Here is a 60,948-nt window from a genome sequence, read left to right on the forward strand (position 1 = left end):
CCGCCGCCACAGCTCTGGGGCCGAGCCGGGTCTCAGTTGCCGCTGCTGCCGTCGCCACAGCTCCTGGGCCGAGTCGGGTCTCCGCTGCCGCTGCCGCCGCCTCCACCACAGCTTTGGGGCCGAGTCGGGTCTCCGCTGCCTCCGCCACAGCTTCGGGTCTGGGTCGGGTCTCCGCTGCCTCCGCCACAGCTTTGGGGCCGAGTCGGGTCTCCGCTGCCGCTGCCGCCGCCACAGCACCGGGGCCGAGTCGGGTCTCCTCTGCCTCTGCCGCCGCCACAGCACCGGGGCCGCCAGCTCCGCCATTAGGCCTCGGCGCAGGCGGAGACGGGGACGATGAATACGACAGAAAAAAAAGTCGCGTCCCCCGAAGGAAGAGACCAAAACATTTTTCTCTCACCAAACCCACACACATACACAACTTAATAAAACAAAATTAACTAAAACATGAAAAGGAACAAAAAGAAAGAAAAAAACAGATGGACTGCAGGTGGGCTGCAGCTGTTAAGCCAGCGCGACAGGAGATATGATCCGGAAAACAATTGCATCTCCGGCAAGGTAGGAGATTGACAAAATGTCCCCCCCCCCCCCCCCCCCCACCCCACCCCCCCCTCCCCCCTCCCATTACAGTAAATAATTGAGATGAGATAATGACCTGACTGCCACCATGTCAATTAAATTCAGTTCATAGAATATGTTGCATATTATGTAACTAACTTCCATATTTTACAGTTTAACCACCTATCTGACGAAACATGGAATTAGGTTATTTTCGGCATGGTGCATTGGTAGCCAAGGCAATGGTGGAACATTCCAATTCAAGAGCACTGAATTGTGTTCGATCATGAACTAATTTTTCTTTTAACATTAATCAATAACGCCAAAACCCTGATTTGTTCTTATTTTATATATTCCGTTTTAGTTGGCGAAGCCTTCGAGACATTTTTAATTGAAGAATGTATTTATTTATTTTTATTTAGTTCTTTATTTCGAACAGAATAAAAGAATAAAAAGCAAGTGTGAAACAGCATACAAAAAAACAAAACAAGAATATTTATAAAGTGTCATAAACAATATTTATAAATAAATGAAATCGTATGTGTCCGAAAAGGAGCAGGAAGAAGCCAAAGCTTATTAATTCCCACCCCTTATTCAACTGCTTATAATTATCTTATACACATTTAGCAGCTATAAACACCTATTTGCATATGTACACCAAATTATTTACATTTATACACTAATCAAATATTTACAAAGCCATACAAAAAAAGAGTGAAAAAAAGAAAAAAGAAAAAACCCTCATATACTATACAGTATCTCTTAGTCATATATACAACCTATCACCCTATAATCACCCTTCCCAATACAATCAGTATAACAAATATCCCACTCAAAATCACCTATCCTCATCCCAATATCCTTTAAAAAAGTGTTTTTGTACATCTTTTTAAACTGAATTATGTTTGTGCTAAGTTTTATCTCCTGTTCCAAACCATTCCACAAATTCACCCTACAGATTGCTATGCACATACTTTAAAGAGTTGTTCTGACATTGAGTTTTTTTAAATTAATTTCCCCTCTCAAATTATACCCACCCTGACTTTCCATAAACAGTTTTTGTACATTTCCTGGAAGTAAATGATTTCTTGCTTTGTACATGATTTGTGCAGTCCTAAATTTAACCAGATCGGTGAACTTCAGTGTATGTGACTTCAAGAATAATAAATTTGTTTGTTCAAGATATCCAATGTTATTGATAATTCTTATCACTCTTTTTTGTAATGTGCATAACGGCTGTAGGTTGGTTTTGTAGGTGTTACCCCATATCTCCACACAGTAACTCAGATATGGCAATATGAGTGTATTATACAGAGTATGTAATGATTTGTGGTCCAGAATGTGTCTTGATTTTCCCAATATTGCTATAGACTTTGCTAGTATGGGGTGCAATAAAAACGAACCTGCCTCCACCACCTTCACTGGAAGCTCATTCCACACAGCTACCACTCTCTGAATAAAGAAGTTCCCCCTCATGTTACCCCTAAACTTCAGTCCCTTAATTCTCAAGTCATGTCCCCTTGTTTGAATCTTCCCTACTCTCAGTGGGAAAAGCTTTTCCACGTCAACTCTGTCTATCCCTCTCATCATTTTAAAAACCTCTATCAAGTCCCCCCTTAACCTTCTGCGCTCCAAAGAATAAAGCCCTAACTTGTTCAACCTTTCTCTGTAACTTAGTTGCTGAAACCCAGGCAACATTCTAGTAAATCTCCTCTGTACTCTCTCTATTTTGTTGACATCCTTCCTATAATTAGGCGACCAAAATTGTACACCATACTCCAGAATTGGCCTCACCAATGCCTTGTACAGTTTTAACATTACATCCCAACTTCTATACTCAATGCTCTGATTTATAAAGGCCAGCACACCAAAAGCTTTCTTTACCACCCTATCTACATGAGATTCCACTTTCAGGGAACTGTGCACAGTTATTCCCAGATCCCTCTGTTCACCTACATTCTTCAATTCCCTACCATTTACCATGTACGTCCTATTTTGATTTGTCCTGCCAAGATGTAGCACCTCACACTTATCAACATTAAACTCCATCTGCCATCTTTCAGCCCACTCTTCCAACTGGCATAAATCTCTCTGTAGACTTTGAAACTCTACTTCATTACCCGCAACCCCACCTATCTTAGTATCATCTGCATACTTACTAATCCAATTTACCACACCATCGTCCAGATCATTGATGTACATGACAAACAACAGTGGACCCAACACAGATCCCTGTGGCACCCCACTCGTCACTGGCCTCCAACCTGACAAACAACCATCCACCATTACTCTCTGGCATCTCCCATTCAGCCACTGTTGAATCCATCTTGCTACTCCACCATTAATACCCAACCATTGAACCTTCTTAACCAACCTTCCACGAGGAACCTTGTCAAAGGCCTTACTGAAGTCCATATACACAACATCCACTGCTTTACCCTCATCAATTTCCCGAGTAACATCTTCAAAAAATTCAAGAAGATTAGTTAAACATGACCATCCAGGCACAAATCCATGTTGACTGTTCCTAATCAGACCCTGTTTATCCAGATGCTTATATATATTATCTCTAAGTATTCTTTCCATTAATTTGCCCACCACTGACGTCAAACTAACAGGTTTATAATTGCTAGGTTTACTCTTAGACCCCTTTTTAAACTCTTCTTCCTGAGGAGACTAAAGAAGGTCCATCTGTCTCCTCAGATTCTGGTGAACCTCTACCGCTGCACCATCGAAGGCATCCTTACCAACTGCATCACAGTATGGTATGGCAACTGCTCTGTCTCCGACCGGAAAGCACTGCAGAGGGTGGTGAAAATTGCCCAACGCATCACCGGTTCCTCACTCCCCTCAATTCAGTGTCCAAAGCAAGAGTTGTCTGCGAAGGGTGCTCAGCATCACCAAGGACTGCTCTCACCCCAACCACAGACCGTTTACCCTCCTACCACCCGGGAGGTGCTACAGGTCTCTCCGTTGCCAGACCAGCAGGTCCAGGAACAGCTTCTTCCCTGCGGCTGTTACACTACTCAACACTGTACCTCGGTGATCGTCAATCACCCCCACCACCCCACTACCCCCCCCCCCCCCGGGCACTCCTCCCACCAGGAAAAAAAATAAAATACTATGAGAGTATGTACGTAAATAGTTTTATTTATTGCTCATATTTATGTCGCTCTTCTAGGGAGATGCAAACTGCATTTCGTTGTCTCTGTACTGTACACTGCGCAATGACAATAAAGTTGAATCTGAATGTGAATCTGAATCTGAATTTGCTAGCTACCAAACTTTCCAGTATAGAGCTATCTAGCTAGCTACCTAGTTATCCAATATGAAGTTATCTCGCTAGCTACCTAGCTGTCCAATATGTAGCTATCTCGCTAGCTACCTAGCTATCCAATATGTCGCTCAGTCTCGCTTGCTCCCTAGTTACCCAGTATCTAGCCCCGTCTAGCTAACAGCTAAATAAGCATAAAACTAAAACATCCAATGTATAGTAAGAAGATACAGCTCTTTATAAATCGCGACTGAACCGTGAAGGAGATAAATAAGGAGGAATACAATGTGGCCTAGGTAATGGAAACCTCTAATCAGTATTTAATACAGACTTTGTACTTGGGGTTAGGCCGACAAACCCATCCCACACGCATACGGTACAGGCCCACTGCTGGAGAGGCGGGTGACATCATATCATGCGGTGGTTCAACAGTCTTTGTGGGAGACCTCACAGGTGACATCACCGGCCGTCTAATAGGTGATTTCACCAATAATGATGGTGGCAGTTGGGGGAGGCCCGTCACCCGCGTCCCCTCCTCCCCTCCCCTGTTCTCCTCTCATCCCCTCTTCCCTCCTATCATCCGCATCTCTCCTCTCCTCTCCCTTCCCTCTCCTCCCATCATATTCCCACATCTCCTCTCCTCTCTTCTCACCTCCCCTTAAATCCAGCACAAAAGATAATTATAATGTGGAGGTGAAAGATTGTCTCCTCTCCTCCCATCTCCCCCCCCCCCCCCCCCCTCTCCTTCCCTCTCCTCCCCTTTCCTCCCATCTCCTTACCTCTCCTCCCCTCTCCTACCCTTTCCTCCCCTCTCCTTCCCTCTCCTCCCCTCTTCTCCTCTCCCCTCCACACCCCTCCCCTCCACCCCTCCCCTCCTCTACCCTCCCCTCCCTTACGCCGCACTCCCCTCCCCTCCCCTACGCCCACTCCCCTCTCCCCCTCCCCTCCCTTCCCCTCCCCTCCCCTCCCCTCCCCTCCTCTCCCCTCTTCTCCCCTCTCCTCACCTCTCCCCTCCACTCCTAGAAACATAGAAACATAGAAAATAGGTGCAGGAGTAAGCCATTCGGCGCTTCGAGCCTACACCGCCATTCAATATGATCATGGCTGATCATCCAACTCAGTATCCTGTAGCTGCCTTCACTCCTTACCTCCTGATCCCTTTAGCCACAAGGGCCACATCTTGCCCTCTTAAATAAAGCCAATGAACTGGCCTCAACTACCTTCTGTGGCAGAGAATTCCACAGATTCACCACTCTCTGTGTGTGAAAAAAAATGTTTTTCTCATCTCCGTCCTAAAAGACTTCCCCTCTTATCATTAAACTGTGATCCCTTGTTCTGGACTTACCCAACATCGGGAACAATCTTCCTGCATCTAGCCTGTCCAACCCCTTAAGAATGTCAAGAAGGAACTGCAGATGCTGGAAAATCGAAGGTACACAAAAAAGCTGGAGAAACTCAGCGGGTGCAGCAGCATCTATGGAGCGAAGGAAATAGGCAACGTTTCCAGGAGGCGTGACAGAGGGAGGAGCGACCTTCGTGTGGTGAGTTAAAAACCCATCGCGGGGCTTGTCTCAACAGAGGCCCGGGAGCCGTGACAGAGGGAGGAGCGACCTTCGTGTGGTGAGTTAAAAACCCATCGCCGGGCTTGTCTCAACAGAGGCCCAGGAGCCGTGACAGAGGGAGGAGCGATCTTCGTGTGGTGAGATAAAACCCCATCGCGGGGCTTGTCTCAACAGAGGCCCGGGAGCCGTGACAGAGGGAGGAGCGACCTTCGTGTGGTGAGATAAAAACCCATCGCGGGGCTTGGCTCAACAGAGGGCCGGGAGCCGTGACAGAGGGAGTAGGGACCTTCGTGTGGCGAGATAAAAACCCATCAGAGGAGCGACCAAAATCTGCAACGTTCCATTCGCAGATCTCACTTCCAGAGAAGGAGTCTTGTGGAAGCCTCTGATTGGTCAAACGGACTAGAGGATGCAGCTGATTGGCTTGTATCCCGGGTAAGGCTTTATTGTATTGGGATAAGGGGGAGAATGAGGGCCAGGGCAGTTTACTGTTCTGGATGTCAGATGTGGGAGGTCATGGAGTCTGAGTGCCCTCCAGACGTCCGCATCTGCGCCAGGTGCGTCGAGATGGGGATCCTAAGGGACCGTGTTAGGAACCTGGAACAGCAACATGATGACCTATGTCTGCTCAGGGAGAGCGAGGAGGTCATAGATAGGAGTTACAGGGGGATGGTCACTCCAAGACCACGGGAGACAGAAAACTGGGTCACAGTTAGGAAGGGCAACGGGCAGAGGCAGGGACTGGTGAGTACCCCGGTGGCTGTACACCTTGAAAATAAGTACTCATGTTTGAGTAAAGGTGGGGGAGACAGCCTACCTGGGGGCAGCGACAGCGGCCGGGCCTCTGGCATAAAGACCGGTCTTGTTGCTCAGAAGGGTAAGGAAAAGAAGAGGAGGGCAATTGTAATAGGGGACTCTATAGTCAGGGGGTCGGATAGGCGATTCGGTGGACGCAGACAGGAGACCCGGATGGTAGTTTGCCTCCCTGGTGCCAGGGTCAGGGATGTGTCTGAACGTGTCCAAGAAATCCTGAAATGGGAGGGAGAGGAGACTGAGGTTGTGGTACATATAGGTACCAACGACATAGGTAAAAAAAGAGAAGAGGTCCTGAAAGAAGAATTTAGGGAGTTAGGTAGAGAGTTAAGGAGAAGGACTGCAAAGGTAACAATCTCAGGATTACTGCCTGTGCCACGCGACAGTGAGAGTAGGAATGGAGCGAGGTGGAGCATAATGAGTGGACGAGGGACTGGTGCAGTGGGTATGGATTCAAGTTTCTGGATCATTGGGACCTCTTTTGGGGAAGTTGCGACCTGTACAGAAAGGACGGGTTGCACTTGAACTCGAGGGGGACCAATATCCTGGCGGGGAGATTTGCAAAGGCTACTGGGGAGTTTAAACTAGTATGGTTGGGGGGAGGGACTCAAATTGGGAAAGCTAGCAGTCAGTGTGTGAGGCAGGAGGCAGAGAATGGTAGCACTCTGACCCAAAATGTAGGGGAGAGAGAAGAAAAAGACAATACACAGAGAATAAGAGAGGGTGGGTTTCTTAAATGTGTATGTTTTAATGCTAGAAGCATTGTAAGAAAGGTGGATGAACTCAGAGCCTGGATTGGCACCTGGAAGTATGATGTTGTGGCGATCAGTGAAACATGGTTGCAGGAGGGCTGTGATTGGGAACTAAATATTCCAGGATTTCGTTGCTTCAGGTGTGATAGAATTGGAGGGGCAAGAGGTGGAAGTGTTGCATTGCTTATCAGGGAAGATATCACAACAGTGCTTTGGCAGGATAGATTAGAGGGCTCGTCTAGGGAGGCTATTTGGGTGGAACTGAGAAATGGGAAAGGGGTAGCAACACTTATAGGGGTGTATTATAGACCGCCAAATGGGGAGCGAGAATTGGAAGAGCAAATATGTAAGGAGATTGCAGATATTAGCAGTAAGCACAAGGTAGTGATTGTGGGAGATTTCAATTGTCTACACATAGACTGGGAAACACATTCTGTAAATGGGCTGGATGGGTTGGAGTTTGTAAAATGTGTGCAGGATAGTTTTTTGCAGCAATACATAGAAGTGCCTACTAGAGAAGGGGCGGTGCTGGACCTCCTGTTAGGAAATGAGACGGGTCAGGTGGCAGAGGTATGCGTTGGGGAACAGTTCGGGACCAGTGATCACAATACCATTAGTTTCAATATAATTATGGAGAGGGTCAGAACCGGACCTAGGGTTGTGATTTTTGATTGGAGAAAGGCTAACTTTGAGGAGATGCGAAAGGATTTAAAAGGAGTAAATTGGGACATTTTGTTTTATGGGAAAGATGTGGAAGAGAAATGGAGTACATTTAAAGGGGACATTTTAAGAGTACATAATCTTTATGTCCCTGTTCGGTTGAAAGGAAATAGTAAAAATTGGAAAGAGCCATTGTTTTCAAGGGAAATTGGACACTTGGTTCGGAAAAAGAGGGAGATCTACAATAATTATAGGCAGCATGGAGTAAATGAAGTGCTTGAGGAGTATAAAGAATGTAAAAAGAATCTTAAGAAAGAAATTAGAAAAGCTAAAAGAAGATATGAGGTTGCTTTGGCAAGTAAGGTGAAAGTAAATCCAACGGTTTCTACAGCTATATTAATAGCAAAAGGATAACGAGGATAAAATTGGTCCATTAGATAGTCAAAGTGGACAGCTATCTGCAGAGCCAAAAGAGATGGGGGAGATATTGAACAATTTATTTTCTTCGGTATTCACCAAGGAGAAGGATATTGAATTATGTGAGGTAAGGGAAACAAATAGAGTAGCTATGGAAACTATGAGATTCAAAGAAGAGGAAGTACTGACACTTTTGAGAAATATAAAAGTGGATAAGTCTCCAGGTCCGGACAGGATATTCCCTAGGACATTGAGGGAAGTTAGTGTAGAAATAGCAGGGGCTATGACAGAAATATTTCAAATGTAATTAGAAACGGGAAAAGTACCGGAGGATTGGCGTACTGCGCATGTTGTTCCATTGTTTAAAAAGGGGTCTAAGAGTAAACCTAGCAATTATAGACCTGTTAGTTTGACGTCAGTGGTGGTAAAATTAATGGAAAGGATACTTAGAGATAATATATATAAACATCTGGATAAACAGGGTCTGATTAGGAACAGTCAACATGGATATGTGCCTGGAAGGTCATGTTTGACTAATCTTCTTGAATTTTTTGAAGAGGTTACTCGGGAAATTGATGAGGGTAAAGCAGTGGATGTTGTATATATGGACTTCAGTAAGGCCTTTGACAAGGTTCCTCATGGAAGGTTGGTTAAGAAGCTTCAATGGTTGGGTATTAATGGTGGAGACGCAAGATGGATTCAACAGTGGGTGAATGGGAGATGCCAGAGAGTAATGGTGGATGGTTGTTTGTCAGGTTGGACGCCAGTGACTAGTGGGGTGCCACAGGGATCTGTGTTGGGTCCACTGTTGTTTGTCATGCACATCAATGATCTGGATGATGGGGTGGTAAATTGGATTAGTAAGTATGCAGATGATACTAAGATAGGTGGGGTTGTGGATAATGAAGTAGATTTTCAAAGTCTACAGAGAGATGTATGCCAGTTGGCAGAGTGGACTGAAAGATGGCAGATGGAGTTTAATGCTGATAAGTGTGAGGTGCTACATCTTGGCAGGACAAATCAAAAGAGGACGTACATGGTAAATGGTAGGGAATTGAAGAATGCAGTGAATTATCTCTTTTGGCTCTGCAGATAGTTGGCCACTCTGACTCTCTAATGGACCAATTTTATCCCTCGTTATCCTTTTGCTATTAATATAGCGGTAGAAACCCTTCGGATTTACTTTTACCTTACTTGCCAAAGCAACCTCATATCTTCTTTTAGCTTTTCTAATTTCTTTCTTAAGATTCTTTTTACATTCTTTATACTCCTCAAGCACCTCATTTACTCCATGCTGCCTATAACTATTGTAGATCTCCCTCTTTTTCCGAACCAAGTGTCCAATGTCCCTTGAAAACCATGGCTCTTTACAATTTTTACGATTTCCTTTCAACCGAACAGGGACATAAAGATTCTGTACTCTTAAAATGTCACCTTTAAATGTACTCCATTTCTCTTCCACATCTTTCCCATAAAACAAACTGTCCCAATTTACTCCTTTTAAATCTTTTCGCATCTCCTCAAAGTTAGCCTTTCTCCAATCAAAAATCTCAACCCTAGGTCCAGTTTTGTCCCTCTCCATAATTATATTGAAACTAATGGTATTGTGATCACTGGACCCGAACTGTTCCCCAACGCATACCTCTGCCACCTGACCCATCTCATTTCCCCTCTCCTCACTTCTCATTTTCTTTCCTTCCCTCCACTCTTCTCCCCTCCTCTCTTCTGTTTACTTATCCTCCCCCTCTCCACTCATCCCCTTCCTTCTCCTCCCCTCTCCTCTCCCTTCTCCACTCCCCTCCTCTACGCTTCCCTCCTCTCCTCTCCGCCCCTCCTCTCTCTTCTCCCCTCCTCTCTTCTCCTCACGCCCCCAGCCCTCCCCTCATCTCCCTCCTCCTCTCATCTCATATCTTATCTTCCCCTCTCCTCTCCTCACCTCCTCTCACACCCCTCTGCTCTTCTCTCTCCTCGTCTTTCCGGGCCTCTCCTTCTCACTTATATCCTCCCATCCCATCCCGTTTCCTACCCTCCTCTCCTCTCCTCTCCACTCTCTGCCCCTCCCCACATTCCCATCGCCCCTCCTCCCTGCTCTCTCCTCTCCTTCCCTCTCCTCTACTCTCACCCCCTCCTCTATCCTCCCCTCTCTCCCTCTCTCCTCCCCCCCTCTCCTGCTGTCCTCTCCTCTCCTCTCCTCTACCTTCCACTCCTCCACTCTCCTCTCCTCTGCTCCACTATCTCCACTCTCCCCTCTCATCTGATCCCATTTCCTCTCATCCCCTCTCCTCTCACCCACTCTCCCCTCCTCTCCTCCCCTCCCCTTTCCTCTCATCACCTCTTCTCTCCTCTCCCCTCCCCTCCTCTCTCCTCCCCTCCATATCCCTCTCGACTCTCTCATCCCCTCCCCTCTCATGCCGTCTCCTCTCATCTACCCACCTCTCCTCCCCTCTGCTTCTCTCCCCTCCCTGCCCTCTTCTCTCCGCCCTCTTTTCTCTTCTCCTCTCCTCTCCCCCTCCTCTCATCTCTTTCCCTCCGCTCTCCTCTCCACCCCGCTCTCTTCTCCACTCCTATGTTCTCCCCTCTTCTCCTATCCTCCTCTCTCCACTCATGTCCTTCCCATCCCTCGCATATACTCCCCTTTTCTCTATTCTCCATCCCCTCAAATACAGCTACAAAGATAACCAATGATGTGGAGGTGAGAGATTGTCACATTTCCTCTTCTCTTCTCTCTTACCCTCTCCACTCCTCACCCTCCTCTCCTCACGCCTCCTCTTCCCTCATATACACCTCTTCTCCCCTCACCTCTCCTATCCTATCCTCCCCTCATCCCCTCTCCTTTCCCTTCCAGTCTCCTCCACTCCCCTCCGCCCAACTTTCCTCCTCTCCTCCCCTCTCCCCTCCTCTCCTCTCTCCTCTCCTCTCTTCTTCTCTCCTCACTTCCACTCTCCTCCCCTACTTTCCGCTCCTCTCCCCTTCCATCTCCCCTCATCTCTTCTTCTCTCTCCACTCCTCTCCTCTCACTCATCTCCTCCCTCCCCTGTATTCTCCTCTTGCTCCTCCCAGCCCATCACTCTCTTCTCCTTTACTTTCCTCTCCTCTCTCCCCTCCGCCCCTCACCTCCCATCATCTTCTGCTCACATTTACGTTCTTCTCCTCTCTCCCCTCCTCTCTTCTCCTCGCCTCCCCTCCCTGCCCCTCTTCCCCTCCTCCCCTATCCTCAACTCTTCTCTCTTCTCCTCCCCTCTCACCCCTCCTCCCCTTCCCACTTCTCCCCTCTACTCTCCTCTCCCTTCTCCCTTCTCCCATCCTCTCATCCCATCGTCCCCTCTTCCTCTTCTCCACAACCCACTCCTCCCCTCCTCCCCTCTCCTACACTTTTCTACCCTCCTCTCTCCTTTCCACCCTCTCCCTCACCTCTCCTCCCCTCCCATATCTTACTCTCCTCTCATCTCCTCTCCAATCCCCTCTCCTTTCCTATTATCCAGTCCCCTCTACTCTCCTTTCCCCTCCTCTCCTCCCTTCACCTGTTCTCTCCCCTCCCTCTCCTCAAGTCAAGCACCAAAGGTAATGTGGTGATAGATTGACTCCTTTCCTCCCCCCCCACTTCCCTCCCCTCTTCTACCCCCTCCCCTCTCCCCTCTTCTACCCCCTCCCCTCTCCCCTCTCCTCCCCTCTCCTCGCCTTCCCTCCCCTCTCCCCTCCTCTCCTCTCTCTTCTCCTATCCTCCCATCACCAGTCCTTCCCATTCCTCTGCTCGTCTCCCCTCCACCTCTCTTACCCTCCCCTCCGCTCTCTTCTCCTGTCCTCTCCACCCCTACCTCTCCGCCCCTCTACCTTCCTAATCCCCTCTCCTCGTTCCGCCCCTTATCTCCTCCCCTCTGCTCTTTCGCACTCTCCTCTCTCCTCATTTCCTCTCCTATCATTTCCTATCCTACCTTCTACTATCCTTCCCTTCCTGCTCTCTCCTATTCTCCCCTCTCCGCTGCTCTTCTCTCTTCTTCTCCCATTCCCCAGCGTCTCCTCTCCTGATCTCCTCCCCTCCCGCTCCCTTCCTCTTCTCTCTCCTCTCCCCCGCGGAGTTTGAACCGTCGCCTCGGCGCAGACGGAGAACAAAGAGGGAAGAGACAGAAACGTTAAGACTTTGCCTTCCACCACAGTAAGGAGGTGTTTGGTGAACTCACTGTGGTGGATGTTAAATTAGTATTGATTGTGTGTTTTTGTCATTTTTAAAATTATATGTAAGACTGCAGGGAAACGAAATTTTGTTCAGACCGAAAGGTCTGAATGACAATAAACGAATCTAATCTAATCGAATCTCTCCTCTGCTATCAACCCCTCTCCTCCACTCCCCCCACAGTTCCTCTCTCTTCTGCTCCCCTTCCCCTCCTCCCCTCCTCCCTCCTCTCTCTTCTCCTCCTCTCTCTTCTCCTCTCCTCTTCCTCCCTCTCCTCCTCCTCTCTACTGCCCTCTCCTCTGCTCCTCCCCTTCTCCCCACACTCCTCCCCTCTCTTCTCATCCTCCCCTATTCTCCTCCTCCTCCCCTCCTCTCGTATCCCCTCCCTCATCAAACCTCCTCCCCTCTCCTGCTCTCCTCTCCGCCCATCCCTCTACTCCCCTCGTCTTCCCACATCTCCCCTCCTCTTCTCTTCTCTCCTCTCCTCTCCATGTCTCCCATCTCTTGTCCCCTCCTCTCTTGTCTTATCCTCCCCTCCCATCTCATCTCCTCGTTCCTCCTCTCCTCTCTCTTACCCTCTCCTCATTCCAATGTTCCTCTCCTCCTCTCTTCTCCCCTCACCTCGACTATCATATCTTCCCCTCCCCTCCCATTCCCCCTCCTCACATTCTCCCCTATCTTCTCCTTCCCTTCCTGCTCTCGTCTGACCTCCTCTCCTATCCCCACCTCCTCTCCTCTCCTCCCCTCCATTCTCCTCTCCTCTACTCCCCTCCCTTCACCTCCCTTCCCCTCCCGTTTTCTCTGTCCCCCCCTCCCCTCCCATCTCCCCTCCTCTATTCTCTCGCCTCTCCTTTCTCCTCTCCTCTCTCCTCCATCTCCTCTCCCATCCTCTGCCTCCCTCTTCTCTCCTCTCCTCTCGCTCCTCTCCCGTTCTTGCTCCTCCTCTTCTTTACTTTACTTTACTTTCCTCTCCTCTCCTCTCCCCTCCCAGCTACTCACCTCCCCTCTCCCCTACCCATCCTTACTTCTCTCCCTTACTTACCTCCTCTTCCCCATCCTCCCTTCTCATCCCCACTGCTGTCCTCCCCTCCCCTCTCTGCTCCCCCTCGACTCCCGTCCCCCCTCCTCTCCCCTTCACTCCTCTCGTTCCCCCCTCTCTTCCCCCTCCCTAACCTTCTGTCCTCCCGCACCTCCGCTCCGTTTTTCTCCCTCCTCCTCTCCTTTACTCTCCTCTCCTCTCCCCTCCCCTCTCCTCTCTCCTCCCCTCTCCTCTCTCCTTCCATCCTCCCATCACCTCTCCTCTCCACACCTCCTCTCTTCTCCCTTCCTCTCCTACCCTCTCCTCTTTCCTCCTCTCTTGTCATATCCTCCCCTCTGGATACACTAATGGTTCACATCTAGAGAGACAGAAGTAAAGAGAGAAATTGATATTTAAATTCTCCTTCTTCTATGGCGTGCACAGCCTAAAGTTGTAGGTCAACTTGTTCTATTTGATTTATTTGTTTGTGCACATCGGGTTGATTGCATTAGTTGAAACAGGGTGGACCATGTGAAGGTTGCAATCTCCCACCCCGATATTAAACTTAAATTAATGGTTCCTTCATAGGATTTTTGTAACTAAAATAACTAAGCTGAACATAATGCCAAGACCAACTCTTATCTGTCTGTACACAATCCATATCCCTCCATTCCCTGTATATTCATTTGCCTATATAAAAATGTATCTTAAAGGCCACTTTTTTTATTGAACTTATTTTTTTGTTTGTTTATCTGACACCCGTACTAATCATATCGTGATAGTCTATCTGATTAATAGTGCAACTCCTCCACCCCTTTTGCCTCCCTCTAACACTCCCTCTCTAAAAGATTTTTCATCAAAAACCCTCTTTCACAATAAGTATATAATGAACCCAAACATATAGAATTACAACAGAAAAAATATTTTGTTTCTTCAAACTAAATCCTCTAGAAAATGTTCTATAGTTATTGAATAATTGACTATTGAACATTTTATTTGATGGTTATTGACTAATTGATTATTGTGATGAAATGTGTTGCTATGCACATGTGGTTACCAAGAGCCAACATGCAACCAGTGATGGATAAAATCTGAACAGTTTCATTGTCCTTATTAATCAATTACTGCACTTGGATAAAAATGGATACACTAAGGTTCACATCTAGAGTGACAGAAGTAAAGAGAGAAATTGATATTATAATTAAATTAACGATTCCTTCATAGGATTTCTGTAAGTAAAATATTCATGCGCCTATCTAAACGCCTCTTAAATGCGACTATTATATTTGCTTCCACCACTAACTCTGGCAGTGTGTTCCAGGTCCTCTCCAATCTCAGGTTTAAAAAACCCGACTGCACATAAACTTTGCCCATCTGACCTAATATCTATGTTCTCTAGAAAATTGATATTTAGGAAAAGGAGGTGTTGACTGTCATCCCAACAACCATGAACACAATGACTTTGCTATTGAGGGAGTGCAGCGTAGGTTCACAAGGTTAATTCCCGGGATGGCGGGACTATCACATGCTGAGAGAATGGAGCGGCTGGGCGTGTTTACTCTGGAATTTAGAAGGATGAGAGGGTTTCTTATTGAAACATATTAGATTATTAAGAGCTTGGACATGCTAGAAGCAGGAAACATGTACCCGATGTTGGGGGAGTCCAGAACCATGACCACAGTTTAAGAATAAAGGGTAAGCCATTTAGAACGGATATGAGGAAGCACTATTTCACACAGATAGTTACGAATCTGTGGAATTCTCTGCCTCAGTGGGTGGTTGAGGCCGATTCCCTAGATACTTTCAAGAGAGAGCTAGATAAGGCTCTTGAAGATAGTGGAATCAAGGGATATATGGTTTATATGGTGATATGGGGAGAAGGCAGGAATGGGGTACTGATTGTGAATGATCAGCCATGATCTCATTGAATGGCAGTGCTGGCTCTAAGGGCCGAATGGTCTACTCCTGCACCTATTGTCTCCATCCTAACTTCTCTTCTCCCCTCCTCTCTTCCTCCTCCCCTCACCTCTCCTACTCCCTCTCCTCACCTCTCCTCTTCTCTCCTCCCTTCTCCTCCCTTCCCTCCTTTCTCCTTTCCTCTCCTTTCCTCTCCTTTCCTCTCAACCCCTCTCCCCCCTCTCCTCTCCTATCCTCTCTCCATTCCTCCCCTCTCCTGTCCCCACCTCTTCCTCCCTCACCTCCACCTCTCTTCTCTCCTCTCGCCCAGCCGCTCGCTTTTCTCGCTCCTGCTATACGTTCCTCTCCGCTCTTCCCCGCCTCATCCCCTCTTCTCGTCTCCCCTCCCTTCTCCTCGCCTCCCTTCTCCTCTCCTCTCCTCTCCCCTTCCCCTCTCCTCTACTCTCCTCTCCTCTGCCCCCCTCCACCTCTCTCCTCTCCTCTCTACCCCTAACCACTTATCTTCTCTTCTCCCCTCTCCTCACCTCCCCACACCTCTACACACCTCCACTCCTCCTCCACCCCCCTCTCCTCCCCTCCCCTCTACTCTCCACACCTCTCCTCTTCCCTCTCCTCTCCTCTCCCCTCCTCTCCCCCTATACTCACCTCTCCTATTCTCTCCTACCCTCTCCTTTCCTCCTTTACTCCAATTCCCCGTCCATCCTCCCACCGCTCTTCTCTGCCCCACATTTCTCCTCTCCACACTTCTCCCCTCCTCTGCTCCCCTTCTCCCCTCCTCTGCTCCCCTCCTCCCCTCATCTGCTCCCCTCATCTCCTCTCCTACACTCTCATCTCCTATCCTCTCTCCTCTCGCCTCTCCCCTCTCCCCTCCACCCTTCATCTCACCACCCCTCCTCTCATCGCCTCTCCTCTCCTCCCCTCTCCACTGCTCTAGTCTCCTGTCCTCCCCGTCCTATCCCCTCCTCTCTCCCCCCTCCCTCTCCCTCTCCCTCCCCACCACTCCAATCTAGAACCAAAGATAACTGAAATATGGTGGAGGTGAGACATTGACTCCACTCCGCCCCCCTTCCCTCTACCATCTCCTATCCTCCATTCCCCTCTCCTCTTTTCACCTCCTCTCTGCTCCCTCTTCTCCCCGTTTCCCCTCTCCTCTCCCCCTCCCTCTCCAACCCCACTCACCTCTACTCTCACCTCTCCTCTCCTCTCTACTCTCCTCCCCACCTCTCTCCTCTCGCCCCTCCCCTCTTCTCTCTCCTCCGCACGTATCTCCGCTCCCCTCTTCTCTCCTCTCCCCTCTTCTCTCCCCTCCTCTCCACTCCTCTCCTCCCCTCTCCACTCTCATCTCCTCGATTCTCCTCTCCACTCCTCCCCTCCTCTCTCCCCTCCCTCTCTTCCCCCACTCCCCTCCTGTTCTCCCCTCCCTTCTCATTCATCCACCCCTCCCATCCCATCTCCTCTCCTTCTGTTACTCTCATCCCCCCCTCCTACCCTCCCTCTACCTCCCCTCCTCTACTCTGCTCTCCCCTCCCCTCAATTCCAGCACCAAATTGGTAGAGGAGAGATTGTATCCTCTCCTCTTCACCTCTCCATTCCTCCCCTCTCCTCTTGCCACTCCACTGCCCTCTTTACCCTCCTCTCCTCTCCTCTCCACTCCTCTCCCATCCCCCCCGGTTCTCTCCTCTCCATCTCACCCCACTCATCTCTACTACCCTCCACTCTCCTCACCACTGCTCTCCTCCTCCCCACATCTACTCCCCACATCTCCCCCCACCTCCCCTCCCTCTCTCCTCTCTCCCCCTCCCTCTCCCTCTCTCTCCCCTCCCCTCAAATACAGCACCAAAGATAATTGTAATATGGTGGATGTGAGACATTGTCTCCTCTCCTCTCCGCTCCCGTACCACCCTCTCCACTCCTGCCCCTACTCCCATCTCCCCACCTCCACTCTCCTATCCCCTCCTCCCTTCTCCTCTGACCTCCACTGCCCTCCTCCCCTCTCCTTTGCTCTCCTCGTTCCTCCTCCCATCTCTCTCGTCTCTTCTCCTCCCCTCCTCTTGGCACCCATCCCCTCTCCAAGGACGGGGGTGAAGAGGGCGGTAGAGGAGAGGAAAGGAGAAAGGAGAGGAGAGGAGAGGAGAGGAGAGGAGAGGAGAGGAGAGGAGAGGAGAGGAGAGGAGAGGAGAGGAGAGGAGAGGAGAGGAGAGGGGAGGAGAGAGGAGAGGAGAGGAGAGGAGAGGAGAGGAGAGGAGAGGAGAGGAGAGGAGGAAAGGGGAGGGGAGGAGAGAGGGGAGGAGATGGGGTAGAGGTGAGGAGAGTGGAGGAGAGGGGATGAGTGGACGGGAGAGGAGAGGGTAGGAGGGAGACAATAGACAATAGGTGCAGGAGTATGCCATCCGACCCTTAGAGCCAGCACCGCCATTCAATGTGATCATGGCTGATCATCCTAAATGAGTACCCCGTTCCTGCCTTTTCCCCATATCTCTTGATTCCACTATCTTTAAGAGCCCTACCTAGCTCTCTCTTGAAAGTATCTAGGGAATCAGCCTCCACCGCCCACTGAGGCAGAGAATTCCTCAGACTCACAACTCTCTGTTTGAAAAAGAGTTTCCTCACCTCCGGTGGGGGTGCTGCAATGGCGGCAGCCCTGTCAGCAGCGCGTTAGTTTTTTTTGTATGTTTTAAAGTATGTTTTTAATGTTTCTTTGTGTGTTTTGTGTGGGGGGTGGTGCGGGTGGGGGGGGTTGAGGGAGAAACCGTTTCGGCCGCCTCCTCCATGGAGAGGCGACAGCCTCCCCGTGGCCTGACAGCAAGGATCGGCGCGGCCTTTCCCGGAGACGCGCCCGGGGCTTCAGCGGCGGGCGCAGCGTGGACTCTCGGCGTGGAGCGGGCGAGCCCTCGCTGGGGCTCGCTGGAGGAGGGCGCTCCGTTTCGCTGGCCCGGGGCAGAGTTTCAGCGCGGCCAACGTCTACCGCGGGCGCGGTGGCGACTTACCATCACCCCTGGAGGGGAGCTTCGACCGCCGGCCCTGCGGTCTGCGGTGCTTCTGGCTGCGGCGCGGCGGGAACTTTAAACTTTAAATCTTCGACCGCCGGCCTGCGGCCTACACCAACTTAAAGCCGCGGTCTCCGGTGGGGAAGAGCCGACTCTGGACTTACCTGGACTTGTACCTTGTCCTTTTACCATCTGGACGCCCGCAGCAACAGCTGCGGAGGGTTGAGGTCCCGACCACGGGGGGAAATGGAGGAGGACTGGCCAAATTGTGTGCCTTCCACTACAGTGATGAATGCTGTGGTGGATAAACATCCACCACAGCATTCATGTTAAATTTTTATTGTGCTTTTGTGTGTGTTCTTTATAATTGTACCGCTGCTGACATATTCATTTCACTTGCACTTATGTGCAATGTGACAAATAAACCGTATTGTATTGTATTGTATTGTAAATAGCTTAACCTTTATTCTTATACTGTGGCTCCTGGTTCTGGACTTCCCCAACATCGGGAAGATGTTTCCTGCCTCTAGCATGTCCATACTCTCAATAATCTTATGTTTCAATAAGATACACTCTCATCCTTCAAAATTCCAGAGTATACAAGCCCAGCCAATCCATTCTCTCAGCAAGTGACAGTCCTGCCATCCCTGGGAATTAACCTCGTGAACCTACGCTGCACTCCCTCAATAGCAAAGTAATTGTGTTCAATAGCCTGATGGTTGTTGGTATGACAGTCAAAATCTTTTTTTCCCAAACATCAATTTTCTAGAGAACTTTTCTGGAGATACAAGGTCAGATGGGCAAAGTTTAAAGAAGATGTGCAGTCGGGTTTTTTAATCCTGAGATTGGAGAGGACCTGGAACACACTGCCAGAGTTAGTGGTGGAAACAAATACAATAGTGGCATTTAAGAGATATTTAGATAGGCGCATGAATATACAGGGAATTGAGGGATATGGATTATGTACACGGAGATAATAGTTGGTCTTGGCATTATGTTCAACTTAGTTATTTTAGTTACAAAAATCCAATGAAGGAATCATAAATGGAATTTTAATGTCAATTTCTCTCTTTACTTCTGTCTCTTCAGATGTGAACCTTAGTGTAACCATTTTCATCCAAGTGCAGTAATTGGTCAATAAGGACAGTGAAACTGTCCACATTTTATCCATCACTGGTTGCATGTTGGCTCTTGGTAACCGCATGTACATAGCAACAAATTTCATCACAATAGTCAATTAGTCAATAACCATCAAATAAATATTTCAATAGTCAATTAGTCAATAACCATAGAAAATCTTCAAGAGGTTTTATTTTGAACAAACAAAATATTTTTTGTGTTGTAAATCTTTACATTTGGGTCATTATTTCAAGAGAGAGCTAGATAGGGCTCTTAAAAATACCGGAGTCAGGGGATCTCGGGGAGAAGGCAGGAACGGGGTACTGATTGGGGGTGATCAGCCATGATCACATTGAATGGTTGGCTCGAAGGAGTGAATGGCCTACTCCTGCATCTATTGTCTATTGTCTATTGTATACTTATTGTGAAAGTGGGGTATCGAAAAATAAAATTTGAATTTGGTGAAACATTTTTTAGAGAGGGAGTGTTAGAGAGGGAGGCAAAGGGGGTGGAGGAGTGGAGAGAGGAGGGGGGGAGACGATGGGAGAGAGGAAGGGGAGGGGAGCAAGGTAGAGGTGAGGAGAAGAGAAGAGATGGTGGAGTAGAGGAGAGGAGGGCAGGAGAGGGGGGAGAGAGGTGAGAGGGAAAGGGAGGGGAGAATAGAGGAGGCAAGGAGAGGGGGAAATAGAGTAGGGATGTGGGAGTAGATGAGGGGAGGAGGGGAGAGGTGAGGGGAGGGCAGTAGAGGAGATGAGAGGGGAGGAGAGAGGACAATCTCTCACCTCCACTATATTACAATTTTACTTCGGAGTCACGTGAGTGACTACGTGAAGAACCCGCTCAGCGCGCAGGCGCGGCCTTACGCCAGCAGTGCAACAGCGGCTGCAGCGGGCTTTAGGCGCTCCCGCTACAGAATGAAACGGACCGTCAGGTGAGTACCCTGAGGTCGGGTTTCTTTTACAGGGGAGCCTTTTTCTGCTTGTGTTTTACAGGCAGAGAAAAAGGCTCTGGAACAAAACTGTCCCCCGTTCGAGGAGGAACGTTTTCCGTCGCGGAGGGGGGCAGCAACAGGCGGTAGGACGACCCGGTGTTCCGCAATTCCCCGACACGGTGCCGAGCCCAGCCCGCTAGTACCTGAGCAGCGGGCTGGATGCATAGCCAACCGAAGAGGCATCCGGCAGGTTTTCCCGATTTCGGACGGGACGTCTCTCCACCCGCACGGGGGGAGAGAGAGCCGCCTGAGCCGCTGGAGCGGCTCTCGGTGCAGGTGCCTGCGAGACGCGCTGCTTGAGGGGCGCTCTCGCTACTACAAGGCACAAAAACTCTAGAAGAAGGCGGTAGGAACAATTACCGGGCGTACCGCTATCCCCATCACCGCGCCGAGCCCAGTCCCGCTAGTGCCTGAGCTGCGGGCTGGATGTTTAGCCATCCGAAGAGGCATCCGACTTGTCGGAGGGGACGTCTCTCCACCCGCAGGGTGAGAGACAGCCGCCTGAGCCGCTGGAGCGGCTCCTGGAGCAGGAGCTCCTGCGAGACACGCTACGTGAGGGGCAGTCTCGCTGGGGGTTCAGGCATAACCTCCACAGTGCCTAGGCACTGCCCATCGCTTCCTCCTTACTGTGGTTAGCTTTGGGGTGACCAGTGGCTGGGCTGGTCATGAAGAGGGGTCGCTGGCTGAACAACATCGGGAGTATGCTAGAGGTACAGGATCAGGAAGAGCTGCTGGGTGTGGCCGCTATGTGGCTCCACCACAAGAGAGATGGCTTTTCAGTCTCAACTGATGGCCAGCTTACTACCTGTTCTTTCAAAAATCTCCAAGACAGGTAGTCATGAGGCGTTGGATTTCATCACGCTTCCCCTAAATTGCATTTACTCAAAGTGGCCACCCCATGAGGGTACATCGAGCATCGCTTTAAAAAAAAGCCAAAAATCAAAAAATGAATTTGATATCCCTGACGTCGGCTATCATTTTCGCATGCTCTTCCAGAGGGTCACGGTAGTATGGCAAAACACCTGACCTACTGTTCGCAGTGCTCTGCAACTTCTCAGGAAGTTATAAAACCTGCCCTCAACTCAAAAAAATTTACAGGACTGTGAGAACGCCGACCTCACAACCACATATCCTGCTGTCTGGCTAAGTTCCCAAACCAAGCCTAAAAAACTGGACGAAGTGTCCAAAATATCGGCGCAAGAGGACAGGGCCTGGAATGAGCACCACACGTAAACCAGTCAGCAGTACCTCTAACGCGTCCACCAGGAGGGTCCACCTCATGGTACTGGTGAAAGCTCGGGGCCTGCATGCCTCCCGTAAGCCGTTCAGGCCTAGGCCCAGAGCAGGCCCCATGGAAAATGCGCCACCCCCCAACACCACCACCACGTCAGACAACGTGCAAGACTCGTTGGACCGGCAGGAAACAGAAGAATACCCATAACCATGGTGGTAGGTGGGTCTGGTTCCTACCAACGTATAGAAAAAAGGGGCTTAATACTAATAGGGGGGAGATTACACCTGTTTTAAGAAGCGAGAGTCTATCACAAGTGATCAGTATATACTCAATGGCTTTAGTGGATACAAAATACATTTCATACTAGAAAAATTGCCACCAGTTCAACATTTACCCCAGAGGGTATTTCCCTCTCCATTAAAGAAACGAGAGGGACAAGCTGTACTGGTGAGACTAATTTGGAATTCGTATCAAATATTCGTCACTAAACCCAAAAAGATGGTGGATGTCGCATCATCATTGACTTAACTTCACTAAATATGTTTGTTAAGTATATACATTTCAAAATGGAAACGGTTGTTACTGCCAAACAACTAATTTCCAAAGGATACTTCATGGCAAGCATTGATCTTAAAGATGTTTACTATTTAGTACCATTCACAAGGATCAGCGCAGATACCTGAAATTTACCTGGATGGGGCAGCTATGGCAATGGGAAATAGGCAAGACCATGGAATTGACTATGTTAGATGTATCAGCTACCAAACAGTTATTCGAAACCCTGGGATTGTCTTACATCCAGATAAATCTAAGTTGAAGCCATCCACAATCATGCACAACTTGGGCTTCACAATTAATTCAGGCTACGTGACTGTAACTTTGCCAAGAGACAAAACAGTTGAATTGGCACAATCATGCAACAATTTAATGGTCCACGTACTCCCAACTATTCGACAAGTAACAGAGTAATTGGGAATATGGTAGCAGCATTTCTGGCTACACAATTCAGACCTTTGCACTGTCAAAACTTACAAAGAGCAAAGGTACAGGCACCAGAAAGACATACAGGTCATTATGATCGTGTCATTGAAGTCACCCACTGAAGCAATATCATAACTACAGTGGTGGGCAAAAAATGTTTGGCATAAATTTACGGTTTGAAAGCATATGCACAAATATACATCACTTGCATGTACGGTCACAAATAGATAATACTACGGTGGCAGCCTACGTTAACCATATGGGCGGCATAAAATCGGTATCATGCGACAAGTTGGTCAACACAATTTGGCAATGGTGTGTCGAAAGACATATTTGGCTGTCAGTAACTTACCTGCCAGGTAAGCAAAATACAATGGCAGACACCAGGTCACGTAAATTTAATGACAATGGATGTTAAACCCCAAATAATTTGCAAAAGTTATCATCCAATACGGCACGTCAGATATCGATTTATTTGCATCAAGGCTAAATCACCAGATACCTATGTATGTCGCTTGGGAACCAGACCCTGAGGCAGCAGCGGTAGATGCGTTCGCGCTGGATTGGGGAAATTCTTCTTCTATGCATTTCCTCCCTTCTGCCTCATCAGTTGGGGACTACGCACAATACAAATGGACTCTTATTCAGGTATTTTGATAGTACCCGACTGGCCTACACAGCCATGGTTCCCAAAACTCCATGACATGGTTGTTGAAACTCCGATGGTATCCCCAGTGACCCAAAGTTATTTACACCCAGTGTCGGGCACAAGTCACCCGTGCCATGAAAATCAAACTCCTGGGTTGCAGATTCTGAACCACTCCTAGGACTGGGATTATCAGAACAAACCATCGACACCATGCCAGCATCCCTTCGAACATCCACTAAAAAACAGCACTTGTCCAGCATCAAGAAATGGGAGAAGTACTGCTTGGATAAAGGGACCACCTACTCAACTGCTACAGTTACCAACGTACTGGAATTCCTGGCGAACCTTCACCACGATAAAGGACTCAGCTACAGAGCCATCAACACGGCTAGAAGTGCCATGCCTGTCTATTTTAAAACCAGCTCCAGGACAACAGGCCATGGGGTCCCACCCGCTGGTGGTCAAACTAATGAAGGGTATTTACAACTCTAACCCTCTAGACCAAGGTACACCCATACATGGGATGTCAGTGTGGTCCTGACATACCTCAGGGGATGACCACCAGCCAGACCCCTTAACCTGGAACAATCTATGCTCAAAACACGCATGTTGATGGCACTTGTATCTGCACAGAGGGTCCAGTCACTACACCTATTGCGACTGGACAACATGATCACAGCGCCAGACCAGATCTGTCGTTATCCAGCGACTGATCAAACAGAGCAGACCAGGAACACCTAATCCAGTCGTGGAATTCCGGGCTTACCCACCAGAACCACGGTTATGTGCCATGACCCACCTACTATCCTACATAGACACAACCAAAATATTCGAGGGAGATGAAAAGCCTTGTGGGTCAGTCATAAGAAACCTTATGGTCGGGTGACGAGCCAAACCATTGCGAGATGGCTCAAGCAGGTGCTAAAAACTGCTGGGATAAAACACTAACATGTACAAATTTTATTCCACCAGGGCAGCATCCACGTCGACGGCTAAAAGAATGGACATGCCTATAGACCACATCCTGGCTACAGCAGGATGGTGGGGGGGGGGGGAAAGACCATTCAGAAATTTTATAATAAGCCGTTGTCAAAACCTGTTCTATTTGCAGCAAAGATTTACGGACTGCAAATATTTAATTTAAGCCCAGGGGAGCAATTTAATTCTTTGTTGTTATTGTTAAAAAATACCATTGTGTTTTTTCTACAAACAGATTCTTTGGTTGATTACGATAACACTTCCTCCCTCAAGAACATCGGCAGTGAGTTGAATAAAACTGTTACACGGTTTGAAAACACAGAGCTTTGAAGTCTTCACGTAGTCACTCACGTGACTCCGAAGTAAAATAGTAAGATTAAACGAGAATTCACCAGTTTGAAGTTTGATCTGTATTTTATGAGGAGTTACGATGAGGGATTACGTGCCATCCGCTCCCACCCTCATTATATGGATCAAACTAATAAACTGACGTCTCCTTGTCTTTACTATGTTTACTTCAAATAACTGTGTCTATCTGTGATTCCACACCGCTGCTTGGAAGTATGTCGCGCCTGCGCGCTGAGCGGGTTCTTCACGTAATCCCGCATCGTAACTCCTCATAAAATACAGATCAAACTTCAAACTGGTAAATTCTCGTTTAATCTTACTATTATCTTTGGTGCTGGATTTGAGGGGAGGGGAGAGAGAGAAGCAGGGAGGAGAGGAGAGGAGAGGGGATCCCCTTTACATTGGGGGATCTGGGGTGATGAGTGTTGCACAGAGCGGTGGCGTGTAATAAACCTTTGATTCGGTTCACAGCCTCTTCGGCCGCCTCTATTTCTGCGGTGGGGAGGAGACAGTGTTCCACGTGTATATGGAGTGTGAGAGGTCACTGCCCCTGTACCAATATCTGAAGGGGTTGTTCCTCAAGTTATGGTTGCATTTATGTCCCATGACTCTAGTGTTTGAACACAAGGAAGGGAGCGAGGAGAGCCGATCGGGGGGGTGGAACCTCCCTGTCGGTTTTCTCCTGGACCTGGCCAAGATGGCCATTCGCGAGTCCAGGCAGCGGGCGGTCGATGGTCATGCTAGAGTCGGCTGCCTGACCCTCTTCCGGGCCTACGTCCGTGCGCGCGTGTCCTTGGAGAAGGAACACGCAGTATCCACGGGGACTCTGTGGGCGATGGTCACCACGTGGGGTTGAAAGTATTGTAAATAATGAATGCATCATTGTACTATAATGATTATTTGATACATTGTAACTTCTGATTGTGTTTTTGATATATCATGTGTTTGTGCTGAATAACGTTTTTGAAAAGGAAAAAAAGAGGAGAGAGGTGGAGAGGAAAGGGGGGAAGAGAAGAGGAGAGGAATGGAGAGATAGGGGAGAGAAGAGGGGAATGGAGGTGAGGAGAGGGAAGGAGAGGATAAGAGAGAGGAGAGAGAAGAGGAGAGGGGAAGGATGAAGAGTGGAGGCGAGAGAAGAGACAATCTCTCACCTAGTCCATATTTCAATTATCTTTGGTGCTGATTTTGAGGGGAGAGGAGAGAGAGGGGAGAGACGAGGAGATGTGGAGAGGGGAGAAGCGGTGGAGAGGAATGGGTAGGAGCAGAGAGGAGAAGGGAGGGGAGAGAAGAGACGAGCAGAGAGGAGGGGAGGGACAAGAGGAGAGGTGGGGAGAGGGGGAGAGGAGAGGAGAAAGGAGAGGAGAGAGGGAGAGGTAGCAGAGAGGAGGGGATGAGAGGGGAAGAAAAAAGAGACGTCGGGAGTAGATGTGGACGAGGGGAGATGCGAGGGCAGGGCAGGAGAGGAGATGAGAGGAGAGGGAAGAGGAGAGGAGAGAACAATCTCTCACCTCCACTATATTATCTTTGGTGCTGGATTTGAATGGAGGGGGAGGGAGAAGCGGAGAGGAGAGTAGAGGAGAGGGGAGCACAGGAGAGAAGGGGTGAGGAGAGGTGATGGGTGAGGTGAGGAGTGCAGGAGAGGGGAAAGAGGAGGAGGGGTGAGTGGAGGAGTGAAGAAGGCAGAGGATAGGAGGGGAGGAGAGGAGAGGAGGAGATGAGAGGGGAGAAGAGTGGAGGAGGGGAGAGAGGAGAAGAAAGTAAAGGAGAGGCAAAATAAGGATGAGGAGGGGAGGAGAGTTGAGAGGAGAATGGAGGGGAGGAGAAGAGAGGGATGGAGAGGGAAGGGGAGGAGAGAAGAGTAGGGGAGGGGAGAGAGAGTAAGGGAGGGGAAATAAAGTATAGGAGTGGAAGGCGGTGGGGTGGGAGGAGAGCAGGCAGGTGAGGGAGGCAGAGTAGGAGAGAGGAGAGAGGAGAGAGGAGTAGAAGGGAGGAGAGAGGAGGAGAAGGTAGGAGGGAGAGAAGTGTAGAGGAGATAAGAGGGAGGAGAGATAATGGGAGGGAGGGAGGGGGAGGAGAGTGTAGAAAAGAGTACAGGGGAGAGGAGGGCAGGAGAGGGGAAGAGACGTGACAGGGAGGGGGAGAGGAGAGGAGAGTAGGGGAGAATGGAGGGGATGAGGGGAGTGGAGGTGAGAGGAGAGATGGGAGGGAAGGGGAGAGGAGGGGAGAACATAGGAGTGAAGAGGAGAGCGCGGAGGAGAGGAGAGCGGAGGGAAAGAGACGAGAGGAGAGGGGGAGAGGAGAGGAGAAGAGAAGAAAGGAGGGGAGAGCAGGGGGAAGGAGAGGAGAAGGGAGAATGAGAAGAGAGGAGAGGGTGGAAGTGGAGAGTGGAGTTGAGGAGGCGAGAGGAGGGCAGGAGGGGAGAGAGTGGAGAAGAGAAAAGAGGGCGGAGAGAAGAGGGCAGAGAGGGGAGGGAAGCAGAGGTGAGGAGAGATGGGTAGATGAGAGGAGACGGCAGGAGAGGGGAGGGAACGAGAGAGTCGAGAGGGATAGGGGGAGAAGGGAGGTGAGGGAGGCAGAGTAGGAAAGAGGAGAGAGGAGGTGAAGGGAGGAGAGGGGGGCAGAGTGGAGGAGAAGGTAGGAAAGAAGTGTAGAGGAGAGAAGAGGGAGGAGAGATAATGGGAGGGAGGAAGGGAGGGGGAGGAGTGTAGAAAAGGAGAGGGTAGAGGAGAGGAGGGCAGGAGAGGGGGAGAGAGGCGACAGGGAGGGTGGGGTGGGGAGAGGAGAGGAGAGGAGAGTAGGGGAGAATGGAGGGGAGTGGAGGTGAGAGGAGAGATGGGAGGGGAGGGGGAGTGGAGGGGAGAAGAGGGGAGGGGAGGGGAGGACAGGAGAGGAAGGAAGAGGAAGGAGGAGGAGGGGAGAAGTGAGGAGAGGACAGGTGAGGGAAGGACGGAATGAGAGAGAAGAGGGGAGGGGCGGAGGGGAGAAGAGACAAAAGTATAGGACATGAGCAGGAAAAACGGAACGGAGGTGCGGGGGGAGCGAAGTGGATAGAGAGGGAAGGGGAGGGGGGCAGAGGAGGGGAGAGGCGAGGAGCAGAGGGGAGGAGGGGACGATAGGGGAGAGAAGGGTAGAATAGGGGAGTGGAGAGGCAAGGGGAGATGGGAGGGAGGGGAAAGGAGAGGGGCTGAGGGTAGTTTAGAGGAGAGGAGGAGAGGGGAGGAGTAGAGGGTGTGTGGGGAGGGGAGGGGATGGGATGTATGTAAAGGAGAGGAGAAGTAAGGGTGGAGAGGAGAGGAGATGGGAAGGGATTAGAGGAAAGTGAAGAAGTGGAGGAACAAGAACAAATGGAGGGGCGAGAGGAGAGGAGAGGGAGGCAGATGATGGAAGAGAAGATTGGAGGAGGGGAGGAAGTGAGGGGAAAGGAGGGAAGAGGCGAGGCGTGAGAAGAGAGATGGAGGGGAGGGGTACAGAAGAGACGAGATGAAAGGAGGAGAGGAGTAGAGGGGAGCAGAGCAAGGGAGAAGAGAGGAGGAGGGGAGAGGAGGGGGGAGAGGAGGATGTAGAGGAGAGGACGAAGGGAAGGGGATGAGAGGAAAGGAGAAGATGGGAGAGGAGAGGGAATGGGAGGGGAGGGGAGGACAGGATAGAGGAGGTGAGGGGAGAAGAGAGGAATGGAGAGGAGTGAAGATGAGGGATGTCGTGAGGCGAGGAGAGGGTAATAGAGAGGAACGGAGGAATGAGTGGAGGAGCGGAGATGAGAGGGGAGGAGAGGAGTTGAGAGAGGATAATAGAAGAGGAGGGAAAAAGAGGGGAGGATAGAAGGAGAGGAGAGGAGAGGAAGGTATAGGAGAAGAGAGAATGGGGAGGGAAGAGCAGAGGGGAGGGAAGGAGGGGAGAGAGGAGAGGAAAATAAAGGAGAAGAGGGGAGGAGAGGAGAGAAGAGGGGAGGGGACGAGAGGATGGGAGAGGGGAGATGACAGGAGGGGAGAGGGAAGGAGGGGGAGGGGAGGAGAGTGGAAGGGGAGAGAGGAGGTTGGGGGAGGAGAGGGGAGGAAGGGAGAGGGAGGAAAGTAGAGGAGACAATATCTCACCCTCACATTACAATTATCTTTGGTGCTAGATTTGAGGGGAGGTGAGAGGTGAGAAGATGAGAGGAGGTGAGGGAAAAGGATAGTGGAGGAGGAGAGGAGAGAAGAGAGAAGAGGAGAGGAGATGTGCGAAGACGAGGGGGGTAGAGGGATTGTAGTGGAGACGAGAGCAGGAGGGGACGAGGGCCGATGAGGGGAGGGAATAGGAGAGGACATGAGGAGGAGAGAGTGGAGGAGAGGAGAAGGGAGTAGAGAGGAGGAGGGGGTAGGAGAGATTAGGAGAGAAGTGAGGGCAGAAGTGGTGAGGAGAAGAGTGGGGGAGGTGAGGAGAAGGGAGGAGGGGAAGGAAAACAGAGGAGGGGAAATGTGGGGAGGTGAGGACAGGCCGGGAAGTTGATAGCAGAGGAGGGAGGAGAGTGGAGGATAGGAGAGGAGAAGGGAGGAGAGCAGAGGAAAGGAGAGAAGAGGAGAGGAGAGGAGAGGTGAAGAGGGGAGAGGAGAGGAGAAGGAGAGGGAGGAGAGGAGAAGGAGAGGAGAAGGATGGAGAGGGGAGGGCATGAGAGGGGAGGATAGAAGAGAATGGATAGGAGAGGGTAGGAGTGAAGTGGGGAGCACATTTGAGGGATGGGGAGGAGGGGAGGAGGGGAGAGGAGAGGAGGAGAGGAAGGGAGGGAAAGGGGAGGGAGGAGGGGAGAGGCGGGGGAATGGGGAAGAGAAGAGGAGAGGGGAGAAGAGGAGAGGAACAGGAAGGAGAGGATAGTAGAAGGTAGGATAGTAGAAGATAGCGCAAATGAGGAGAGAGGAGATGAGAGTGGGAGAGAAGAGGGGATGAGTTAATACGGTAGGAACGAGGAGAGTAGAGGGGAGGGGTGGAGAGGAGAAGAGAGGGGAGGGTTGGATAGGAGGGGAGGAGAGGGGACGGAAGGAGATGAGAGGGGAGAGGGGAAAGAAGGGGAAAAGGGAGGGGAGGAGAGGAGACAATGTATCATCTCCACATTACAATTATCTTTGGTGCTGGATTTGAGCTGAGGAGAGAGGAGAGGAGAGGAGGTGGAGGGGGAGAGTAAAGGGGAGGTCGGAGGATGTGAGTGGAGTATAGCGTAGAAGTGAGGGAACGGAGGTACGGAAGGGAGGGGAGGGGAGGAGAGGGGTGGTTAGGAGAGGGGAGAGGGGGGAGGGGAGATGGGGAAGGGGAGAGGGGGAATGGGAGGAGGGAAGTGGCGGATAGGAGAGCAAAGGGGAGGAGAGGATATGAGAGGGGAGAGGAGACTAGAGGAGGGGAATGTAGAGGGGAGGTTGGGAGAGCGGAGAAGTGAGGGAAGGGAGGGGGTACAAGGCTGGGGAGGAGGAGGAGGGGGAGGAGGGGAGAGGAAAGGAGGGGAGAGAAAGTGAGGGGGGGAGGAGTGGAGGGGAAAGGAGGGGAAAGGAGAGGCGTGAGGAGGATGGAGGAACGAGGAGAGGAGGAGGGGGAGGAGGAGGGGGAGGAGGAGGGGGAGGAGGGGGGATGCGAAGGGAGGAGATAAGAGAGGGGATAGTAGAGTAGAGGATAGGGAGGAGGGGATAGTGTACGGGAGGATGGGGGAGGAGAGGAAAGGGGAGGAGAGGAGAGGGCATGGGAGGGGAGATGCGAGCAAGAAAGGGGAGAGGGGGGAGAGGAGGGGAGAAGGGATGAGAGATGAGAGGGGAGGAGAGGAGAGGAGAGGGGATCGGAGAAGGGGAAGAGTTGAGTATAGGGGAGGAGGGGGGGAGGAGAGGAGAGGAGAGGAGAGGGGAGGAGGGGAGAGAGGAGAAGAAAGTAAAGGTGAGGAGGAGGATGGGAGGGGAGAGGAGAGGGGCGGAGGATAGAGCAGAGAGGAAAGTAAAGCAGAAGGGAGGGGAGGTGCGGGAGCGGAAGGGGAGGAGAGGAGAGAGAAGAGAGGACGTGAGATGGGAGAGGAGAGGAACGGAAAGTAGGGGACGAGAGGAGTGGAGTGGAGTGCAGTGGAGGGGAGAGGAGAGGAGAGGGGAGGGGAGGAGAGGGGCGGGGAGGAGAGAGGAGAAGAGGGAAGAGAGACGAAAATGAAGGAGCGGAGAAAGGATGGGGAGGGGAGTGAGGAGAAAAGGGGTGGGGACGAGTGGAGGAGAGAGGTAAGATGAGAGGAGAGGGGAGTAGAGTGGAGGATAGGAGGAGACTGGAGGGGAAAGGAGAGGGGAGAATAGGATAGGATAGGAGAGGTGAGGGGAGAAGAGAGGAGAGGAGTGGATAATGGAAGATGAGGTGTGAGGAGAATAGAGGTGAGGAGTGAAGAGGGAAAGAGGGGAGAGTAAAGGAAAGATGACAATCTCTCACCTCCACCAGATTACAATTATCTTTCTAGCTGTATTTGAGGGGAAGGGAGAAGTGAGGAGAGGGGAATAGATTTGAGGGATGGGAAGGAGAGGAGTGGAGAGGAGGTTAGGAGAAGAGAGGAGAACAGAGAAGTGGAGAGGAGGTGAGAGAGGGGAGGAGAGGAGAGGGAAAGATGAGAGGAGAGGGGTAGAGGAGAGGAGATGACAGGAGATGAGAGGAGGGGAGAGCAGAGGGAAGGAGTGGAGAGGATGAGAAAAGACGAGAGGATGGAAATGGAGAGGGGAGGAGAGGAGGGCAGGAGTGGAGAGGGAGAGGATGAGGAGAGCAAAGGGGAGGAGAGTGGAGTGGAGGGGGAGAGGAGAGGAGATGAGATGGGATTAGCAGGGAGGAGAAGAGAGGAAAGGAAAGGGGAGGGGCGGAGAGAAGGGGAGAGGAGAGGGTGGAAGAGAGGAGTGGGGATGATAGGAAATTGGCGTAGATGAGGTGAGATGGGGGGAGAGGAGTGAGTGGAGGAGAGGAGAGGAGAGTGGAGGAGAGGAAGGTAGAGGAGAGGAGAGGACGGCAGGAGAAGGGAGGGGATGAGAGAGGGAGTCAGAGTCAAGTCAAGTCAATTTTATTTCTATAGCATATTTAAAAACAACTCTCGTTGACCAAAGCGTTTTACATCAGTGCAGGTACTAACGTGCTACACACAGTGGTACATAGATCTAACAATACATACATAAGTATATACAGACAGCGCTCCCTCAGAGAACCTGAGGAAACGCATTGAGTAGAAATAAGTTTGAAGTCTAGACTTAAAGGAGTTGATGGGTGGGGGAGTTCTGATGAGAAGAGGGATGCTGTTCCACAGTCTAGGTGCTGCAACCGCAAAGCGCGGTCGACCCTGAGCTTATTCCTGGACCGCGGGATAGTCAGTAGCCCCAAGTCGGCCGACCTGAGGGACCAGGAGGTAGAATGGTGGGTTAGCAGATTTTGGATGGGGGGCATTGTATACATTGTATACATAAAGGAGGAGCTTGAAATTGATTCTGAACTGCACTGGGAGCCAGTGGAGAGAGGCCAGAATCGGGGTGATGTGGTCCCTTTTACGGGTGCCAATCAAAAGTCTCGCTGCGGCATTTTGGACCAATTGCAGGCAGGACAGGGATCATTGGCTGATGCCAATGTAAAGGGAGTTGCAATAATCAAAGCGGGAGGAGTTAAATGTGTGGATGATCTTTTCAAGATCGTCGAATTGGAGGAATGGTTTGATTTTAGCTATCGTGTGAAGCTGGAAGAAGCTAGCTTTTACCACAGCATTGACTTGTTTGTCAAACTTCCATGCGGAGTCAAATATCACGCCAAGGGTTTTGACGTGAGGTTTGAGTAAGGAAGTTAGGCTTCCAAAGCTGCTTGCTATCGTTTCGATGGAGTCTGTGGGGCCGAGTAAGATGACCTCAGACTTGTTCTCGTTTTGTTGGAGGAAGTTCTGCGCCATCCAACACTTTATATCCTCGAGGCAGTGCATGACGCTGAGTAGAGTTGATGGGTTGTTGGGTTTCAGGGGATGATAGAGCTGTCTGCAAAGCAGTGGAAGTAAATGCCGCGCCTTTGAATGACTTGGCCAAGGGGAGCATATACAGAGAGAAGAGAATGGGGCCTAGGATGGAGCCTTGTCGAACCCCGCAGCAGAAGCTAGCTGGGGAAGAGAACGAGTTGACTATGTATGTAGAGAAACTCCTATCTATGAGGTAGGAGACGAATCAGCTCAGGGCAGTGCCATCAATACCAAACCCGTACTGGAGAAGGTCAATTAGGATGGTGTGGTCCACTTTATCAAATGCTGCGCTGAGGTCGAGAAGGAGCAGGATTGCACAGTCAATGGCGAGAAGCCGGAGTCAATGGCGAGAAGCAGGCCGTTATGTACCTTCAACAAGGCAGACTCTGTGCTGTGGTGGGCCCTGAAACCTGATTGGTAACTTTCCAGGATGGTATTTTGGTGTAGATAAGGCATTAGTTGGTTTAGAATTACCTTTTCACGGACTTTTGAAAGGAAAGGCAGTTTGGAAATAGGTCTGTAGTGGCTAGGCAAGGTGGGGTCTAGGTTAGGTTTTTTCAGGAGGGGCTGGACCACCGCATGCTTGAAACAGGTTGGAACAGCGCCAGTGGCCAGAGAACTGTTGATGAGAGCTATGAGAGCCACGGGTAATTTACTGGCAGTCGAAGAGTTTATGTAGCGGGAGTAGCGAACAGGGAGATGGGATTTTGAGGGAGAGAAACATAGAAACATAGAAAACAGGTGCAGGAGGAGGCCATTCGGACCTTCGAGTCGGCACCGCCATTCATTTTGATCATGGCTGATTGTCCCCTATCAATAACCCATGGGAGAGCAGATGATAGCACGACGTGGAGTGTATGGCCAAGCTTGTGAGTGGGTCCAGTGGTAAGTAGCGTCAGATTGAAAGACTCAACTAGGTTCATAAATTCACTCACAAGAGGCTTAGTAGGACAGCAGACATGAATGTTAAAATCACCAAGAATCAGGACCCGGTCAAATTTGGGCAACAAGCTAGAGATAAGATCAGCAAATTGTGTGATAAAGTCCTTATGCATTTTTGGTGGGCGATACACAAGAACAATTAAAAGTGGACAGACTAGACCAACTATAATTAGTTGGTGTTCGAAGCTGGAGAAATGATCAGCGTTCAGGAGGCGGCAGTTGAAATGTTTCTTAAACACAGTGGCCAGGCCGCCTGCGGAGAGCCTGGGCGAGCTGAAAAAGTTAGATATCAGGACGGAGTTCCACGAGTGGAGCAAACTCACCAGGATTAAGCCAGGTTTCTGTTACCAGTAAAAAGTCCAATTCACCAGCAGTGAAGAAGTCGTTGAGGATGAAGGTCTTGTTCAGTAAGGATCTTGCATTGATCAGGGCCACATTAACAGGGACAGCAGGTAAGTTGTGGTCCGTTAGCGGCTCCCACGCCAGCGGTTGGAGGTTCAGGGAGACCACGCCGCTGCGTTTCACAGAGAGCCTGGCTGGGAGCCCGCGGGCCGACAGACCAGGGACCGGAATGATGGAACGGAGAGAGGCAAACCTGATCTCAATTGATCTCAAGATAGATTATTCAGCGTTTCCAGGGCGCCCGCGTGTTTACTCCGCCTCTTGGCTTCGTTCATGCGGCGATGACCATAAGGTCACCTACTGGCGGTTGAGCGAGGACCGATCGCTGAAGGAAGTTTTGTCCGGGGCCTCGGATGAAGAAATCAACGACAGAGGCTGGAATGTTCAGGACAATTTGGCTTTCGTAGGCTAAGACTGCCTGCGGATCATGCGGATGTCCAGACGAGCGACGACGGGCAGCCAGACACAAAGGAGAGGAGAAGAGGTAAGGAGAGCTGAGGTAGGGAGGGGGAGGGGAGGAGAGGGGATGAGAGGAGGGGATAGAAGGGAGGCGAAGAGAGGGGAGAGAAGGGTAGTGGAGAGGAGAAGAGAGGAGAGGGGTTGAGTTGATAGGAATTGGGCGGAGGGGGAGATAGGAGAGTAGAGGAGGGGAGAAGAGGGGATTGGAAGGGAGTAGGGGAAAGGGGAGGAGGTGGGAAGGGAGGAGAGGTGACAATCTCACCACCAAATTACAATTAAACTTGATGCTGGATTTGAAGGGAGGGGAGAGAGAGAGCAAGGGACGGGTGGAGATAGGAGGGGAGGGGAGAGAGGTGGGAGTAGGTGGGTCGAGAAGAAAATAGGTGAGGGAAGGAGAGTGTTGGAGGGGTTATAAGAGGATAGGAGAGGAGAGGTGAGAGGAGAGATGAGGAGGGGAGAGGTAGGGGGAGTAGGGGAGAGAAAAGAGAAGGGCGGAGGGGACGGTTAGGGCGAGTGGAGAAGAGAGGGGGTGGGAAGAGAAAGAGGTAGGGGAAAAGTGGCAAGGGAAGGAAGAGAGAAGAAGAAACGGGAGGAGAGGGCAAAAGACAACAAACAATAGGTGCGGGAGTTGGCCATTTAGCCCTTCGAGCCAGCACCGCCATTCCTTGTGATCATGGCTGATCATCCACAATCAGTACCTCATTCATGCCTTCTCCCCAGACCCCTGGACTATCTTTAAAAGCCCTAAATAAATTTCTTTAAAGCATCCAGAATAGAAGAGAGAGGAAAGGAAGGAGTAGAGGGAGAGATAAGAGGTGGATAGATGAAGGGAGGGGGAGAGGAGAAGGGAGGAGAGGAAAGAGGGGAGAGGAGAGGAATGGAAAGGAGAGGAGAGGGGAGTAAAGCAGGGGAGATGAAGGGAGTAAATGAGTGGAGGCGGAGAGAGGAGACGAGGGGGGGGCTGAGGGGCGGAGAGGGGTGGAGGGGAGCGAGGAGAGGAGAGAAAGGAGGCGAGGAGAGGAGAGTAGAGAAGGGAGGGGAGAGCGGGGGGGGGGGAGAGGTGGGAGAGGGAGGGGAGCAGAGAGTAGGAGAGGAGAGGAGAGGGGGAGATGGGAGGAGGGACGAAGAGAGCAGAGGAGAAGAGTGGAGGGTAGTGGGAAGTGTGGAGAGGTGAAGAGGGAATGGGGGGAGATAGGAGGTGGGAGGAGAGGAGAGGGGAGGATAGGAGAGGGGAGAAGTGGTGGGGAAAGTGGAGGAGGGGAAGTGAGAGCAGAGGGGGGAACAGGAGTGGATTGAAGATTAGAGAAGAAGGGAGGAGAGGTGAGGGGAGGAGGAGATGCGGGCAGAATATGCGGGGATTTGGGAGGATAGAGAAGGAGAGGAGAGGAGAGCTGAAAGGGCAGGAGAGGGGATGAGAGGAGAGGGTAGAAGGGAGGTGAAGAGAGGGGAGAGTACGGGAGAGGAGAGGGGATGATGTGATAGGAAGAAAGGGGATGGGGAGGAGGGGGTGAGAGGAGGGGAGAGGGAGAGGGAGGGTACGAGAGACGGGAAGGGAGGGGAGGAGGGGAGATGTGAGGGGGGAGATGGGAAGGGAGGGAGATGGAAGAGGTGGGAGTAGGATAGGATAGGGGGATGGGAGTGGAGAGTAGAGTAGGATTGTAGGGACAGGAGGGTAGAGGGGAGAGGAGATAAGGGGAGGAGAGGAGCTAATCTCATCACCATATTACAATTATCTTTGGTGCTGGATTTGAGGGGAGGGAAGAGAGAAAGAGGGAGGGGTGGAGATAGGAGGGGTGGGGAGGATATGAGGGGATAGGAGTGGAGAGGGTAGGAGGGGATGTTGGATAGGAGAGAGGAGGAGAGTAGTCGAGGAGTGATGAGAGGGGTGGCATGGGCAGGAGAGGGGTGGAGAGAAGAGGAGTGTAGAGTAGGGGAGAGAAGAGCAGTAGGGATGGTTTGGTTGAGAGGAGAGGAGAGGAGAGAGAAGAGAGGGGTGAGAAGGGGGAGGAGAGGAGTGAGTAGGGAAGCAGAGAGAAGAGAAGAGGGGACGGGAGGAGAGGAGAGGACAAAAGACAACAGACCATAGGTGCAGGAGTAGGCCCTTCAGCCCTTCGAGCCAGCACTGCCATTCCATGTGATCATGAGGAGAGTAGAGGAGAAGGGGGGGGGGAGAATGATGGGAGAACGGGGAGAAGAAGAGTGGAAGAGGGAGGGGAGCCGAGAGTAGGAGAGGAAAGTGGGGAGGGGAGGAGGGACAAGGAGAGCAGAGTAGAGGAGGGGAGGTTAGTGGAGAAGGTAGTGTAGTGGCCATTTGGCCTGTTTTGCATGTCATTGTGAATGGCACGTGCCTTTAAATTTTAGACTGGGTGCTAATTACCTGAAAGATATGAAAAATCTGCCGCTACATTAAGTCGAAGGATACCTCCGGCAGGGGGGTTAAATACCAGTCCCAGAGAGTGGGACAGAAGTTTTAATTGAAGATCAAGAAGAAGGCTAAGACCTCGGAGAGGCGCAGCCAGAGAAGGACGTCAAGGCTAAGACCTCGGAGAGGCATAGCCAAAGAAGATTGGTTCCAGTCGTGGAACAGAAGATAAAGATCTCGGCTAGATAAAGCCTTGAGGTCGATTAACAGCAATGGAACGTATCTGAAGACGTATCACTGGATTTGTGAGTACGAATCGATTATTACTCTTTGAATTTAAATCATGGCTTCAATTAAAAGACTTCTGTAACAGAACTCAGAGGTGTTTTCTCCAGCGTGTCTGGGGAAAGCAGAACGACCTTGGATTGTTTTGTGTTGCTCCTGTTAAGTGCATTCCATTGAATTAGAGCATCATTTTGCACCTGGCATTAGAGAGATGTTCTCTACATTATCAGTATGTTTTAGTTCTGAAAAGAAATTGTTGACAAAATGTTGAGGCACGACCAGCAGAGACTTGTTCGATTAATTTAAAGACTTGGCAAATTGCCAAGACCTCTTTTAAATCATGAATTTAGAAGAAGATGAAGGCAGAGCTATGCCAGAAGAACCACATGGTGGTGGAGAAAGACCCAGACAACTTGAAGAAACAGATATTTCACATGCTGCCTGTTCGAGGGAAACCGAGAAAGAGGGTAATGAATTATGGTTGCAGGTTGCCAGATTAACTGATACACAGAAAAACCTAATGGAATCAGAACATAACGTGATCAAGGTGAAATCTAATATGAGCCAACTATGGAACCTCTACCAGGAGGTTGGCAAGAAACAGAATGTACTGCTGTGTTCAGTGCTGTCTTGGGAAGAACGCAGAAGACATGAAGAAGATATTCAATGGTTTCAAGAAAAAGGCAAAAAGTGGTTACCTGAAATTATGTCACAAGTTATGAGCGAATGAGCTAGAAGCTTGGTGCTTGAAGGAGCACATGGTGGAGAAAGACCAGCCAGACAAGTTAAACTCACTGAGAAAGGTCGAATTCATGTTCTCAATGAGACTGAATTGGATAGGAACAAGTTGTGGAAGAGGATTAGAAAGCTATTTGAAAGTGTGAAGATACTCATGGAATCAGAAGCTAACCAGGAGAAGGTGGAGGATAAATTACGCCTGATACGTAGCCTTAGCCATGAGCTGAAAGAGTAGCAGGACACACTGCTGGAAGCACAGCGTTCTCAAGAGGAACGTGAAAGACATTATAAGTGGGATTCAGAAAATACAGAGTATTATGATGAATCCATGGATGTTGCAGAAGCATGGTTAGAGCAAGTTGACAAAAGTAAATGTAGCCGAAAAGAAGATACTAAGCAAGAAGAAGATGAATGTGATGATATAGCACCGGGAGATAGTATTTCTAATGTATCTTCACAAAGATCAGGCCGTAGATCTGGTTGCTCAGCCAGTTCGGTTTCGATGGCTTCTGCTCAATTGGGAGCAAAAGTTGATTTAGCTGCGCTCTCAATAGAAGCGGATGCCATGAAGAAAAAACATGAGAAGGCCCGACAGCAAGAAGAGAAGGCCCGGCAGCAAGAAGAGATGATGCGACAGCACGAAGAGATGATGCGACAGATAAAGCGAAAACAAGAAGAGATGGCGCGATATCAGGAACAACTGGAATTAGATACAAGGATGGCGATGGCCAAAGCCAGGAAGGATATACTGGAAAGTGAGGGGTCTAGAAGCAGCTCTAGATCATCAAAGACGATGAGCTCTAGACAGAGAGCCAAAACTGCTGGAAATGAATAGGCAGTTGGATCAATTCCACAATCGAGGTCTACCGATTTTCTAGGCTTTGAAAACCCATTGCAACAGAGGAAGATGGGTCAAACTCCATCTCAGCAAATGAGTGCTAGAACAAAACTCACTGCTATGGGAGCATCCGTACAAATTCGAGATGGACCAGTGGATCATGCTTTTCCAAGGTCTGGGTCACGGGCTCGAACAAGTCTGTTTGAGCCAAGACCTGTTTATGAACAGGTGGTGCCAAGACAGAGTTTTCAGGATGGATTAATGGCACTGTTGAATAGGCAATGTTAATTCAACGAGATTATAGCTCGACAAAATACCTCTCTCATTCTGACTCCTACAACGGAACTATTGAAGATCGCAAACCACTTGCAACTTATAAAGGTTCTACTTTTACCAAAACCGAAGAATGATCTCAACCTAAGAAAAGTAGTTTTGCTATCACGACCGTGTCTGTGGAAAAGACAGATGAAAAAAAAAGAAAGGTGTCTACTAGCAGGCAAATAATATTTTGTTTGTTATGTGATGAAGTTGGTCACACCATAAGATGGTGTTGTAGTTTCAAGATGAAAGAATATGAAGACATGATGGATTCCTTGAAAGAGAAGGGAATCTGTTTTGGATGTTTGAAAAAGGGACATATGGTAAGAAACTGTAAGAGTCCTATAATTTGTTTTGAATGCAATCAATATCATCCTGAAGCACTTCACATTGAAGAAGAGCTGTCAGAGCAATGGGAAGAAGAAGAAGATGAACTGGAACAAACAGAAGAGGGCAAGAGCCAACTACTATAAATGCTAACACCTCGCCTCAAGTATCTGCTCATATTGGGGCCAGGGTTGAAACTCGTAATTTTTCTATCTTACCAGTGCAAGAAAAGAACAGCAAGATGAATGCAGTGTTGCAAACATATGCTTTTCTGGATCATGGAAGTTCGACTACCTTTTGCACAGAAAGCCTGACGAGAAGGCTGAATATCAGAGGAGAAGAGACTAAAATTCGATTACGTACCCTGAATAAAGATGAAGAGAGCATGAGTTATTGCATTACGAGTATGGAGGTATCCAGTTTGGATGAAGACAATGTTATTCCAATTTCAGAAGTTTTTACACATGAAACAATGCCTGTTGGTCATCAAAATGTACACAGGGTGTGAAGACTTACAGCAATGGCCTTACCTGAAGGATGTCAAAATATCAAAGATAAATTCTGATATTGACTTACTTATTGGAACGAATGCTCTGAAAGCATTAGAACCTGTACAGATTATTACGAGCCAAGGGGATGGACCGTATGCTACGAAAACCCGACTTGGATGGGTTATCTATGGCTCCTTGAAAAGGAACCACAAAATCGGAAATCAGAAGAACTGTGATGCCATTGCTATTAATCAAATGTCCAATGATGAATTAGAAAAGCCGGCGATGAAGCCATACAATCATGACTCTCATGAAAGTACTAGCAAACCATCTGAAGAGATGTCGAAAGAAGAATTGAAGTTCATGGATGTTATGAACTATTCAGTGAAAGCTGATGGACACTGTTGTGTGGACTTGCCTTTCAAGCAAGAACGTGTTTTTGATCTGCCAAAGGAGAGACCATTGGGAGTTACTAACGTGGTGCAACTGAAATATATTGACACAGAAGAAAATTCTGCGAATGAAGTTTCCAGAGAACTGACAGTGAACTGTTTCTTAAACGAAAAAAATGGATCAATGAATTAAAATCTCTCTGCAAGCCAGACAGAGAATGGCCAAAGCTTGAGCTGGGATTTGAAATCTCTGCTAAAGATTCCGACGTTAAATCAAACTTAACGGTGAATTTTATTGTTAAAGATCCTGTTATTCTTTTGAAGGATTTTCATATTTCAACATTGCTGTTACAACACATCAATGAGTTGATCGGACATGGAGGAAGATGTTTCATGCTCTCAAAGCTTTGGACTATTATTTTTTGGACTATATACTGGGTACCATGCCTTATTTTAAGGGATTGGTATGCACAATATGACTTTGAATTTTACTTCGGAGTCACGTGAGGGACTCCATGAAGAGCCCACTAGTCCGCATGCGCGTCATTACGCTACACGCATTGCACGAGTCATTTCGATGGAGGAAGGACGTTCCTCCTAAACGGCTGGTGTATAAAACCAGCGAAGACAGGTAAGAGATCTACGTTTTTCTTACCTCTAGGATGGACAGAAGACGAACCAAAGCTGCAAAAAAGCTGGCGGGGGAGAGCCGTGCAGGAACGGGCAGCCAGCGGCGGCAGACGGCAGGGCTGTCTCCATTGTCGGGAGCACCTGTGCCGGAGCTAGCCTCGCCACCGGCGGGTGGAAAGGCTAAACGTAAAACCGACAGAGCCGTTCTTTCGGACGACTCGGATTTCGAACAGCCCCACGCCACCTACGCTCAGGGGCCTGTGGGGCTGAAGAAATTGGAGGAGCAGCAAGCGACCAGTGACCGAGATCACTGGAACGCGTGTGAGCTGCGGGACCAGCGACCGCGAGCGGTCAGCGCTCGAAAGCTCTGTACAGCGTTGGAGCGGCAGCTGGTCCAGGACAAGCCGCAAGAGCCAGGTGCCCGAGAGCACTGGACGAAAATGGAGCGGCTGATGGAGGCAGACATTCTACTGGGCAGACATTCAGCCCCTCTGCAGTACCTTATTCAGGGCTGTATTCGGCGTCAATTGCCTCCCAGGACAGCATAGCAGGGCAGATTTGGACTGACCCTGAAAAGGAACTGATGGAAAACTCAGTGCAAGGGGTGAGTGGGAACTTACTTGAAATGGTGGCTCAATTCGCAAAACCAGAACTCACAGGGGATAATTTACCAGCCAGGTTAGCGGCAACTATTAATTACATGTCCCTGAACCAGCTACAGGGACAAGCCACAATTGACACCATGGGGCGTCACTTGCAACCTGGAAACTGTAAATCCCTTAATGTCCCAAACGTGAACGCATGTATTTGGAAGCATGTAGGAGCAAGCATCAGGACAAGGGATGTCTTCCTGCAAAAAGTACTTAAAACCCTCACTGCAGGGATAACAGCATTCACACGAACCCTGGATGAGGAAGATATGAATCAACACCAGAAAGATGTCCTGGCCCTCTTCTGCAATACCCAATATGAACAAAATAATATCAGAAAGAAGAGCATACAGCCGGTACTAGACCCAAAATGTGCAGGATTATGCAGAACGGAAACGACCACCGAAAAGACTTACCTGTTTGGAGGGGACCTACCAAAACAGGTAAAAGATTTGGACGAAGAATCCAAAGCCCTGGGAATCATAAAAGCAACCAAACGCCACCCCCAGAAGTACCACCCCTATGCACTCATGGGTCGCAAGGACTACTCCGGGGAACAGTCGAGGGCAAGACCAATCCAACAGCGGTCTTTTTTAGGACATGGCCCAGGCCGGCCCTCGTGGAAGATGCACCCATCTACAACAACACAAATCAAGACACCGGGGCCTCAACGTCCTCGGGGACAAGGGAAGAAATAAGACCACTGGTAACCATAGAGGTAGGTGGGTCTGGTCCCTTACTTATTAACCAAAGCATGGGTGTTGTTGGCAGATTACACTTTTTTCTGGATGCATGGTATAAGTTAACATCAGATACTTATATCCTAAGCAGTATCCAGGGATACACGATAGAGTTCTTACAACCACGTAATCCTCCAGTCCAGCATGTACTGAACAGAGTGTTCAGGCTTAAGGACAAAGATAAAGCAAAAGCACATGCTGAACTGCAGAGACTCCATAAAATGGGGATACTTGAACAAACCCAACACGAACCTTTAGAATTCGTGTCCAACATTTTTATTTAACATAAGGAAGATGGTGGTTGCCGCATCATCATAGATTTGAGTAATTTGAATGTTTTTGTAAAATATATTCACTTCCAAATGGAAACCTTTGCTACTGCTAAACTATTAATCTCCAAAGGTTACTACATGGCAAGCATTGATTTAAAAGATGCTTACTATTCAGTACCCATAACAGGTGACCACAGACGTTATTCGAAATTTAATTGGATGGATCATACTGGCAATACAGAGCACTACCAAATGGTCTTACTTCTGCACCTAGTTTATTTACTAAAATATTAAAACCAGCCTTAGCTTTCCTACGGAAACATAAACACATTGTGATGGCTTATTTGGATGATATACTTATATTGGGCAAAAGGGTAAAACAAGCAGAATTAACAATAACAGCCACCATACAATTATTTGAAAGTCTAGGATTCATTATCCATCCAATTAAATCTAAATTGAAACCTTCAACAACAAGGGATTTCTTGGGATTTACCATTAACTCAGTTCTTATGTCAGTGACTTTGCCACAAGACAAAGCAATAGCCCTCGAGGAGGATTGCAGCAAAATCATTGACTCAAGAAAACCATCTATTAGACAGGTGGCGAGAATGATTACAGAGGGAGGAGTGACCTCCGTGTGGTGAGTTAAAAAACCCATCGCGGGGCTTGTCTCAACAGAGGCCCAGGAGCCGTTACAGGGGGAGGAGCGACCTTCGTGTGGTGAGTTAAAAAAACCCATCGCGGGGCTTGTCTCAACAGAGGCCCAGGAGCCGTTACAGAGGGAGGAGCGACCTTCGTGTGGTAAGTTAAAAAACCCATCGCGGGGCTTGTCTCAACAGAGGCCCAGGAGCCGTTACAGAGGGAGGAGCGACCTCCGTGTGGTGAGTTAAAAAACCCATCGCGGGGCTTGTCTCAACAGAGGCCCAGGAGCCGTTACAGAGGGAGAACTATCAAAATCTGCAACGTTCCATTCGCAGATCACACTTCAAATTAAGGGGGCTGGTGGAAGCCTCTGATTGGTCGAACGGACTAGAGGAAGCAGCCGTTACAGGACTAGAGGAAGCAGCTGATTGGCTTGTATCCCGGGTAAGGCTTTATTGTATTCGGATAAGGGGGAGAATGAGGGCCAGGGCAGTTTACTGTTCTGGATGTCAGATGTGGGAGGTCATGGAGTCTGAGTGCCCGCCAGACGTCCACATCTGCGCCAGGTGCGTCGAGATGGGGCTCCTAAGGGACCGTGTTAGGAACCTGGAACAGCAACTCGATGACCTCTGTCTGCTCAGGGAGAGCGAGGAGGTCATAGATAGGAGTTACAGGGAGGTGGTCACTCCAAGACCACGGGAGACAGAAAACTGGGTCACAGTTAGGAAGGGCAACGGGCAGAGGCAGGGACTGGTGAGTACCCCGGTGGCTGTACACCTTGAAAATAAGTACTCATGTTTGAGTAAGGGTGGGGGAGACAGCCTACCTGGGGGCAGCGACAGCGGCCGGGCCTCTGGCATAAAGACCGGTCCTGTTGCTCAGAAGTGTAAGGAAAAGAAGAGGAGGGCAATTGTAATAGGGGACTCTATAGTCAGGGGGTCGGATAGGTGATTCGCTGGACGCAGACAAGAGACCCGGATGGTAGTTTGCCTCCCTGGTGCCAGGGTCAGGGATGTGTCTGAACGGGTCCAAGAATTCCTGAAATGGGAGGGAGATGAGCCTGAAGTTGTGGTACATATAGGTAACAACGACATAGGTAAAAAAGGAGAAGAGGTCCTGAAAGAAGAATTTATGGAGTTAGGTAGAGAGTTAAGGAGAAGGACGGCAAAGGTATTAATCTCAGGATTACTGCCTGTGTCACGCGACAGTGAGAGTAGGAATGGAGCGAGGTGGAGGATAAATGAGTGGATGAGGGACTGGTGCAGTGGGTATGGATTCAAGTTTCTGGATCATTGCGACCTCTTTTGGGGAAGGTGCGACCTGTACAGAAAGGACGGGTTGCACTTGAACTCGAGGGGGACCAATATCATGGCGGGGAGATTTGCAAAGGCTACTGGGGAGACTTTAAACTAGTATGGTTGAGGGGAGGGACTCAAATTGGGAAAGCTAGCAGTCAGTGTGTGAGGCAGGAGGCAGAGAATGGTAGCACTCTGACCCAAAATGTAGGGGAAAGAGAAGAAAAAGAAAATAAACAGAGAATAAGAGAGAGTGGGTTTCTTAAATGTGTATATTTTAATGCTAGGAGCATTGTAAGAAAGGTGGATGAACTTAGAGCCTGGATTGACACCTGGAAGTATGACGTTGTGGCGATCAGTGAAACATGGTTGCAGGGGGGCTGTGATTGGAAACTAAATATTCCAGGATTTCGTTGCTTCAGGTGTGATAGAATTGGAGGGGCAAGAGGTGGAGGTGTTGCATTGCTTATCAGGGAAGATATAACAGCAGTGCTTTGGCAGGATAATGGATGGGATTTATATAGCGCCTTTCTAATACTCAAGGCGCTTTACATCGCATTATTCATTCACTCCTCAGTCACATTCGGTGGTGGTAAGCTACTTCTGTAGCCACAGCTGCCCTGGGGCAGACTGACGGAAGCGTGGCTGCCAATCTGCGCCTACGGCCCCTCCGACCGCCACCAATCACTCACACACATTCACACACAGGCAAAGGTGGGTGAAGTGTCTTGCCCAAGGACACAACGACAGTATGCACTCCAAGCGGGATTCGAACCGGCCACCTTCCGGTCGCCAGCCGAACACTTAGCCCATTGCGCCATCTGTCGTCCCAATATAGATTATCCCAGGATAGATTAGAGGGCTCGGCTAGGGAGGCTATTTGGGTGGAACTGAGAAATGGGAAAGGAGTAGCAACACTTATAGGGGTGTATTATAGACCGCCAAATGGGGAGCGAGAATTGGAAGAGCAAATATGTAAGGAGATTGCAGATATTAGTAGTAAGCACAAGGTGGTGATTGTGGGAGATTTCAATTTTCCACACATAGACTGGGAAACACATTCTGTAAATGGGCAGGATGGGTTGGAGTTTGTAAAATGTGTGCAGGATAGTTTTTTGCAGCAATACATAGAAGTACCTACTAGAGAAGGGGCGGTGCTGGACCTCCTGTTAGGAAATGAGACGGGTCAGGTGGCAGAGGTATGCGTTGGGGAACAGTTCGGGACCAGTGATCACAATACCATTAGTTTCAATATAATTATGGAGAGGGTCAGAACTGGACCTAGGGATGAGATTTTTGATTGGAGAAAGTCTAACTTTGAGGAGATGCGGAAGGATTTAAAAGGAGTAAATTGGGACATTTTGTTTTATGGGAAAGATGTGGAAGAGAAATGGAGTACATTTAAAGGTGAAATTTTAAGAGTACAGAATCTTTATGTCCCTGTTCGGTTGAAAGGAAATAGTAAAAATCGGAAAGAGCCATGGTTTTCAAGGGAAATTTTACACTTGGTTCGGAAAAAGAGGGAGAACTACAATAATTATAGGCAGCATGGAGTAAATGAGGTGCTTGAGGAGTATAAAGAATGTAAAAAGAATCTTAAGAAAGAAATTAGAAAAGCTAAAAGAAGATATGAGGTTGCTTTGGCAAGTAAGGTGAAAGTAAACCCAAAGGGTTTCTACAGCTATATTAATAGCAAAAGGATAACGAGGGATAAAATTGGTCCATTAGAGAGTCAGAGTGGACAGCTACCTGCAGAGCCAAAAGAGATGGGGGAGATATTGAACAATTTCTTTTCATCGGTATTCACCAAGGAGAAGGATATTGAATTGTGTGAGGTAAGGGAAACAAGTAAAGTAGCTATGGAAACTATGAGATTCAAAGAAGAGGAAGTACTGACACTTTTGAGAAATATAAAAGTGGATAAGTCTCCAGGTCCGGACAGGATATTCCCTAGCACATTGAGGGAAGTTAGTGTAGAAATAGCAGGGTCTATGACAGAAATATTTCAAATTTCATTAGAAACGGGAATAGTGCCGGAGGATTGGCGTACAGCGCATGTTGTTCCATTGTTTAAAAAGGGGTCTAAGAGTAAACCTAGCAATTATAGACCTGTTAGTTTGACGTCAGTGGTGGGCAAATTAATGGAAAGGATACTTAGAGATAATATATATAAGCATCTGGATAAACAGGGTCTGATTAGGAACAGTCAACATGGATTTGTGCCTGGAAGGTCATGTTTGACTAATCTTCTTGAAGAGGTTACTCGGGAAATTGATGAGGGTAAAGCAGTGGATGTTGTATATATGGACTTCAGTAAGGCCTTTGACAAGGTTCCTCATGGAAGGTTGGTTAAGAAGGTTCAATGGTTGGGTATTAATGGTGGAGTAGCAAGATGGATTCAACAGTGGCTGAATGGGAGATGCCAGAGAGTAATGGTGGATGGTTGTTTGTCAGGTTGGAGGCCAGTGACTAGTGGGGTGCCACAGGGATCTGTGTTGGGTCCACTGTTGTTTGTCATGTACATCAATGATCTGGATGATGGTGTGGTAAATTGGATTAGTAAGTATGCAGGTGATACTAAGATAGGTGGGGTTGTGGATAATGAAGTAGATTTTCAAAGTCTACAGAGAGATTTATGCCAGTTGGAAGAGTGGACTGAAAGATGGCAATGGAGTTTAATGCTGGTAAGTGTGAGGTGCTACATCTTGGCAGGACAAATCAAAATAGGACGTACATGGTAAATGGTAGGGAATTGAAGAATGCAGGTGAACAGAGGGATCTGGGAATAACTGTGCACAGTTCCCTGAAAGTGGAATCTCATGTAGATAGGGTGGTAAACAAAGCTTTTGGTGTGCTGGCCTTTATAAATCAGAGCATTGAGTATAGAAGTTGGGATGTAATGTTAAAATTGTACAAGGCATTGGGGAGGCCAATTCTGGAGTATGGGGTACAATTTTGGCCGCCTAATTATAGGAAGGATGTCAACAAAATAGAGAGAGTACAGAGGAGATTTACTAGAATGTTGCCTGCGTTTCAGCAACTAAGTTACAGAGAGAGGTTGAACAAGTTAGGGCTTTATTCTTTGGAGCGCAGAAGGTTAAGGGGGGACTTGATAGAGGTCTTTAAAATGATGAGAGGGATAGACAGAGTTGACGTGGATAAGCTTTGCCCACTGAGAGTAGGGCAGTTTCAAACAAGGGGCCATGACTTGAGAATTAAGGGACAGAGGTTTAGGGGTAACATGAGGGGGAACTTATTTACTCAGAGAGTGGTGGCTGTGTGGAATGAGCTTCGAGTGAATGTGGTGGAGGCAGGTTCGTTTTTATCATTTAAAAATAAATTGGATAGTTATATGGACGGGAAAGGAATGGAGCGTTATGGTCTGAGCGCAGGTATATGGGACAAGGGGAGAATACGTGTTCGGCACGGACTAGAAGGGTCGAGATGGCCTGTTTCCGTGCTGTAATTGTTATATGGTTATAATAGCAGCTTTTCCAGCTGCACAATTCGGACCTTTATATTATCAGCATTTACAAAGGGCAAAAATAAGAGCTCTAAAATACAATGGAGGTCATTTTGATAGATCTATGGAACTACCAAAAGAAGCCATATTAGAACAGCAATGGTGGAAAGAAAACATTAGGCATTGTTCCAATCCAATCATTATCAGCAATCCGTCTATCACACTACAAACGGATGCTAGTGCTCTCGGATGGGGTGCCACGGATTCGATCACCAGCTGTGTTGGGAGATGGAATGAACAGGAGTCATCATTACTACACACTTTGGGCATAAATTACTTAGAAATGTTGGGAGCTTTTCACGGCCTTAAGTCATATTGCTTAGGGTTATCTCACCAGCATGTAAGATTACAAATTGATAACACCACTGTGGTAGAATACATCTACCACATGGGTGGAAACAAATCGACATCATGTGACAATCTGGCAAACAAGATCTGGCAATGGTGTATCCGCAGAGGAATTTAGATATCAGCTACCTACTTACCAGGTAGACAAAACTTAGTGGCAGACACCAGGTCACGCAAATTCAATGAGAACATCGAATGGATGTTGGACAAAAAAGTATTTGCTGAAATTACAGCACGATACGGAACACCAGATGTCGATCTATTCGCATCCAGGCTTAACCACCATGTGCCAAAATATGTATCATGGGAACCAGACCCTGGGGCAGCAGCTACAAATGCTTTTTCGCTGCATTGGGGGAAATTGTTATTTTATGCATTCCCTCCCTTCTGCCTCATCAGTCGGGTACTAAGTAAGATAAGACAAGACTCTGCGTCTGGTATCTTAATAGTACCCGATTGGCCTACCCAACCATGGTTCCCAGTGGTACAGGAGATGATATTAGAACCTCACATCACCATTCAACACAGACCGGATCTACTGGTAAATCTAGCAACTAGGACAAGTCATCCTTGTTATCGTCACATTAACGTTTTGGTTTGTAGAGTCTGAAAGCTCCTTTATTACACCTGGGCTTAACAACGAGAGCTATGAACATGATCGCTGGAGCCCAACGAGAGTCAACAACAAAAAATCAATACCTAGTATATATCAGAAAATGGCACAGGTATTGCAACCAGAACAACATTATCCACAGACCTACGAACATTCAACCGGTATTGGAATGTCTGGTAAATTTACACCATGACGAACGACTTACGTACAGCGCCATCAACTGTGCCAGAAATGCCCTGTCTACCTACCTCTGGAGAGAAACGGAACGACAGCCTGTGGGGTCACACCCTTTGATAACCAAGCTCATGAGGGGCATTTTCAATGCTAACCCTCCTAAGGCCAGATATTCCCATATATGGGTCGTTGGCATAGTTCTGAATCTACTAAGGAACTGGACTCCAGCCACAAGCCTGTCATTACAGTCTTTGACCTTAAAAACGGACATGCTGATGGCATTGGTCACAGCACAAAGGGCGCACTCCCTACACAAATTGAGGCTGGATAACATGACCAGTTCGCAGGGAAATTTACATTTTTACATCCAAGAACTGGTAAAACAGAACAGACAGGGGTCGGCAGGCCTAAAAGTGATTTTCAATAACTACCCTGCAGATGAGCGACTGTGTGTGGTAACACATCTAAAATAATACATTAAACAAACCAAAACCATCAGAGGCACAGAAAAGGCACTGCTCATTAGCCACAGACAGCCTCATAAACGAATAACAAAACAGACCATTTCCAAATGGATAAAACAAGTACTTACTAAAGCAGGTATAGATACTAATTGTTTTAAATCTCACTCCACCAGGGCTGCAGCTACGTCGGCAGCATACAAGTTGGATGTTCCATTGGATCAGATCCTCAAGACGGCTGGATGGTCATCAGAAGGAACTTTCCGTAAATTTTATAATAAACCAGTGTAGGAAACTGGAACTTTTTCAAAAACTATTTTAAGTTCTGTAATATAATTTGTCCCCATGAATATACGGGGTTTTATGATTTATTTTGTTAATAAATTTGTTTGTTGCATCTACATACCGTATGGATTTCGAATATATTTCTCCCCTATACCAAGGCAGATGTGTGTCATGGACTCGTCCACGGCAAGAATCACAGAGCTTTGAAATCTTCATGGAGTCCCTCACGTGACTCCGAAGTAAAATAGTAAGATTAAACGAGAACTTACCAGTTCGAAGTTTGATCTGTATTTTATGAGGAGTAACGTTGAGGGAATACATGCCCTCCGCTCCCACCGTGGATCATAAACTTGACTGGTATCTTTTTCTCTAATCTTACTATGTTTAAGTCATTGGGACGACAGATGGCGCAATGGGCTAAGTGTTCGGCTGGCAACCGGAAGGTAGCCGGTTCGAATCCCGCTTGGAGTGCATACTGTCGTTGTGTCCTTGGGCAAGACACTTCACCCACCATTGCCTGTGTGTGAATGTGTGTGAATGTGTGTGAGTGATTGGTGGTGGTCGGAGGGGCCGTAGGCGCAGATTGGCAGCCACGCTCCCGTCAGTCTGCCCCAGGGCAGCTGTGGCTACAGAAGTAGCTTACCACCACCGAGTGTGACTGAGGAGTGAATGAATAATGCGATGTAAAGCGCCTTGAGTATTAGAGAGGCGCTATATAAATCCCATCCATTATTATTATTATTACATGCATCTGTGATTCACACCGCTGCTTTGAAGTCTGACGCGCATGCGGACTAGCGGGCTCTTCATGTATTCCCTCAACGTTACTCCTCATAAAATACAGATCAAACTTCGAACTGGTAAGTTCTCGTTTAATCTTACTATTAAACCACTGTTGTAATAAGATTAATAACTAAGTTGTGCTTATTTCTAGAAGGCGAAAGTGAAGATGGAAGAGCCAGAAGAATTGTGATTGCAAATTTATAGTGCATGCTATTTATTCCTCGGTAGTATAGTGGTTAGTATCCCCGCCTGTCATGCGGGAGACCGGGGTTTGATCTATGTGGAGCTACAGGGTTTTATTCCATAACCTTTTGCTTTTGATATATGTTAAGCCTTTATGGACACTTTTCTGATCTTTATTAGTAATTGTCTCATTATGCATTCGGAACAATTAGGGGCCGGTATCGAGTGGCCATTTGGCCTGTTTTGCATGTCATTGTGGATGGCATGTGCCTTTAAATTCTAGACCGCCCGTTATAATGTGGGTGGGATTTATGACCTGTCTTTGGGCGTGTTTGCAGCTTAACTGCTTGCGCAGAAGTTTAGTGTTTAGATTAGTTTGTAGAGACGATAGAGAATGTTAATCCTTCGACCATGTCATTGTTACGGAGACACGAGGAGCTTTCTAATATATGAAGTAATGAGCTGGAGTTCGAAGAAGATTGCCGTAACAAGTCGGAAAAACCTTGGATGTATCTTACTGTTTTCTATCTACAATAAAGAAAATATCCATCAAAAGTGTGTGTTGAAGCTTTATGGATGGAGAAGCTCTGAATGTCTCTGCGGCAGCTTGCATGCATACCGAAGATATTCCCCTTATCCATTCCCATCCAAATTAGTGGCTAGGGTGCTAATTACCTGAAAGATATGGAAAATCTGCCGCTACAGGTAGGAGATGAGAGAGATGGTATGGGGGATAGGAGGGGAGGGGGATAGAGGAGAGGCGACAATCTCAGCTCCACCATATTACAATTATCTTTGGTGCAGGTTTGGAGTGACGAGGAGCGAGGGAGGGTAGGGGAGGATAGAGGAGGGGAGGAAAAGAGAGGACATGTGGCGAGTAGATGAGGCGAGGCGAGGCGAGGGGAGGGCAGGAGACGAGAGGGGAGGTGAGAGGAGAGGTGAGGCGGAGAGGAAAGGTGAGGGGGAGAGGAGAGGGTGAGGGAGTTGAGAAGGGGAAGAAAAGAGGCGTTGTGGGGAGTAGATGAGGCAACGAGGGGAGAGGTGAGGGGATGCGAGGAGAGAACAATCCCTCACCTCCACTATATTACAATTACCTTTGGTGCTGGAATTGAGGGGAGAGGGAGAGAGAAGCGGGGAGGAGAGGAGGGAGGAGAAGAGGGGAGGGGAGAGAAGAGCAGAGATGAGAGGATGGCGGAGAGGAGAGGTGAGGAGCCGGGAGGAGAGCAGAAGAGAAAGGAGAGAGGAGAGGAGCTGAGAGAAGATAGGTGAAGGGGAGAAAAGTGGGAGATCAGAGGGAAGGGGATCAGAGGGAAGGAGAGGAGCGGGAAAGCGGAGAGGGGAGAGGAGAGAGAGGAGCAGACAAACTCACCAAGTCCATATTGCAATTATCTTTGGTGCTGGATATGAGTGGAAGGGAGAGAGAGGGAGAGGGAGGGGGGAGAGAGGAGGAGATTTGAGAGGCAATGAGAGGAGAGGAATTGAGTGGGGAGGAGAGGATGGGGGAGGGGAGGAGTGGACAATCTCTTACCTCCACCAATTAACTTTGGTCCTGGATTTGAGAGGAGAGGAGAGGGGAGGAGAGGGAATGGGAAGATAGAGGAGAGGAGAGGTAAGGAGAGAAGATCAGAGGAGGGAGAGGGTTGGTAGGAGCGGGGGGTTAGAGGAGTGGAGGGGAGGAGAGGAGATGGGAGAGGGGAAGGGAGGCGAGATAGGGGTGGAGAGAATAGGAGAGGGTGGGATGGGAGGAGGAATGACGAAAGCAGAGGAGATGAGGGTAGTGGAGGGCAGTGGAGAAGGGAGGAAAGGAGAGGAGGGTAAGAAGGGATAGGAGAAGGGAGGAGTGGAGAGATGAACGGACCAGACAGGGGTACGGGAGAGGAGAGGGGAGGAGAGGGGAGGATGGGCGGGAGAGGGAGGGTAGTAGAGGGGGGATGAGAGCAGAGGAGAGATTGAGAGTAGATGGGAGAAGGGTGGGGAGGACAGAGCGCAGAGCGGTGAGGAGATGTGTGGGAGATGGAGGGGGAGACGGGAGGGAAGGAGAGAAGAGGAGAAGAGAGGAGAGGGGCGGAAAGCATAGGAAGAAGAGAGAAGAGCAGAGGTGAGCAGAGGAGGGGAGGGGAGTGGAGGGAAGAGGATAGGAGACAATCTTTGGTGTTGGTTTGGAGGGGCGGGGAAAGAAAGAGAGGGAGGGGAGGATAGACAAGGGGGTGAGAGTGGAAGAAAAGAGTGGAGATGTGGGCAGTAAATGAGGGGAGGAAGGGAGAAGAGAGTGGGGGCAGGAGAGGAGAGGAGAGGATAGGTGACAATATCCCTCTAGTCTATATTGCAATTATCTTAGGTGCTGGATTTGAGGGGAGGTGAGAGAGAGGGTAGGAGGGGAGGAGGAAGCTGGGGAGGAGTGGAGAGGGGAGGAGTGGTGAGGAGAGGTTACAATCTCTCACCTACACCATATTGCCGCTACATTGGGTGCTGGATTTCAGAGGCGGGGGGAGAGAGGGAGGGGGAGCAAGGAGGGGATTGGAGAGGGGAGAAGAGGACAGCAGTGGAGAGGGGATGAGGTGCGAGGAGAGGATGGGAGAGGGGACGAGGGGAGAGGAGATGGACGGAGAGGAATGGAGGAGAAGGGAGAGGGAGTAATAGATGAGAGGAGGGGGAGTGGAGGAGACGAGAGTGGAGACGAGAGGAGGAGAGAGGAGAGTAGATAGGAGGATAGAGGAGGGGAGGGGGGGGGACGAGGAGAGCAGAGGAGAGTAGGTTAGTTGAGGACGGTGGAGATGGGAGGAGGGGATAGGAGAGTGGAGGAGAGGAGAGGGGGGTATGGGAGAGGAGTGGAGAGGAGAGGAGACAATCTCTCATATCCACCATATTACAATGATCTTTGGTGCTGGATTTGAGGGGAAGGGAGAGAGAGGAAGGGAGGGGGGAGAGGTGTGGTGGATGAAAGTGGTGGGGATGAGGGGAGTGGAGAGGAGAGGAGATGTGGGGAGGAGGAGAGCAATGGAGAGGAGAGCGGCTGGCAGGAGAGGAGAGAAAAATGGGAGGAGAGGAGAGGGAAGGAAGTAATATGAGAAAGGAGCAGAGGAGAGGAGAGGAGGGAGAAAGGGGAGGGGAGTGGCAAGAGGAGAGAGGAGGAAGGGAGAAGTGAGGAGGAGAGGATACAATCTCTCCACCAATTACCTTTGGCGCTTGTTTTGAGGGGTGAGTTGAGGAGAGGATAGGTGAGGAGAGGAGAATAGTGGAGGGAGAGGGAGCGTAGGAGAGAGGGGTGGCCTATTGTCTCCATCATAACTTCTCTTCATCCCTCCTCCCCCTCCCCCCCCCTTCTCCCCTCTCCTCATCTCCCCTCTCCTACCATCCCCCCTCTCTCCTAACCTCACATCCCCTCTTCTCTCCCCCACATATCTCCTCTCCACACTTCTCTCCCCTCCTCTGCTCCCCTCCTCCCCTCATCTACTCCCCACATCACCTCACCTACCCTCATCTCCTCCTCTCCCAACCCACCCCTCTTCTCTCCACCCCTTCTCTCATCGCCTCTCCTCCTCTCCTCTCCACTGCTCTCGTCTCCTCTCCTCCCTTTCCTAACCCCTCCTCTCTCTGCCGTCCCTCTCCCTCTCTCTCTCCACCGCTCAAATCTAGAACCAAAGATAACGAAGCTATGGTGGAGGTGAGACATTGTCCTCCTCTCCTCCCTTCCCCTCTCCTCTTCGCCCCTCCTCTTTGCTCCTCTCACCTCTCCTCTCCTCCCCACCTCTCGCCCCACCCCTCTCCTCTCGCCCCTCCCCTCTTCCCTCCCCTCCCCTCTTCTCTCCCCTCCTCTCCACTCCTCTCCTCTTTTCCCACCTCTCCTCTCATCCCTCTCTCCCCTCCTCTATTCCCCTCTCCACTCCTCCCCTCCTCTCACCTTCCCTCCCACTCTTCCCCCTTGCCCACTCCTGTTCTCCCCTCCCTTCTCATCTCGTCCACTCCCCTCCCCTCCGATCTCCTCTCCTTCCCTCCATTACTCTCATCCCCCCTCCTACCCTCCTATCCTCCTCTACTCTGCTCTCCCCTCCCCTCAAATCCAGCACCAAATTGATGAAGGAGAGATTGTCTCCACTCCTCACCCCTTCATTCCTCCCCAATCCTCTTGCCACTCCACTCCTCTCTTCACCCTCCTCTCCTTTCCACTCCTCTCCCCTCCTCTGCTCCTTTCTCATATGCCCTCCTCCCCGGTCCTCTCCTTTCCCATTTTCTCTCCTCTCCCCTCTCAACTCCCCTACTACCCCCCACTCTCCTCACCACTGATCTACTCCTCCCCACATCTACTCCCCACATCTCTCCCCTCCTCCCCTCCCCTTACACCCCCCTCCTCTCCCCCCCCCCCCCCCCCTCCCTCTTCCTCTCTCTCCCCTCCCCTCAAATCCAGCACCAAAGATAATTGTAATATGGTGGATGTGAGACATTGTCTCCTCTCCTCTCCACTCCTCTCCCATACCACCCTCTCCTCTCCTCTCCTCTCCCCTCCTCCCCTCTCCTATCCCACCCTCCATTCTCCACTGACCTCCACTACCTTCCTCTCCTTTCCTTTGCTCTGCTCGACCCTCCTCCCATCTCTCCCCTCTCCCATCTCTCCCCTCCCCTCCTCTCGGCACCCATCCCTTCTCCAAGGACGGGGGCGGAGAGGGGGTAGAGGAGAGGAAAGGAGAGGGCAGTGGAGAGGAGAGGGGAGGAGAGAAGAGGTGAGGGGAGGAGAGGAGAGAGGGGCGGAGGGGGAGGAGGGGGGGTTAGAGGTGAAGAGAGTGGAGAGGGGAAGAGTGGAGGGGAGAGGAGAGGGTAGAAGGGAGACAATAGACAATACATGCAGGAGTAGGCCATCCGGCCGTTAGAGCCAGCACCGCCATTCAATGTGATCATGGCTGATCATCCTCAATCAGTACCCCGTTCCCGCCCTCCCCATATCCCTTGATTCCACTATCTTTAAGAGCTCTATCTAGCTCGCTCTTGAAAGTATCTAGGGAATCGGCCTCCACTGCCCACTGAGGCAGAGAATTCCACAGACTCATAACTCTCTGCGTGAAAAAGTGTTTCCTCATCTCCGCTCTAAATAGCTTAACCTTTATTCTTAAACTGTGGCCCCTTTGGTCTGGACTTCCCCAACATCGGGAACATGTTCCCTGCCTCTAGCATGCCCAAACTCTCAATAATTGTACGTTTCAATAAGATCCCCTCTTATCCTTCAAAATTCCAGAGTATACAAGCCCAGCCAATCCATTCTCTCAGCATGTGACAGTCCCCCCATCCTGCGAATTAACCTTGTGAACCTACGCTGCACTCCCTCAATAGCAAAGTCATTGTGTTCAATAGCTTGATGGTTGTTGCGATGACAGTCAAAACCTTTTTTTCCCAAATATCAATTTTCTAGAGAACTTAGATATAAGGTCAGATGGGCAAAGTTTAAAGGAGATGTGTTGTCGGGTTTTTTAAACCTGAGATTGGAGAGGACCTGGAACACACTGCCAGAGTCAGTGGTGGAAGCAAATATAATAGTGGCATTTAAGAGATATTTAGATAGGCGCATGAATATACAGGGAACGGAGGGATATGGATTATGTGCAGACAGATAAGAGTTGGTTTTGGCATTATTTTCAGCTTAGTTATTTTAGTTACAAAAATCTTATGAAGGAACCATTAATTTAATTTTAATATCAATATTTCTCTTTACTTCCATCTCTCCAGATGTGAACCTTAGTCTATCCATTTTCATCCAAGTGCAGTAATTGATTAATAAGGACAATGAAACTGTCCTCATTTTATCCATCACTGGTTGCATGTTGGCTCTTGGTAACCACATGTGCATAGCAACAAATGTCATCACAAAAATAGTCAATTAGTTTGAGGAGATGCGAAAGGATTTAAAAGAAGTAAATTGGGACAGTTTGTTTTATGGGAAAGACGTGGAAGAGAAATTGAGGACATTTAAAGGTGAAATTTTAAGAGTACAGAATCTTTATGAACCTGTTCGGTTGAAAGGAAAAAGTAAAAATTGGAAAGAGCCATGGTTTTCAAGGGAAGTTGGACACGGTTCGGAAAAAGAGAGAGATCTACAATAATTATAGACAGCATGGAGTAAATGAGGTGCTTGAGGAGTATAAAGAATGTAAAAATAATCTTAAGAAATAAATTAGAAAAGCTAAAAGAAGATATGAGGTTGCTTTGGCAAGTAAGGTGAAAGTAAATCTAAAGGGTTTCTTCAAATATATTAATAGCAAAAGGATAACGAGGGATAAAATTCGTCCATTAGAGAGTCAGAGTGGACAGCTATCTGCAGAGTCAAAAGAGATGCGGGAGATATTGAACAATTTCTTTTCTTCTGAATTCACCAAGGAGAAGGATATTGAATTATGTGAGGTAAGGGAAACAAGTAGAGTAGCTATGGAAACTATGAGATTCAAAGAAGAGGAAGTACTGACACTTTTGACAAATATAAAAGTGGATAAGTCTCCGGGTCCGGACAGGATATTCCCTAGGACATTGAGGGAAGTTAGTGTAGAATTAGCCGGGGCTATGACAGAAATATTTCAAATGTCATTAGAAACGGGAATAGTGCTGGAGTATTGGCGTACCGCGCATGTTGTTCCATTGTTTAAAAAGGGGTCTAAGAGTAAACCTAGCTGGGTTAGAATTACCTTTTCAGGGACTTTTGAAAGGAAAGGCAGTTTGGAAATAGGTCTGTAGTAGCAAGGCAAGGTGGGGTCTAGGTTAGGTTTTTTTCAGGAGGGGCTGGACCACCGCATGCTTGAAACAGGTTGGAACAGCGCCAGTGGCCAGAGAACTGTTGATGAGAGCTATGAGAGCCACGGGTAATTTACTGGCAGTCGAAGAGTTTATGTAGCGGGAGTAGCGAACAGGGAGATGGGATTTTGAGGGCGAGAAACATAGAAACATAGAAAATAGGTGCAGGAGGAGGCCATTCGGACCTTCGAGTCGGCACCGCCATTCATTTTGATCATGGCTGATTGTCCCCTATCAATAACCCATGCCTGCCTTCTCCCCATATTCCTTGACGCCACTAGCCCCTAGAGCTCTATCTAACTCTCTTAAATCCATCCAGTGACTTGGCCTCCACTGCCCTCTGTGGTAGGGAATTCCATAAATTCACAACTCTCTGGGTGAAAAAGTTTTTTCTCGCCTCAGTCTTAAATGACCTCCCCTTTATTCTAAGACTGTGGCCCCTGGCTCTTGACTCGCCCAACATTGGGAACATTTTTCCTGCATCTAGCTTGTCCGGTCCCTTTATAATTTTATATGTTTATATAAGATCCACCCTCATCCTTGTAAACTCCAGTGAATACAAGCCAAGTCTTTTCAATCTTTCCTCATATGACAGTCCCGCCATCTCAGGGATCAATCTCGAAAGGCAGAGATGCATCAAATATAATTGCACTATGATCTGATAGACACGCATCAATAATTTCTATATTACAAATTGGGAGAGCAGATGATAGCACGACGTGGAGTGTATGGCCAAGCTTGTGAGTGGGTCCAGTGGTAAGTAGCGTCAGATTGAAGGACTCAACTAGGTTCATAAATTCACTCACAAGAGGCTTAGTAGGGCAGCAGACATGAATGTTAAAATCACCAAGAATCAGGACCCGGTCAAATTTGGGCAACAAGCTAGAGATAAGATCAGCAAATTGTGTGATAAAGTCCTTATGCATTTTTGGTGGGCGATACACAAGAACAAGTAAAAGTGGACAGACTAGACCAACTATAATTAGTTGGTGTTCGAAGCTGGAGAAATGATCAGCGTTCAGGAGGCGGCAGTTGAAATGTTTCTTAAACACAGTGGCCAGGCCGCCTGCGGAGAGCCTGGGCGAGCTGAAAAAGATAGATATCAGGACGGAGTTCCACGAGTGGAGCAAACTCACCAGGATTAAGCCAGGTTTCTGTTACCAGTAAAAAGTCCAATTCACCAGCAGTGAAGAAGTCGTTGAGGATGAAGGTCTTGTTCAGTAAGGATCTTGCATTGATCAGGGCCACATTAACAGGGACAGCAGGTAAGTTGTGGTCCGTTAGCGGCTCCCACGCCAGCGGGTGGAGGTTCAGGGAGACCACGCCGCTGCGTTTCACAGAGAGCCTGGCTGGGAGCCCGCGGGCCGACAGACCAGGGACCGGAATGATGGAACGGAGAGAGGCAAACCTGATCTCAATTGATCTCAAGATAGATTATTCAGCGTTTCCAGGGCGCCCGCGTGTTTACTCCGCCTCTTGGCTTCGTTCATGCGGCGATGACCATAAGGCCGGATCCATACACCTACTGGCGGTTGAGCGAGGACCGATCGCTGAAGGAAGTTTTGTCCGGGGCCTCGGATGAAGAAATCAACGACAGAGGCTGGGATGTTCAGGACAGTTTGGCGTTCGTAGGCTACGACTGCCTGCGGATCATGCGGATGTCCAGACGAGCGACGATGGGCAGCCAGACACAAAGGAGAGGAGAAGAGGTAAGGAGAGCTGAGGTAGGGAGGAGGAGGGGACGAGAGGGGATGAGAGGAGGGGATGGAAGGGAGGCGAAGAGAGGGGAGAGAAGGGTAGTGGAGAGGAGAAGAGAGGAGAGGGGTTGAGTTGATAGGAAGAGGGCGGAGGGGGAGATAGGAGAGTAGAGGAGGGGAGAAGAGGGGATTGGAAGGGAGTAGGGGAAAGGGGAGGAGGTGGGAAGGGAGGAGAGGAGACAATCTCACCACCATATTACAATTAAACTTGATGCTGGATTTGAGGGGAGGGGAGAGAGAGAGAGAGGGACGGGTGGAGATAGGAGGGGAGGGGAGAGGAGAGGAGGGTCGAGAAGAAAATAGGTGAAGGAAGGAGAGTGTTGGAGGGGTTATGAGAGGATAGGAGAGGAGAGGTGATAGGAGAGGTGAGGAGGGGAGAGGTAGGGGGAGTAGGGGAGAGAAAAGAGAAGGGCGGAGGGGACGGTTAGGGCGAGTGGAGAAGAGAGGGGGTGGGAAGAGAAAGAGGGAGGGGAAAAGTGGCAAGGGAAGGAAGAGAGAAGAAGAAACGGGAGGAGAGGGCAAAATACAACAAACAATAGGTGCGGGAGTTGGCCATTTAGCCCTTCGAGCCAGCACCGCCATTCCTTGTGATCATGGCTGATCATCCACAATCAGTACCCCATTGCTGCCTTCTCCCCAGATCCCTGGACTATCTTTAAAAGCCCTAAATAACTTTCTTTAAAGCATCCAGAATAGAAGAGAGGGGAAAGGAATAAGTAGAGGGAGAGATAAGGGGTGGATAGATGAAGGGAGGGGGAGAGGAGAAGGGAGGAGAGGAAAGAGGGGAGAGGAGAGGAATGGAAAGCAGAGGAGAGGGGAGTAAAGCAGGGGAGATGAAGGGAGTAAATGAGTGGAGGCGGAGAGAGGAGACGAGAGGGGGTGAGGGGCGGAGAGGGGTGGAGGGGAGCGAGGAGAGGCGAGAAATGAGGAGAGGAGAGTAGAGAAGGGAGGGGAGAGCGGGGGGGGAGGTGGGTGAGGGAGGGGAGCCGAGAGTAGGAGAGGAGAGGAGAGGGGGGAGATGGGAGGAGGGACGAAGAGAGCAGAGGAGAAGAGTGGATGGTAGTGGGAAGTGTGGAGAGGTGAAGAGGGAATGGGGGGGGGGTAGGAGGGGGGAGGAGAGGAGAGGGGAGGATAGGAGAGGGGAGAAGGGGTGGGGAAAGTGGAGGAGGGGTAGTGAGAGCAGAGGAGGGAACAGGAGTGGATTGAAGAGTAGTGAAGAAGGGATGAGAGGTGAGGGGAGGAGGAGATGCGGGCAGAATATGCGGGGATTTGGGATGATAGGGAAGGAGAGGAGAGGAGAGCTGAAAGGGCAGGAGAGGAGAGGGTAGAAGGGAGGTGAAAATAGGGGAGAGTACAGGAGAGGTGAGGGGTGAATGTGATAGGAAGAAAGGGGAAGGGGAGGAGGGGATGAGAGGAGGGGAGAGGGAGAGGGAGGGTACGAGAGACGAGAAGGGAGGGGAGGAAGGGAGATGTGAGGAGGGGAGATGGGAAGGGAGGGAGATGGAAGAGGTGGGAGTAGGATAGGATAGGGGGATGGGAGTGGAGAGTAGAGTAGGATTGTAGGGACAGGAGGGTAGAGGGGAGAGGAGATAAGGGGAGGAGAGGAGCTAATCTCATCGCCATATTACAATTATCTTTGGTGCTGGATTTGAGGGGAGGGAAGAGAGAAAGAGGGAGGGGTGGAGATAGGAGGGGTGGGGAGGATATGAGGGGATAGGAGTGGAGAGGGTAGGAGGGGATATTGGATAGGAGAGAGGAGGAGCGTAGTCGAGGTGTGAGGAGAGGGGTGCCATGGGGAGGAGAGCGGTGGAGAGGAGAGGAGTGTAGAGTAGGGGAGAGAAGAGCAGTAGGGAGGGTTTGGGTGAGAGGAGAGGAGAGGAG

The 60,948-nt window shown here is 49.3% G+C and overlaps 1 long non-coding RNA gene across 1 annotated transcript; it reads left to right on the plus strand.

Moving 5' to 3' along the window:
* Nucleotides 1-38,528: 38,528 nt before the first annotated feature.
* On the plus strand, nucleotides 38,529-55,361 carry LOC116990385. Its single transcript, XR_004416532.1, has 3 exons — nucleotides 38,529-38,640; nucleotides 39,661-39,665; nucleotides 55,351-55,361. It is a non-coding gene; the product is annotated as an uncharacterized LOC116990385 (long non-coding RNA).
* The last annotated feature ends 5,587 nt before the right edge of the window (nucleotides 55,362-60,948 follow it).

Source organism: Amblyraja radiata, chromosome 31 (assembly GCF_010909765.2).
Source record: "Amblyraja radiata isolate CabotCenter1 chromosome 31, sAmbRad1.1.pri, whole genome shotgun sequence".
NCBI classification, from domain to species: domain Eukaryota; kingdom Metazoa; phylum Chordata; class Chondrichthyes; order Rajiformes; family Rajidae; genus Amblyraja; species Amblyraja radiata.